This window comes from Bidens hawaiensis, unplaced genomic scaffold, assembly GCF_021521415.1.
Source record: "Bidens hawaiensis isolate Kalapana, Puna unplaced genomic scaffold, B.hawaiensis_p1.1 tig00007857_1, whole genome shotgun sequence".
Lineage (NCBI taxonomy): Eukaryota > Viridiplantae > Streptophyta > Magnoliopsida > Asterales > Asteraceae > Bidens > Bidens hawaiensis.
In genome coordinates this window covers 894,399-966,487 of record NW_027491544.1, presented here as the reverse complement: position 1 = coordinate 966,487, position 72,089 = coordinate 894,399, and the positions used below count along the sequence as shown (strand labels likewise).

At 36.3% G+C, this 72,089-nt stretch overlaps 3 protein-coding genes and 1 pseudogene across 4 annotated transcripts; 1 reads left to right on the top strand and 3 right to left on the bottom strand.

Annotated features, from left to right (window-relative positions):
• Positions 1-20,565: 20,565 nt before the first annotated feature.
• LOC143636283 (uncharacterized) lies at positions 20,566-21,180 on the bottom strand. The gene has a single exon (XM_077103921.1). The coding sequence runs from the start codon at positions 21,178-21,180 to the stop codon at positions 20,566-20,568; it is 615 nt and encodes a 204-aa protein (XP_076960036.1).
• A 5,486-nt stretch (positions 21,181-26,666) lies between these two features.
• LOC143636282 (uncharacterized) lies at positions 26,667-27,026 on the bottom strand. The gene has a single exon (XM_077103920.1). It carries the CDS (start codon positions 27,024-27,026, stop codon positions 26,667-26,669), a length of 360 nt encoding a protein of 119 aa, XP_076960035.1.
• A 7,884-nt stretch (positions 27,027-34,910) lies between these two features.
• Positions 34,911-38,604, top strand: LOC143636266 (uncharacterized). The gene is made up of 4 exons (XM_077103909.1): positions 34,911-35,040; positions 35,590-35,648; positions 35,740-36,984; positions 37,842-38,604. The coding sequence occupies exons 1-4, from the start codon at positions 34,914-34,916 to the stop codon at positions 38,592-38,594; spliced, it is 2,184 nt and encodes a 727-aa protein (XP_076960024.1). The 5' UTR covers positions 34,911-34,913; the 3' UTR covers positions 38,595-38,604.
• Positions 38,605-43,357: 4,753 nt separating this feature from the next.
• LOC143636281 (transcription factor MYB11 pseudogene) lies at positions 43,358-68,480 on the bottom strand (annotated as a pseudogene). The gene is made up of 3 exons (XR_013154210.1): positions 68,301-68,480; positions 68,094-68,223; positions 43,358-44,042 (listed from the first exon to the last, which is right to left on the bottom strand). The product of XR_013154210.1 is annotated as a transcription factor MYB11 pseudogene (transcript).
• Positions 68,481-72,089: the final 3,609 nt, after the last annotated feature.

The following is a 72,089-nucleotide window of genomic DNA, read 5'->3' as shown; positions in this document are numbered from 1 at the left end:
TTGAAAAACCGATTCCCGATAAATATCCTCATCTCCCATTTATACGCAAAAAAAAAAAAAAACAATTTCAAAGGATATTTTTCAAAACTTTTTTAAATAAAAATTTAAACGAAAAAAACTAAAACGAAAAAAACATATGTATTCCCAGAAAAAAACATATGTATTCCCATCCCCACACTTAAAATTTGCATTGTCCTCAATGCAGGGACGGAAACACGACTCAAAAATTTAAAAACAAAACAAAACCTAAAAATACAAAAATAAATAAAAACAAAACAAAGCTAAAAATTAAAAACTAAAAACATAAAAACAAAGTAAAAAGGAAAAGACTTAGCTGGTAATACGGAAGACTGTCAAAGTGCCAGTCTCGTCGCCATGAAGTCTCTCCTCACCGCTTCGCTCGCCATGATTATTTATCTCATTCTCTCATTTCTGAACGGACACGGCTTCTCCACTCGACGTACCTAAGTGAATACATAATAGAATATCTAGAAAATAAAGTCTAATTAGGTGTCCTGGAAAACATCACACCAACCCATCCTCCCAGCCATACAAGTTCAGATAATAATTATACAGACCAACGAAAAATAAAAACATCATAAAAGAAAAATAAAACATAAAAAGATACAACTCCCAATGCTTGCTAGGACGTCCCCACACTTAGTCTTCATCTTCTTCCTCACTCTGCTCCAATGTCTGATATGGCTCAGCTTCCTCAAATTCACGCAAACCCGGCCCATAAAACGGCGCACCATACCCATATCCATGACCATAACCATAGCTTCCCGAACCTCCCGGGAAACTTGAACCACTCGGCCCACTGGGCCCTGACACAGGCGGCTGTCTCAAATAATCAGGCAGATCAATGTGCAATCCAGTCATCAAATGCCTCATATTCTCATGTTGTCTCTGTTGACTGTCCCTCATCAGCTGTCTAATCCCATCACACTGCTCATTCACGTAACCCTGCATGTGGTTGAATGTCGACTCCATCCTGTCATATAAAGAATCCAAAGTAAGTACGGGGCTCTCGAACTGGATATTGTCTTCCCGGTCTCTCTTGTCTGTGTAACGGCCTCTGATGTCGGGTAGGCAACTCAACTCGAATCGTCGCGGCGACCTCAGAATCAGGAGGTAGAAGCTCTGTAGGACCCAAACGAGCCCCTTCCCATGCTAATGGATCAAAGGGCGCTAAAATCCCAGCCGACCTCAACTCTCTTACACCAATATACTCAACCACCGGCCGGCGTGTCAAATATTCCTGATTATATTTCTTAAAACACCCAAATTCTTTGCCAACAATGTCACATATGGGCCCATATCTATCTTTGATCTCTTTTGTGTACCTCCTCTTCGATTTCGATGAAACGACCAAACCAAAACACTCGCCACATTAACAGGCCTTCGATTTCGACGTTTTTGGAGGCTCTTCTTTTAAGTGCCACAAAAACCGAACAATGAATTATAAAGTTAACGGAAATACACGATTAAAACTTTGTATAAAAATATGTCAACACTCAAATCTCAACTCCAATAAGTCCCAAACATCTTCAAACCAAATTTTCACTTTGTAATACCCAAACCGACCCAACCACAACAAACTAGAAATTTTGGAAAACCAAACCGGACCACCCACAACCAATAATGCGACAAATAACTTCAAATCGACACAAACCGGCAAACCAAATATATTTTCTAACTGAGCTTAACCCGGTCATCAAAACCTACCAACTTACTTCAACAAACTAATAATTCCTCAAAAACCCGACAACCTAGTTTATGAAAACTACTAAGAAAAACTAACACAAGACTAAAAATACAAAATCAAGTACAAATGGTGACAAGAAATCATACCTTAGAGCTTGAAATGCAAGAATTAAGAGGTAAAAAGTTTGAGAGTGACTTGGTGAATGTGACTTGAATGGTGAAGAATAGATGGAAATTAATGGTGGGTAATAGTTATTTGATGTTATATTAATGATTTTAAGGTTTGATTTGGTGAAAAATGGTGGATTTGGTAGTGAAAAGGGTAGGGTTTCGTGGGTTTTGGAAAATGGATGAAAAGGAGTTTGAATTTTGGGGAAGAAGGGTATAAAATAATATAGAAAACATATAAAAAAATCTGATTTTCCGGCACCTACCCGGCGCACCGCGCGGCGGGCACTGATCCCCCGGTCTCCGGGGTATATATATAATTTTTTTTGGTTTAAATAAAAGGATTAGGGTTTTAAGGTTTACGGGAATTGATTATTGTGTGTAAGACTTACCTGGCGCTTCCCCTTACCTGGTGCTTCCTCTCTTGATGTCGGTAATGATCCCTTGACACCATTCAAATTCAAAAACGAAAACTACAAGACACGGTTAGTGACGCAAAAACAAAAATAAAGAGAAAATAAATGAAAAAAAAAGAAATACAAACTCTACACTTTTCACTCAAGACCCACGTGTGAAAATTTAGTGAGACGAATCAAGAGGAGTTTCCTCCATCTCGATTGATTCTTCCGGTCCTCCAAGATAGTGCTTTAAGCGATGACCGTTCACTTTCCAAGATGTTCCATTATCCGGGTTCTCCAACTTCACCACCCCATACGGAAAAACTTCTTTCACCAAGTACGGTCCCGACCACTTTGATTTCAACTTTCCTGCAAACAACTTCAAACGAGAGTTAAATAATAGTACCTTATCGCCTTTCCTGAACTCTTTGCCGCTTTTCAAACGCCGATCGTGTAGAGCTTTCGTCTTTTCTTTGATGTTCAACGACCGAGAATACGCTGCATCCCGAAGCTCTTCCAATTCATGAATCTGAAAGTACCTTTTCCTCGCAGCCTCGGTAAGATCGATGTTAACCGTCTTCAACGCCCAGTACGCACGATGTTCCTACTCAACCGGCAAATGACAAGACTTACCATAAACAAGCATAAACAGTGTAGTACCCAACCGAGTCTTGTACGCAGTTCGGAACGCCCACAACGCATCATCTAACTTCTCCGACCAATCTTTCCGACTAACCCCAACCGTCTTTTCCAAAATCCTCTTCACCCCTCGATTTGCATTCTCGACTTGACCATTCGTTTGAGGGTGATAGGCAGCAGAGGCACGATGAGTAACCCCATAACGAGCTAACGCTTTCTCCATGACGGTATTACAAAAATGGGTGGCCCGATCACTAATAATAGCTCTCGGAGTACCGAAACGAGTAAACAACTTCTTAAGGAATTTCACAACAACTCGTGCATCATTTGTCGCCAATGCTTGGGCTTCCACCCATTTCGACACATAATCAATCGCCACCAAAATATACTTATTACCATTTGACGTGGGAAACGGTCCCATGAAGTCGATGCCCCAAACATCAAAGATCTCAAGAATTTGTATTGGGTTTTGAGGCATCTCATTCTTGGATGAAATATTACCTGTTCTTTGGCACGCATCACAAAGCTTCACAAACTCTTCAGCATCTTTAACAATTGTCGGCCAATAGAACCCACTATCAAGCACCTTCTGCGCGGTAGCATGCGCACAATGATGACCTCCAGTCAACCCCTCGTGAACATGCTTGAGAAAATCCCAACCTTCCTCTTTCGTCACACATCTCCTAAGAATCCGATCACCACCAATCTTGAACAAGAACGGGTCATCCTACACATACCGATTAACATCTCCGAAGAATTTCCTTTTTTGTTGCGTAGTCATACCCTCCAAAACAAAACCATTAGCCAAATAATTAGCAACATCAGAGAACCATGGCATACCTTGCTTCTCAGCCGTAACAAATTCGATCGACTCGTGAGGGAATGTATCACCAACCTCCTCCTCACGCAACTTTTCTCTCCCCGGGTCCTCTAAACGGGATAGATGATCGGCCGTTACGTTTTCCGCACCCCTCTTATCTTTGATCTCGATGTCAAATTCGGAAAGTAGAAGAATCCACTGAATTAGACGAGGCTTCGCGTCTTTCTTCTGAAAAGAAAACGCAAGGCTGCATGATCGGTAAAAACGGTGGTCTTCGAAAGCACGATGTACGAGCGGAACTTGTCAAATGCGAAAACAACGGCTAAAAGCTCCTTCTCGGTGGTGGTGTAGTTTTCTTGGGCATCATTCAACGTCTTGCTAGCATAATAGATGGGGTGAAAATGTTTATCTCGCCTTTGCCCTAAAACCGCTCCAACCGCATAATCACTAGCATCATACATGAGCTCGAATGGAAAACTCCAATCGGGAGAACAAAAAATGGGAGCACTTACAAGCTTCTCTTTCAAAAACGTGAACGCCTTCACACACTCATCATCAATCACGAACGACACATCTTTCTCGAGGAGTCGGGTCATCGGGCGGGTGATTTTGGAAAAGTTGTAAGTCCCGAATCTGGATCACTACAATTATGATATCAACAATATAGGTGTTGGTGCGGAATTCCAACACTAGATGATTCAAGAACACAAGTAAACTCAAACACGTAGGACACACGAATGGCTTCAAAACATACGTATTATTATACGTCGGGTGCTTAAGCACTATCAATACAAAACTCGTCTAGAACAACCCCTAGACGTCCAAGACACCAGTGAAATGAACAACCCTTAACCCTATACAATGCATTCTATATATATAGGGAACTAACCACTCAAGCCCAATACTAACCAAAAGCCCACCGAGATCCATTTGGATCTCGGTTTACATAAGCAACCCAAGTTAAACTAATAGACTAAGTACAAACCACATAAATGGGCCCAACAATCTCCCCCTTGGTTTGTAGCTTGGTTCTCAATCATGCTCCATATAATCAATGTTAGTGTCTTTCAAAGCACCTGCTCAAAATTTGCACCTGATAATGGAGGCCACCGTGCTTGTATATTCTTTTGCGGCCGATTCAAAAATCGGGTAGGCAATTATCTGAAATGTACTGAGTGTCTTGATGTCTTTCTCTCCAAGCTTCAGCAGATCTCGTGGGTCAACAAATCTATACTGCCCTTTGCCCTTCTGCAGACGTACAACCACGGTAGCAGTTTCACTGTCATACATCCAGAATCTCATATTATCCAGAGTACCATCTGGAATAGCTTTAGGCACAGGAATACGAATGACTTTCTTTGTAGCAGGCCACATGACATTGACCATTGTCTTTCCTGTCTTTGGATCCACGACCCCCTTTACTTTCTTCAAGAACGATTCTGCAGTTGGCATCTTTGGAAACTTGATTTCTTAGAAAGTTCCAGAAATCCCTACCACGTTTATCATTTGTTGGATTGTGGAATGGTGAGTTTATCAAATCACTGAGATCCACCTTAGTCCAAGAACCAAAGTCTTTCATCTTATTATAGTATTCAGTGGTACCGGACTTCCGTTTAACCCACCACATGTTCTTTTCAGCATCAAAACCCCATAACACAACTCCAGAACGATCTCCATATTTATCCGAAAAACCCTTTTGAAGAGTAACAACGAATCTGTCTGGGTGATCGGATGATTCAACATTCTGATTAGAGTTTTTCATCACCAGCAGCTTCTTCTGAATTCTATCCGACTTTTCTTTGGTTAGTGGAGGTTCAGATAGATATTGTTTCAGCGTCTCAGATTCATCTATAATTTCAGCCTGACGAACAGTAGAGCTACCACTTTGATCAACGTTGGGCATCTTTGAGGTTTTATCATCACTGCTCTTGAATTCATCTCCAAACTTTTGAACAAGCTTTTGTTGGAGGTCTAGATAAACGGTAGTTAACTCTCCCATGTTGGACTGAAGCTCTTTGATCTTGGAGTCTTTATCAGAGTTGCTGGCTTCCAGCTCTTGAATACGCACATCTTTCACGACATAATCTTGTTCAAGTTCAAATACTCTACATTGAAGAGCTTGCACATCAACGGGAGCATCTTCAAGCACCACTCCCTTGCCTTTATCTTGCAAATATCTTTCTTGCATAGCCAGAATCTGAGCAACCTTTTCGGAAATATTTGAGCTTGACTGACCTAGATTGGACAGGCTAGAAGATCCAGAAGCAACATCAGTGTATGGCATAGTAGCCACATCAGTGGATGGAATATCTGACTCAATCAAAATCACGAGCAATGTCATCAAGCATCTGATCTTGAGTTAGTGGCTCCGCATAGGATGAACATGGTTCAACTTGAGTCTCTGGAGCTTGTGACTCAGGTTGTGATTGTTGCTGTAGGCTAGTGGTTGTGATTGTTGCTGGTGTTGTGGTTGTTGTTTCAGCTTCACGAACCAGCACGCCCGATCTCGGATCTTTCTTTATGCACTTTCGTGGAATGAGATCAGCGGCTGGTTCCTCAGGGATATCAACTTCTTCATTTACAACAACTGCCTGAGGAGGCTTCAGAGCGGTTGACTGTAATAATTCTTTGAAGGTTTCAAAATCTCTTAATTGCTCATCAGTCAGAGCAGTATCCTTTTCACGGTATTCTGTCTCTTCTTCATCTGAACTGATCTCAAAGGCAGCAGACCGCCCTTGAACAGGTGTCACATGTTCTTTGGCAACTTGAGCTGTAACTGGTATAGCTTCAGTCTCAGCAAATTTACCAAACTTTTCAAGAGCATTGAGGCCCTGATAGACAATCTTGGAGCCTTTCCTGGACTGCTTCATTAACCCAAAGGTGTTGGGTCCCACTGACTTCATATCTAAAGTATCAGCAGATTTGACAAGGTCGGTGTGGTGTGAGTCAAAAATCGTTTGCAGAAATCTGGGATACACAAGGAACATCTCTTTCTTCTTCCCTTTCAGATTGCTCATCATTTCATTAAAAACGAACTTGGAATAGTTGTAATTCCAATCCTTGATCAGAGCAACAATAGCAGACATCTGAGTATGACTGATCTCGTCAGATCCCCCCTTTCTTCCTGACACGCATGTGAAGAACGTGTGTATCAAAAACCTCCAGTATGGATGAAATAGTTTCTTGATTGCTGGAGGATAAGTACCCTCATAACCCATCATGGTAAGAATCTCAGAGACAGCAGTAGTAGAGTATTCTGTCGGGTGATCAGGTTGATCACCAAATTGAAGCACATCCCTTATAATGGCCTATGTGATGACGACCGGCTTATTTTGCACTTTGGAGTCTATCGACACAATTCCATCTACTCCTCGTGGATTGATTGAGGAATTATTCCAAAAAGCAGTGACCATCTTTCTGCAAATAACAGGGTTTTCTCGTAATGCGTGAGAAATCCTGCAAGTGGTGAGGCCGACGATCATAGACTTGAATTCCTTGTGGGCCAGTGGTGGATCAAAAAAATGTCCAACTATGTTATATGTGTCCACAAACTTTAACGGAGCCTGATAAGTCATTACTGCACCAAACGAATCAAGTTAGTAAATATAAACTTGACTATAGTTATATTTTAAAGAAAATTAGACATTTTTAAGACATGAGGGGCCAATGATGACAAGATCACATTTGGTGGACCAAAAGGATAATAAAATAATAGTATCACAATTGATCTCGGTCCACAAACAGTTTTCTGTCAACAAGACAAGTGTTTTCTGTCCAAATTAACCGAGAACATGAGTTCTCGGTTAATTCCAGCGTTTTCGGTCAACGAAAGTCAACCCGAGAACATGAGTTCTCGGTCAAGGCCTGGAGATCTCGGTCAAGGCCTGGAGATCTCGGTCAACGAAAGTTAACCGAGAACTCCTTGACAGCTAGGGACAGAGAACCCTTTGGGTTTCTTCTTGGAATGTGTGTCGTCTTCTCCAAGACACCGAAATCTTCATTATTCCTGCAATGAAACTCAAACTTCCAACAATTTACCCTAAAACAACTCAATACCTGTAACACGATCAAAAGAACACCAAATACAATGGAGTGTGATTAGCTTATGTTTGTGAGATTTTCGGCTGAATGGTTTGAGATATGAAAGAGTTTTTGAATGAATGAGAACCAAATCTGGGATAAATATCATTTATACCCAAAAGAGATGGCCGAGAACCCACAAACAAGCCCAACCCTTTGTTTCAGCCCAAATACTTTTAATCTCATACCTGACAATCCAGTCTAAAGCCCAAAGAAATATAAACACATTGAAAACGAACCAGTTAAATCACATGTTTCGAGGAGAGTGATTTCGAGATAAAACAAAAAAAACATAAAGAAAACAAGAATAGTAAAAAAATAAAAATACAAGAATAATGTTTTTGAGATTTTTGCAGATTGGGATCAAATTTCAGTTTTATAAAATCGCCGTCTTTTATGAAAATATACGAACATGAAATCATATTGTTTAAGGTGTTGTCATAAGGATTCATGTTCAGTGTTATTATGACATAAAAAGACAGGTTGATAGCAGGTAAAACAAACTTAGCATGACTTTCATTGCATCAGTGATATGAATTAGGTTCAGTTCGGCATAAATCTTAGATGGACATCACTCATGGATCTGTGACGCCTCATATCTCTTCTCAAAACGTATTTGGCTTTCCCCATATCACCCCAATTTGACTTCAACCCCCTAGTACTTGATCAAAAGGTTTTTATTTGAAAATTAAACAAAAATTTGAGCTTTAAGGTTGAACGTTGGACTTACAAGCCATCCGGACTTACAGGCCTTTCATTCGAGACATGACAGGATTTACTTTTATGCCCCCATCTCTTTAGTTCTAGTTTGACCCTTTAAGCTTTTGAAAAACGAATTTTTTTTAAGTACCACAATAATCAAAATAATCAATAATTTTTTTTAAATAACTTAGAAACATAACATTTTAGGTGATCAAGACACTAACAGGCTCGTGTATGTCTGGGTAATTGCTTTTCTGTCTATCATTTGAAGAGATGTATATGGAGACATGCACATTTCTTCAAAATGACTCTCCACAGTAAGTTTAGCAAATTTAGTTTATATCACTTCAACTTTTACGCATCATGGAAAGCTACCATACAGATCAATGACTTTTCTAGATCCTTTTAAGCTTAATAACTTCACCCTTTAGGCACACAGAAACAATATGTATCTATCATTTTCCAAAGGTTGGATCAATTTTCGTTTGAAAATATTTGAAGCTTCCCAAAAGCTGTTAACTGAATAGTAATATCATTTCCCAAAAGACAGTTTGAGACTTGATCACCCCGGTCACTCTAAGGTTTCAGGTAAATGTGTAGGTTCCCCCGGGGCGTCGCCGATCGATACGAGATCCGCACGAGGTCTAGGAGTGCGGAATCCTCCTAGACTTGTTTATTGGTGTAGAAGACGAAGAACACGGTTACACATACAAACACACGAACAAACACACGAATGGGATAAACACATCTGCAGATCATTAATATAATAACCAAAACACATTACATACCAAACACGAAAACAAATGACGGCCGACCCGAGGTGAGCTCTACCTCGGGCCGTCCCACACGACTCTCCCTCTCGGTTTCTCTATAGACAAATAAACTGATCACTAAACACTCTGACTTTTTGGATCCTCAAACCTAAACAAGACACGTATATATATATCGAAACAACTTCGCGGGCTTGGGCTTGGGCCAGTAGGCGAAGTTGTTACAACTTCGCCTACGGCGAAGTTGTTCTAACTTCGTACTTCTTTTCCGCTGATCAGAATTGCATAGCAACGGTCACAAAATGCACCAACAGACTCCCCTTTGACCGTTGCTCTCAATTCAAACAAACACAAAAGATCATCTGTTACAAAACATGCACCAACAGACTCCCTCTTAACTGATGATCTTCTGTTTGCTCTTCAACCAGCCGTGCCTGAAACTGTCTTGTAGCTTCACAAATCTACCAATCACCCAGCGTCTTCCATATCAGATCTCCCCTTCAGTGTAAGCTTCTCCGACTATATAGATTGAGGTCTTTGAAATGCATGCATCCCCGTGCCTAATTAATCATCTCAACCAATCACGTGAGTCCTTCTGACTTCACAACACGTGAAGTTCTTCTAACTTCACCAACACGTGAAGTTGGGCTCCCTCCACAACTTCACCAACACGTCGGCATACGATAAGGTTTAATCTTCAACTACTCAACATCAAGTGATCAATTTCATCACAAAACCACCTTGACAGAATCTAACACACATGACCATTAATTAATTCGAAGCATCTTCAATCACCAGGGATAACGATCAAGAACATAAACACTTTAATTCCCGATTAAATCCAACCTGTTCCAGAATTTTCACTTTAATAAATAAGCATCACGTTTCAGGATCCAATTCTCGAACGCCTTGAAAATAACATAAATAATATGCTCTGACCGCAATCCAGTAATTACAAAAACCTTCAGTTCAATTTGACTTTCTTCAGTTGGTCAACCTCGAACAACAACAATTTCATTGCCCACAAACACCCAAATATGTGTCAATATCCAGTTTCAATCAATATCCCATTCACAACCTCAACTCCATATCCAGAGTTGACACGTATTTGTTCACAGTTAAGACCAAGAGATAACAAGTTTCACTCGTTGACGGAACAACGTCTTCGGTCTCACAATAATCGCGTACACCTGGCCATACAGACGAAAACTCTTTTTTTTTTTTTTTTTTAACTTCGCCTAAAGTCAACTTCGCCTAAAAGTCAACTTCGCCCCTCCATAACTTCGCCTGTCCATAACTTCGCCTGTCAATAACTTCGCTTAACCTTATATCTTCGCCTAAACCCTAAAATTTAAGCGACAACTTCGCCTGAACCCCATAACTTCGCCTGCGGCGGCTGTTCGGCCAAAAACGCATCAGAAACGTGCCAGAAACACCAAAACGCATATCTCGAACCATAGCATAAGAGCCTAAGGCTCTGATACCACTTGTAGGTTCCCCCGGGGCGTCACCGATCGATACGAGATCCGCACGAGGTCTAGGAGTGCGGAATCCTCCTAGACTTGTTTATTGGTGTAGAAGACGAAGAACACGGTTACACATACAAACACACGAACAAACACACGAATGGGATAAACACATATGCAGATCATTTATATAATAACCAAAACACATTACATACCAAACACGAAAACAAATGACGGCCGACCCGAGGTGAGCTCTACCTCGGGCCGTCCCACACGACTCTCCCTCTCAGTTTCTCTCTAGACAAATAAACTGATCACTAAACACTCTGACTTTCTGGATTCTCAAACCTAAACAAGACACGTATATATATATCGAAACAACTTCGCGGGCTTGGGCTTGGGCCAGTAGGCGAAGTTGTTCTAACTTCGTACTTCGTTTCCGCTGATCAGAATTGCATAGCGACGGTCACAAAATGCACCAACAAAATGGCTACCCCGTATGTCCACAAGTGGTTAACTGGACCAAACACATATGAAAATACAAGTCCTTGCAACATAGAGTTACCGACATAATTTTAAGTGAAAGAATTCAAAACACAAAACATATCACAATCGCCCCAGATGCTTTCAGTCTTTAGACAAATGGCTATCCTCTGTGACTCTACAAGTAGATCACCAGACCAAAAATATACAAGTATATGTTCTTCAAACTTAAGCAATCGGCTTAATTTTAAGCGAAAATGAAACTTACACAGACAATTTTTTTTTATTATTATTCACGCATACACACTATTTTTGGCTTTTTGATTTTTCTCCCCCTAAAATTGTACAAATTAAGAAGATATGTACAAGTTTACACTCAAAAAGACTCAATCCTCGAAACGAAACATTTTAAGAAAACTCACAAGCACATTAAATTTGGCTGTTCCGACCGGTTTTGTAAATAAGTCCGCCACATTATTATCAGTGTGAACTTGTTCAGGGTGAATCAATTTTCGGTCATAACAATCATGAATAAAATGAATTTTAATATCGATGTGCTTGGTTTTAGAATGTTGAACTGGATTCTTAACAATTGCAATGGCAGCATCATTATCACAAAAGATGGGAGTATCAAGAAGTTCCAAACCGTAATCCAGCAGTTGATTTTGCATCCAGATAACCTGAGAGCAGCAGGCTGATGCAGCAACATACTTCGCTTCGGCGGTCGAGGTGGACACCGTCTGTTGTTTCTTACACTGCCATGAAATGAGACGATCTCCTAAGAACTGGCATCCGACAGATGTAGATTTCCTGTCAATGTCATCTCCACCATAATTGCTATCAGCAAAAGCATAGAGATCAAATTCTGATTGTTTGGGATACCAAAGACCTAACTTCGGTTGTCCCTTCAGATATCTTAAAATACGTTTGACAGCAATTAAATGAGAGAGTTTAGGATTAGCCTGGAAACGAGCACATTGACAGACTGCAAACATGATATCGGGTCGGCTGGCGGTGAGGTACATCAGAGACCCGATCATTGATTGATAGTATGTTTGATCTACGGGACTCCCTTCCGGATCAGATGACAGTAAAGGCCTTTCCGCCATGGGAGTTTTAGCACTCTTGGAGTCTTGAAACTCAAACTTTGCGAGCATATCCTCAACATACTTCCCTTGATGCAGTAAAATTCCTGCCGAGCTTTGGCGAACCTGTAATCCCAGAAATGTTGTCATTTCTCCCAGCGAACTCATCTCAAATCGTTTCTTCATTACTTCTTCAAACTTCGCGCACAACTCAGCACTGGTGGATCCGAAGATAATGTCGTCTACATAGATCTGGACTAAGATCAAATCTTTTCTGACAGTTTTGCGGAACAGGGTTTGATCAATGGTTCCTCGCTTGTAGCCATGATCTAGAAGATGTGCTGTTAATGTAGCATACCATGCTCGAGGAGCCTGATGAAGCCCATACAATGCCTTGTCTAACTTGTAAACATGATTTGGCTTCTTGGAATTAGTAAAACCCGGTGGCTGTTCCACATATATCTCGTTCTTGACCTCGCCATACAGAAATGCAGTCTTAACGTCCATTTGATACACTGTGAACCCCATAAATGAAGCGTAGGCCAAAAAATTTCTGATGGCTTCAAGTCTAGCCACTGGAGCATAAACCTCAGTGTAATCCAACCCTTCAACTTGACGAAACCCACGAACTACCAATCGAGCCTTGTTTCGAACAATAACCCCGGTGTCATCTTGCTTGTTTCGGAACACCCATCTTGTATCAAGTGCTTTCTTTCCCTCCGGTAACTCAACCAATCTCCAAACTTTCAACTTAGCAAACTGATTTAATTCTTCATGCATAGCGTCTACCCAACTGGGTTCCTGGAGGGCCATGTCTACAGTCTTTGGCTTTATCTGAGATATGAAACAGGAAAACAAACAACTGTTTATATTTCCAGTCTGACTTCTGGTGGACATGCCCGTTTCAAGAGGACCTATGACGTTCTCAATTGGATGATCTTTCTGAATTCTTGAAGGAAGTAATTGATCGGAAACATCACTGGTGGAATTCAAGTTTGACAAATTCACATCCATGTCAGCAAGGGGGTTCTTCCATCCGGAGGTCGCTGTACTATGTGAATACGAAGTGCTTGCGACATATTCATTTGGAATGACATCGGGAAATAGTGTGCTCTCGAAAATCTGACGAATAGGACTTTCCCCCTCAACTGTCGTGGTATCTTCAGATGGACTTTGTGAATATTCATTTTCTGGAACTGCTTTCGGCTGAGAGACGGATGCAGGTTTGTTGTCATTAACTGGTTCTGGGACATCATCATCCAGAAGTGGAGAGATGTGAGATACTGCATGTGAGTCATCTTTCTCAGCATCTACTGTAGTGCTGCCTGAAGGTTCTGTGTTAATGACCGGAAGCACATTGAATGATTTGAAGAGTTCATTATAATCGAATAACCAGTTCGGACCAACACGAGCATCAGTCTCGTTTTCTTCCAACCAACGAACATAATAAGATTCTAGAATCTGTTTGGTAGACTTGTTGTAGACCCTGTAAGCAGTATGGCCCGCATAACCAACAAAGTAGCAATCATCAGCTTTGGCCCCAAATTTCGGAGTAGACTCGAGGTTCAGTAGAGTGCATGGGCAACCAAAAGCCTTGAAGTGCGCGATAGTAGGCTTATGTCCGTAGACAATCTCATAAGGAGTCTTCATTTGTGATTTGTTGATTATCACCCGATTCTGAACATAACAGGCCGTATTAATAGCCTCTGCCCAGAAAAATAATGGTAGCTTAGAATCACACAACATCGTCCTTGCCGCTTCAATAAGAGTTCGGTTTCTTCTTTCAGCCACACCATTTTGTTGTGGTGTCCGTGCTGAACTATATTGACGAAGCACTCCTCTCTCTGAGCAGAAATAATTTAATGATGCATTCTTGAATTCTGTACCATTATCACAGTGTATTCCCTTTAGCTTCAAGTTCAGTTGGTTCTCCACGAACACTATAAACCTTTTGATCAAATTTGCAGTTTCACTCTTATTCGACAAGAAAAACACCCAAGTAAAACGGAGTAGTCATCAGTAATAACAAGACAATAAGAGCTGCGTGAAAGACTCAAAACATGCACTGGACCAAAGAGATCCATATGTAGCAATTGAAAAACTGATGAGATGGTGTTGATCAATTTTGGTTTATGATTTTTCCGATGATGTTTACCCAAGGCACAAGCCACGCATTTTTCAATAGTAACAAAAACTTTAATGGGTAAGCCACGGACCAAATCATTTTTAGCAAGACGATTTAAATTTTTTATATTAGCATGACCAAGACGACGATGCCAAAGCATAACATTGTGTTCTGACACTTTTGAAAACAAGCATGCTATTTCATCAGGAACATTTTTGTTCAAGTCGATCACATAAGCATTATCCTTTCGTTGTGATCGAACAAGAATTCAGTCTTCTGGTATAATGATACCAGGTTTCAAAATCAAACATTCTTTCTTAGTAAAGTGAGTTGAAAACCCTTTGTCACAGATTTGTGACACGCACAGCAAACTGTGCTTCAATTCAGGAACGAAATTAACATTTTCAAATTTTAGAACACCGTTACTTACAGTACCCTTCTGTGTGATCTTTCCCTTTTCTCCTCCCGCGAAGGACACATATCCACCGTTAAAAGTTTGAATGTCGTGTAGTTGGGAAATGTCTCCTGTCATGTGCCTGGAACAGCCACTATCAACATACCAAGGTCTGATGATATTCCTCCATAGCTGTCCCTGCACAAAGCGCGGGATTAGTTAGATTTTGGTACCCAGTCCATAGTTACACTGGGTGACCCTGATGCATTTAAAGTTGTCACGGGGGTTGCCATGACATGTCTCTTTTATCATCAAACGTGGATTTTTCAGATTCCTTTGCCGGAGATTTAGTCAACCATTTGTGTCTACCATTGTATGATTTGGCATTATATGTACGGATGGTTGTCGTAACCTCCGGTGTTTTGGGTTTGGAAGAAGACGAGGTTGCTTTTTCCACCCGTTTTGGCTTGGAATCTGTGTTCGCTTTGAAACCGAAACACTTTTTCTAACCCCCTTTTGAAACATGTTAGGCTTGGTCTGATGAGAACTAAACCTGCCAGATTTGTTTCGGTTCCAATCATCGTCAGAGGAATTAACCTGACTATGCCTGAATCTTTGCCTGTACGAATTATGAGGCATATAGGGCATATTCCTCTGATAATATCCATAATAAGGAACATATAGACGATGTGGACAATTTCTGGCAATATGACCAGGAGTGCCACAATTAAAACAAGTTTGACGTTTTATGTAGAAATCATTTTGGGCAACTCCTCGTCTGGACTGGTTGTGAGGACCAGTTTGCTGAAAATTGCGATGGCCCTTTTTTACATTATTCACATTATTTAGCTTATCACCGTGTTTGTCATTAGAGCATCCCTCTTTAACAAATTTAGGTGGTAAATATTTGTTGGATTTTGAATTTTTAATTTTATTTGAAACCACATTGTCAGAATTCAAAATATTAGCCGAATCAATCACACACAAAACCTTGCTCTTTGAAACAGAGCCCACACAAACTGTCGGAATAACAGAATTTAAAACAGGCAGTTTTAAAAGAACATAAGAAATAATGTCATTATTAAATTCAAAACAAGGGTCGTCGTCCTCATCAGTCCATTCCCTCACAGATACTTTTTCTGCACATGAAGCAAATACGTTAGAATCGTTCACTGTTGAAGTGAACGCACTTGCATTCACGGAATTAGCTTCATCATTTGTATCTAGTTTGCCGTACTGCAAGCCTTTTACCTTTTCTTCCTGTTCTTTGGTAACAGGAGTACTAACATCATTGTGATGATAAGGTGGTGGAACATTACTATAACCTATGCCTTCACCTTTGTTTTCTTTCCACCACAATTGATTTTCAATCATTGAGTCAACTATTCTACTGGAACCCTCGAATTTTTTAAAATCTAGTTCAGCTCTTTCAAATTTACTAGTTAGATTCAAAATTTCCAATTTAGAGGCTTCCAGCTTAGCAGTTAATTCAACAATTTCATGTTTGGCATCTAGGTAATGACAGCATTTTAGACTAAATTCAGACTTCAGTTTAGAAAAATCCCTTTTATTTGCTTCTATTTTATCTAGAAAACCTTTTTCGTTTTTCTTGAGTTTAAAGTTTTCAGATTTAACTCTTTCCCATGTCTCTAATTAAGTTATCATTGTGGAGCCTATATAATTCTATCTTATCAACACAATCTTGAGAACATGGTTGAAAACTTACCTCAGATGAGTCGGGAGAAGTGAACGCCATATATGCAAACTGAAGTTCCTTGATTTGCTCCTCAGCAACGTTTTCCTCTTCAATGTCTTCAACATTTGCAAAATTTGCGGTCTGATTTCCAATGTTGAGAGCAGCCATCTAATCCTCCCAAGAAAACTGTTGAGCAACCAATCCCCTTTCACCATTTCCCGAACTATCACCAACATTTCCCCTAGCATTACCCACTGGAACCAACGCCCTTTCTGTGTTTCCTTCCTTCGCTGGGTTAGTACATTCACGAGTAAAATGACCCGGCTCGTGACAGTTATAGCATCTCAGAGTGTTCTTGTTAAAACCCACCTTCTGATTATTAGGCATGTTCCAATTATTTCTACCAGTCCTCTTAGTGAATTTCTTGGCACGAAATATTGCCATGGCGATTTTCCAAGAGATATCCATTTCTTCAACATCATCAGGGTGAATCTGATCGAGTTCAGCAGTCACAACAGGTTGAACCAAATCTCCAGCTAGGAAAGCATTATAGCAGTTCACGAATCCTGCCATTAGAGCTATGTTCTCTTGAGTCTCTTTCGGAATGGAGGGAGTCTGGCTTGAGTTCTGACCTTGAGCAGCACCAGCAGATGAAGGTTGAGCTGATGAAGATTGAGCAGACTTAGTGAAGAAAACTGGAGCTGGTTGAGGCGGAGTAGAGGATGACTGGCCTTGAGTGGACTTAAACATCTGAAAGTTTCCTTGGGTTGGAGGTTGCTGAGTGGCCTTGAACATAGAGAAACTATCTTGAGAAATAAGAGCATTGTTGGAGGCAACGTTGTAACCAGCTGCACTGTAAGAATTCGCATGGTTTATTTCACGTTGCTTGTCGTCCATATCACATGCCTTGATAGTAGCCATCATCTCAGAGATAGACATTCTGTTGAGATCTTTAGTCTTCTTGATAACAACAACATTCATATCCCAATTCTTTGGCAATGAGTTTACCAGTTTGTTGTTTATCTCTAAAGTTGCTAGATAAATACTCGCAGATCTCATTTCAGTCACTAAAGATATGAACCTTTGGAGTTGAGTTTCCAACGACTCCCCCAGAACATGGTTAAACATGTTGAACTTTTGTCGCAGCAAGTCTTGGCGAATCCTTTTCATGTCTTCGTTTCCCTCATACACCTCGATTAATGTCTCCCACAGTTCCTTAGCAGATTGAAGTTCTCTAAAACCAAGGGCAATCTCAAGTGAAAGTGCCATGGTTAGAGTTGAAAGTGCCTTTTCATCTTCCTCAATTTTATCAAAATCATCATCATCATACAAGGTAACAGGCTTCACAAGAATTTCAGTCGAGTTTTCACGTTGATAGGTAATTCTTTGAGGCCCCCTAAGAATACTTCTCCAAACTTTGGGATCCTTCATCTTAACGTACTTTTCAAAACAAAATTTCCATTCATTAAACCCCTCATGAGACAAGAGACGGGGTATATTAGTGGTGGTCCCCATTATGGAGTCGAGTTCTTGATGGAGTGAAGTGTTGGTTGAGACATTGCTATTTGTTAACTGATCCATTTTAAAAATAGTTTAAGATTAATTCAAGTCTAGAAAGTTTTAAAGTCCAAGAACTAGGCCCAAATCAAATTAATCAGGCCCAAAAGAGAACAGAGAATAGAGAACACCAATGCTGACCGAGAACAATATTGACCGATAACAATATTGACCGAGAACAATATTGATCGAGAACTACTTGCAGCCAAGAGAACAATATTGACTGAAAACCCAAAGTCAACCGAGAACAACCTGTGGCCGAGAACAAGTTTTCTTGAACTGATTGTGGCCGAGAACAATATTTCTCACTAAAGGTAAATCTGTAGCGTAACAAACTTCCGAGAAAGTTGGGATTTTGAGTTGTTTCCAAACTAAAACCAATCTTTTCCCAAAATTGAATCTACTTATTCTCCAATCACCTGTTCACCGAAAATACAAGCAAACCACCAATAAATCAAGATCTTGAATCCTTGATATCACAATAACGAGCCTGAATAGGTCTAAGGCTCTGATACCAATTGTAAGTCCCGAATCTGGATCACTACAATTATAATATCAACAATCTAGGTGTTGGTGCGGAATTCCAACACTAGATGATTCAAGAACACAAGTAAACTCAAACACGTAGGACACACGAATGGCTTCAAAACACACGTATTATTATACGTCGGGTTCTTAAGCACTATCAATACAAAACTCGTCTAGAACAACCCCTAGACGGCCAAGACACCAGTGAAATGAACAACCCTTAACCCTATACAATGCATTCTATATATATTGGGAACTAACCACTCAAGCCCAATACTAACCAAAAGCCCACCGAGATCCAAATGGATCTCGGTTTACATAAACAACCCAAGTTAAACTAACAGACTAAGTACAAACCACATAAATGGGCCCAACAAAAGTCTTTGATAAATCGCCGATAAAACCCCACATGGCCCAAGAAACTCCTAATCGCTTTCACATTCGTTGGTGGAGGAAGTCTACTTATAGTATCAATCTTCGCACGATCCACCTCAATACCATATCTCGAGATCTTATGACCCAACACGATTCCTTCTGTCACCATAAAATGACACTTCTCCCAATTTAACATTAACTTCGTTTCGATACACCTCTTCAACATCTTCTCAAGATTAGCCAAACACTGATCGAAAGAATTACCGTAAACCGAAAAATCGTCCATGGACACTTCCATGGACGTCTCTATCATATCTTGAAATATGGCCACCATACAACGTTGAAATGTAGCCGGAGCGTTACACAGTCCAAACAGCATGCGACGGTATGCAAACGTGCCATAGGGACATGTAAAAGTCGTCTTCTCTTGGTCTTCCGATGAAATGGGGATTTGAAAATAACCTGAAAAACCGTCAAGAAAACAATAAAATTGCTGAACTGCCGAACGCTCCAACATCTGATCAATAAACGACAACGGGAAGTGGTCCTTCCGAGTGGCATCATTCAACCGCCGGTAGCCAATACACACTCGCCAACCGGCAATCGTACGCGAAGGGATAAGCTCATTCTTCTCGTTCATCACAACGGTCATGCCTCCCTACTTTGGAACAACTTGAGTTAGGCTCACCCATGGAGAATCGGAAATCGGGTAGATCATCCCGGCATCCATCAACTTCAATACCTCCTTCTTCACCACCTTTTTCATATTCGGATTAAGACGCCTTTGTGGTTGCACCACCGGTTTGTACTCATGCTCCATTAGAATCCGGTGCGTGCAATAAGCGGGGCTAATACCTTAAATATCGGTAAGTCTTCATGCAATCGCCCCCATATGCAACTTCAATACGTCTATCAACTTCGACTTTTCTTCTTCCGTCAACTTGGAAGACACAATAACGGGTAAGTTCGAGCCCTCATCGAGAGGCGCATACTCCAAGTATGATGGGAGTGCTTTCAATTCCAACGGAGCGGGTTTCTCTACCAAATCCGCCTCACTCTCACTACTAATCTCAATCACCTCTATCATCTCGGGTAAGCCCGAAATCTCAGCCAACTCATCACAAACCGAATCGTTCTCACACAACTCATCCTCAACCAAATCATCACAATTGACTAAACCATTACTTCCCACGAGATCCGTACCACAAATATAATCGAAACAACTATCGATACCTGCAATAAACGAGTTAATAAAATAAACCGAGTGGCATGGACCACTGAAATCATCTTGATTACTCGGATTCTTCATCGACCTCACGACATCATAAGTAACATTCTCAACACCAACCTGAAGCGTGATCTTCCCATCATACACATCGATAAGCGCCTTCGCGGTTCGTAAGAATGGACGACCAAGAATAATGGGAACCTTCTCGTCGGCATCCATGTCAAGCCCCACAAATCAACCGGGAACACAAACTTATCTACTTTTACTAGCAAATTTTCAATAATACCCCGTGGGTACTTCACAGAACGATCGGCCAATGATAACGACATGCAAGTTGGTGTACGCTAGCCTAACTCCAACTTCTCATACAAAGAATACGGCATCAAATTAATACTCTCACCTAAATCCGCCAATGCATGGCTCATCGCATCATTACCAAACAAAACTGGAATCGTAAACACACCCGGATCCGACAACTTCTCGGGTACGCGGTTCAACACTACCGCCGAACAATCTCCCATGAGGGGAATCGATGACACCTCCCCCAACCTATCTTTCCTCTTCAACAGGTCCTTTAGAAACTTCGCGTACTTAGGCATGTGTTGGAGGGCTTCAATGAACGAGAGATTAATCTTTAACTGCAGGAACATATCAAGAAAGTACCCATAATCTCGCGTATATTTCTGGTGTTTTGCGCGAGTGGGATACGAGATACGAGAGTGGTCAACCAAAGGTGATGGCCGGACTTCAACCAGCTTCTTCTCTACTGGCGGTGCAACTGGTGTGGTGTTCTGCACTTTACCTGGTACTTCCATCTCGATCTCTTCATCCATCACTTCCTCATCTTCCATTTCAACTTCATTCCTTCGCACCTTGGGACCCAAAACCCTACCGCTACGAGTAGTAATCGCCTTTATTTGAGCGGCCGGAACCTGAAAACTGTCCCGGGGGTCTCTCATTTAATTGTTAAGCAATATCACCAATGGTTCGCTGCATGTCGATTGTCGAGCATAGCTGATTGTTGATTCTTGAAAAGCATATCATGCTCGGCAAGGGTCTTTTGAGTGGCTTGATCTCTAGTAACCATATGCTGCATTATCTCGTCCAACTTCTTACTCAGATCTGGCACATTATTCAAAATTTGACCATTGGAACCTTCATTGTTGTACTGTCCCTGATTTCGGTTATAGGAAGCTTGGAAACCAGGTGGCCGACCAGCCGAACGCCAATTCGAGTTACCCTGAACTTGATTCTGATTCTTGTAGTTGTTCCAGTTCTGATTGTTGTTGTTGTAAGCATTAAGGAATCTGTTCTGACCAGCCACAAAATCAACATCTTGATTGTTCATCAACGGAAAATCCAGCGTACCATGATCACCTCTACACATCTCACACTTATCCACCTTAGTCTTTAAGTCTTTTATCTCTCGGGTGAGATTCTCCAAAGCAGCAGCCATACCAGTATCCAGATTAACCTGGTTCACACCTCGAGCAAATGAGGATGTACTAGTGACGGGATTGGAATTCTCGCCTCGTGGCATCTTCGCGTACTCAGACTGCACTAAACTTTCAAACAGCTCGTTACACTCGGTCACGTTCTTCTTGTCCATCAAATTACCCCCAACAGCTGTGTCAAACCTCGCTTGAGCTTCATAAGTAAGCCCATTGTAAAACTTCACAACAATGGCCCAAGATGTGAGCCCATGTTGTGAACAACGGGAAAGCAGATTCTGAAAACGCTCCCAAGCTTGGTAATATGCCTCATCCGGCTCCATGTGAAAGGAGTGGAGCTGATCACGGAGGCGAGAAGCCTTAGCAGGTGGAAAGTACTTCTTGATGAATGCATTGCGAAGCGCCTCCTAAGTAGTGAATGCTCCAGCAGGTTGCGAATCGAGCCAAGTGGCGGCACGACCTGAAAGTGTAAATGGGAAAAAGTGAAGGAAGATCGCATCCTGGTTAGCACCTTGCAAATTGAACATTTTGAACACACGGGTCAGACGGTTGATGTGTGCTGGTGCATCTTCATCTTCACGGCCATGGAACTGGTGGTGATTGGTGATGTTGTTCATGACATAGGATGGGATCTGCCACGAGTTAGGGTTATTAATATCGGGAGCGACAATGGGTGAGTGATCTCCATGGAACCCTTCAAAAGCTTGCTGGTACACGGTGCGATTATTCTCGGCCATTGGAACGGGTCTAGGACTTGGTGGTGGTGAATTTGCGGGTGAATTTGTGGGTGATGATTTCGGTGAAGTATCTATGGTGATCGGTTGCTTTTCAGACGAACTTGCCTCGGACTTCAACGGAGTAGGTCCAAAACAATTCAACGGCGGTCCTTGCAAATGAAGATGTGGCATGTACCTACAAAAACGCACAAGACCGAGTAAGTAGTTTCTAATGTCACAACTCCAATACTGAAAATAAATAAACAATTAAAAACAAACTAGACTTAATTTAGACTCCTACGACTCAAACAAAACGAAACAAATAGCACGTATGTAGCAAGTAGGTCCAATCAACGCTAATAACGCAATTGCCAAGAGTCTCCGGCAACGGCGCCAAAAACTTGATGTTCTTGAATTAGTTTAATTTATTAACTAAATTACCTAAAAATAAACACTAAGTAATACTCTAGACTCTCTAAAACTCGACTAAACTAAACCGGCAAGTGAACCGATCGACTCTAGTAAAGCTAAGTAAGTCCGGATATCGAACCCATGAGACTCTTTAAATTACGTTTATTAGCTAATTAGACTCGACTACAAAACACGACTTATTAATTATATTTGTTTGGGGGATTTTTATTTAAAATACTATTTAATACTATAATTAAAAACTAATTAAGAAAACAAGTAATTTAAACGAAAACGAAGTTTGTTATTTAAAATAAGATGATGATGAGAAAACGACCTAGGCTAGACTCCCCTAAATTTCAATAATGAATTGACTCGGGAAAATATTTAGTTATGGACTGGGATCGTAAAATAAACACTTATAAGAAAACCCGAACAGGACCCCTGACCCTTCTCAAGAAAAACCTATGGATTTTAGCAAGTTTTAACGCACACCAGTATTAAAAATCAAGTTCGCTTACGGTCGCCCAATTGTTTATAATTTAGTTCCTTTATACGAAATCCTACCTTACAGCGCGGAAATCAAAGGCAATTTACTATACTTAATTGATTTGATAAACAATAATAAATAATCAACCCTAGACGGACTCCTTACGAAGAACTAAATCTAGCAAGATTAAATAGTAAAGACTTATCAATAACCTAGCACTTTATAGATTTTAGGTTAGCAGCACACTTAGGTTCGCGCGGCGGGCTCCTCCTTCCCCGTCGGGCGGCGCCTAGGGGGGCTGGTCTAGTCTAGCCGGTTCGATTCTCTCCTGGTTCGGTCCGGTTCATTTCCTGATTCGTCTGTTCTCCGGTTCGGCTTGTTTTTGCTCTTTTTTTGCCCTCTTTTCACCGGAATTCAAACACAAAACCTAAAATATAAAAATATGTTAGTAGTATACAAATCTTACACAAAACTGAATAAAACTAATAAAATATTAAATAAAATGTACACGAGATTAGTGTACTTTAAACGTTACATCAGAGCGCATCGTCTCCATCACTCCAAAAAAGTTAAACGCGTCCGACGAGCTGCCTGCTCCTGAATCTCGCGCCGCATCTACACGTGGATCAACCCAGTGTGAGTGGTGAAGCTGCGGTGGTGGATACTGGACACTACCATTATAAGGACCCAAAGTAGTGTAATCGATCATAGGCGGGTTTACCACCACCGGCTCCCCGTGTGCCATGCTTCAGGCATCCTGTTGTGGAGATCGTCCATGTGCCTATCGTTAATCTCCTACTGAAAATTATATGCATGGGTTTGGTTCCACAGCTCCATCCTGTCATACAATCTTTGAGTCTCTCGACGCTGTAATTCCGCGTTCCGATTCTGTTGGTCGTACATGTACTGGAACTTGTTACTCCAACCGCCATAAACAGCTGGCCTCAAATTTTGAAGCCATTCGGTCATTCGTGCATCATCCTGAAACATCACATGCGGTTCTTGAATTAGAATATAATGTGGCTGCTCAAACGAACCACCCGCTTGACTACTCTCAACACCACCCCGTGGTGCCGCCCCACTACTGACCCCGAACCATCAGCTCATAAACTTCTTCCACAACATCATCACCATCACTATTCTTCAATGCTTTCAGCAACATCTTGGTATCCCAATGCTTCAAAATCAACTACTCCTCTGTTCGCTCAGTCGTCTGTCCCTCCTTCTCCATTTGGTCCATCGAAAAAGGAGTGTGGATTTTTTCAATAGTTGGTGTGTCTTCCCCGATGACACCTTTCATTTTCAGCAAATCCGTTATTAGCTGGCAATGTGGGATAATCAGTTTCTTCTTCGATTGACGAGCCTCTCAAATATTCATCATAACCAAATATCGGAACGAAATTTTTGGCTTCCCTGTCATTAACCCATACAAAATAGGGATCTCCCACTGCCGCACACTTGTTCGATCCCCTATTCGTGGCATAACATTAGTAATCACCAAACTCAACGGTAATCTTGCCTGTCCCCTCAGATTATTCCTTAACAACTGGTGACCAATCCCCGGTTTAAATAATTCCGCCTTCATCATTTCATACGTGGGGTGTTTATCGGGGTGTCGGTAGAGATCAGATTCCAATGGGTAGATGTATTCCCTTGATGGCCATGAATCAAACTGAGCGATACGGCGAAGACTGTCCATTGACATCACAACCTCCTTATTGTTAGCCATTCCGATCAACCTCATTGTTTTTGGTGGATTATTACCCCAATCTAATCTCAAAGTGGATACCTACTTAAAGAACCTGGGATACAGATCTAGATCTTGATAACAACGATACACATGTTGGTTGATATACGATTAAGCTGGAATACGTTATGGAGATGACAATTTGACAGAGTAACGAGAGAGAATGATCACTGAACTGAAAAACTTACATTAATGAATAATTTATAGATTATATATAGGGGATGACCAAATTCGTTAACTTAACAGTTAACGAATGCGTCATTCGTTACATTAAACCATACGAATGAACTCCTCATTCATTAATACTTTAACTTATAAAGAATAGCTCTCATTCGTTAATATGGGTTAACGAATAAAGAAATGCTCCTACTTGAGAATACATGACCCAAAATAGTGCCCTTTTGAACCATGAAATGGCTCTTTTCCCAACTTAAGACCAGATTCGTTTCCACACATCTTTTCAAAACTTTCGTTAGTTCATTTAAGCATGGTTCAAAAGATGAGCCGAAAATTGAAAAATCGTCCATAAAAATTTCTAGTGCATCCCCGACCATATCTAAGAAGATACTCATCATGCACCTTTGAAAGGTGGTCGGGGCATTACACAAGCCAAAAGGCATTCGCCTAAATGCGAATGTGCCGTATGGACACGTAAATGTGGTCTTATATTTGTCATCGGGGTGAATGGCAATTTGATTGTACCTTGAATAACCGTCTAGAAAACAATAAACTTCTGACCTGATAATTTCTCGATGATTTGGTCAATGAAGGGAAATGATCCTTGGAGGTCGCCGCGCTCAACTTCTGATAATCAACGCAAATCCGCCACCCGGTTACCGGTCGGGTAGCAATTTCCTCATCTCTCTCATCACGGGTTATCTGAATACCCGCCTTCTTCGGAACCGTTTGTGTCGGGCTCACCCAAGTACTATCCAAGATTGGGAAAATGATTCCCGCATCTAACCACTTCAGCACCTCTTTCTTCACAACCTCCTGCATATTCGGATTCAACCGTCTTTGTGCATCGTATGCGGGCTTTACCTCGGAGTCTGTGATAATGTTGTGCATCACAACAGACGGACTAATACCCCTTAAGTATGCTATCGTCCATCCAATCGCCGCTCTATACTTCTTCAAAACTTCCATCAATGCCCTTTCTTGTTCATTTGTTAAATTCGCGGCAATGATGGCCGGTAACGTCTCCCCGTCTCCCAAAAACGCATACTTGAGATGTTTTGGGAGTTCCTTCAACTCCACTATCGGTGGACTCTCAAGTAAAGGCTTTAACTTGGAGTCAATAGTGTCCGGTAGTCTCTCCACCTGCTGAGACCAAGGTGGCTTCCCAATACTCGCAGCGAACGCCTCAACTGCCCTTTTTTCCTCTTTCAACTGCAACACATGCTCAACAGATTCCATGCAACAAATAACGCACTCCTCTGTGGCATCTTCCTCACTTTCGTGAGGATTCAACCCGTCAATGACTTTAGCAGCGAAGTATTCATCACTCACCAGAGGGTTAGATACATTTGAAAACACATTGAGCCGAAGATTTTTATTACCAAAGGGCATGTCGACCACCCCGGTTCTACAGTTTATTAAAGCATTCACAGTTGCCAAAAGGGCCGACCGAGAATCACGTTTGGTTGCGTTTCAGGTCAACCGTTACATATTCTAGAACCAAAAAGTCGACCGGATAATAAAAATCCTCAATCATTACAATTACATCAGTCACTATTCCCCTAGGAAGCTTCAGTGTTAAATCGGCCAGCACCACTGTGGTGTCGGCTTTTCTAAGTGGACCAAAATCATATTGGTCGTACAAGCTTTCCGGGAGAATGCTCACCCCGACTCCAAGATCTAATAACGCCCTTGTCATTTTGAAATCGCCCACTTGAATGGGTATTATTGGCGTTCCCGGATCTTGAAGTTTGGGTGGGAGGATTCTTGTCAAAACCGAACTCACATTAGCAGTTAAGTCAACTTGTTTAGGCATTTTATGAGTTCGTTTTTGAGTGCACAGTCCTTCAAATACTTAGCATACGCGGGGACTTGTTTTATAGCATCAATGAGGGGTTGATTAATTTTTACTTGTTTGAAAATTTCCCACATTTCCTCCTGTTGTGGGCCCCTCTTTCTAAGTGATGATGATGTTTCGGGGTTCACCAACGCTTGAGAAAACGAAACGGTTTTACTTGTTGAACCCGCCTCCTTGGTAGTTAGTGCTCCTTTTTTATTTACCGATTCATTTAAATTTTTATTAACTGATTTTATCGGTTGATTTCTTGGTTCGATTTCCACATCATCATCACTTTTACCATCTTCCCCCAAGTCTTCAACTACACCCTCAATGAAGGGTGGTGGATTTACCCCGTTATCATAAGTCTTACCGTTTCTAAGGGTACTCACTTGGTTAATGTGAGTGTTCTTCCCATTCGTTGAGCTGCTACCTTGTTGATTCGGGTTCTTTAATTTGTCACTTGGTAGCTTCTTCGGGTCTTTCTTCAGGGTGGCAACTCCTCGGCCAATTGAATCATCCGTTTGTCTCTAGCGGTGTTTGCCTTTTCTTGAATCTCCATTCTTCGACTCAAATCTTTCAAGAGTGTCAAAATTTCCGAATCTTGCAAAGAACTTTGACTTTGAGTTACCCCCTGACTTTGCTGACAATTCTTCTGATAACTCTTGTTGTAGCCACCCGACTCTCTCTGATTGTGCCCGCTTTACCCATTACTTGAACCATTCCCATACTGCCTCTGATTTGATTGATAACTGGTTCTCTGATTAGTGGCCTGGAAATTTGGGTTTTGTTGGGTATTCGGGTTTCCATAGCTGAAATTAGGGTGGTTTCTGAGGCCTGGGTGGTATGTGTTAGAGTTCATATTTCCACTATTATTATACCTTTTCTCTCCTTGTACAAAATTTACCTCTTCTTCCTCTTCATCCTCCAACTCTTCCACAATTCCACAACTCGCTACCTCGTGCCCCAACTCACCACATTGTTCACAAACTGGATATGCCTTTCCCGATTTCCCTTTTTCCTTTGTACCAGCAACCATTAACTGATCCAGCTTCTTTTCTAACCGTACCATCCGATCATTTGAACTTCCACTGTCTACTGATTTCACCACTGACCTCTTTATCATCCTATTCGACTGGGCATGTCTCTTAGAATTCAAAGCATGTCTCTCCAGATGCCCCCAATCCACATGTTCATCATTCGTTAGAAAAGATCCATTAGTGGTAGATTGGAGGTCTCGCACATCGTCAGACGATAGACCATCATGGAATGCCTTTAGCAACTCCACAGAGCTATGCCATGGTGAGGGCAAGTCTTCAACAACAACTTGAACCGCTGAAACGCTTCATAGAAAGTTTCTCATGTACGCTGTTGATAATTTCTGATGGATGTTCTAGCTTCTGAGGTTCTTTGTGGCGTATAATACTCATCTAAGAACTGTTGTGCCAAATCTTGCCACATATAAATACTGGATGACGGCAACGAGAGAAACCACTGCTTTGCTGTATCTTTCATACTGAATTGAAAAACAACCATCTTTACCTCCTCTGCAGTGAATCCTTGACTACAGATTGTTGCACAGATTGAGTTAAAATCGCTCAAGTGTAAATACGGTTCTTCTGTGGCCTTTCCATGAAATGTAGGTATCCCAGTTAGACTGCTCTGCCTGACTGAAAATGTTCTTCCATTTCTCACCGGAATAATGATTGGCAAAGGATTTGTAGCCACCTATGGAATAAAATGGCTCTGAACCTCTCGGACGGGTGGTGGAACGAAAGCTCTCGGGACCCCGTCATCAAACTCTGTGCTTGCCGATACCTCGGTTGCTGGTTCGATTGACGATTTATGTTAGGTACCCGATCATCTTAAGGGAATTGTTGTTGATGCCTCTCGTAGTACCGACCCCCATTGTAATCCTCGTATTCTTCTTCATCTTCCGGCTCAGGATCCCACTCTTCCATCTCATCCTCATTTCCAGCCCTTTCGTCACCCAACTCAAATCCGATATCATCTTCCGCAAATTGAAACGGCCCTTGACGGTTCCTTGGTTCCGAATGAATTGATTGATTATGGTTAAGGTTTTGCGGTCTTCGATTCCGGTTGCCACCCCCACGGTTCACTTAATGTCTGTTACGGTTCACATTTGGATTATGGTTGAATACGGGCTTGTTTTGTGGGATTGGTTGATCTTGGTTCAATGGTTGGTTTTGAGAATCGGGTGGGTGTACCAGTGGTTCCTGGTTGTTTTTTGTACTCATGTTCTCCTCTTTCGGTTTTCTGTTGAGAGTTGTTTTCTAAGATGCTCGATTCCTCTTTGCTGTCTTTTCAATCTCAGGATCAAACTGAAGTGGTTCCTTCTCACGAGAATATCTTGTTTGCATTAACCTGGAGAATTCTTTGCACACACTAAAACACCAAACCACACGTAAAATCAAACTAGAAACAAAACAAAAACAAAACAAACACTAAACTAGCACTCTACGCGTTGATTCCTTGGCAACGACACCATTTTGATCGATGTCGAAATGTCAATCAAAAACATTTGTAAAATACCTTCACTAGCTAGGGCAAGTAAGGTGTCGAATCCACAGGGAATTAGTGGAAAGTGCTAATCAAGTCTAATACTTAATCACTACTAGGTGGACAAACGATGTCAATCGGTTTATAAGAATTGTTGAACAAACGACTATTAATTTGATTTGTAAACGATTATAAAAAGGGTAACCAATCTCCAGGTTTCAGGTTTTGAAGTAAATTGGACAGCTAATTAAACCTATTGAATTATAATAATTGTTTGAATCAAGAAACCAAAAGATTAAATGTTTGACTATGTTGATCCTCATAACTTAATCCGAATGATTGACACGGCGAAACAATAGTCTAATTGATTGTTAATTTTCAGACAATGATGAATCAATTCAGTAATATGGTTAAAGATAACTAGGCCAATGACACTAAGAACTCAATCCTAATTGTTGATGACCAAAATCATTAACTGATAAACTTCAAATCTCATTGATTACCAAAAACACTTTCAAGCACTCAAACATAATCCAAAAGTCAGGTTTAGAATAACAAAAATCCAATGAATAACTTAACCCTACACCCGGAGATGGTCACGAGTGGATTAGCCTAGCATATGCATCATGAATAGCTTCTTTGATTCTTGAATAGATGATACCATAGATAATTCGGGTGACTAGGACGTGTTAGAATGGTGGGAAGAGCCTCCAAAAACGTCCAAGTATGATGTGATATCGAAGATAGGCGGTTTAGGGTTGAACCGGCCTTAAATAGCTCCAAAAAACCTAAAATTCGATTTTTTTTCCGTCTAGACGACCGTAGGCTACGGTCTCCCCACCGTAGGCTACGGTGGGTACTGTAGCTTACGGTATACACTCACTGCCTTACGGTGGCAGCCCCCATCGTAGGCTACGGTGGGTCACCCTAGGCTACGGTAGGCCTGTCACCCACCATGGTATTTTTCTTGTAACTTCTTCGTCCGAACTCCGATTTATGCCCCGTTTTCGGCCACGTCTTCGTCTTCACTAGCTCTCTCATTCCATACAATAAAATCCTCCTTTCCTTTCCATCTCATATGCTTCCATTTAGCTTCTTTAAGCTCCGCACACTTGTAATCGTAAACGCACACAAAGTAATCGTGTTTCCGGCATATAAACTCACAAAACATGTGATATGACTCATTTAATACACGATATTTCACCCACACATCAGGAATGATACACAATGCATTGAACTCCTATGCATGTCACGTGATTCTTTTGTTCGACTTTGCACACATTTTAGACTAAAAGGCTGGCTAAAAGATAGTAGACATGTATCCCTTGAAGAAAAAAATTGCTATGTTTTTGGTGATGCTTGGTCACAATCAACGTTTTTCAGTTGCTAAGCGTAGATTTCAACACTCGAAACAAACATTTTATAAGCATTTTCATGAAGTATTGTCAAGAATGATGGAGTTTACTAAAGAGGTTATAGTACCAACATCTTTTAATCCTAACCCAAATATTCCGGGGCATCATAAGAGATTACGACAAGTTTTTATCCTGATTGTCGTCAACTTTATTTTTTTAACAGGATGTGAAATAATCAAACTAACCCTTGAAAATTAAAAACAAAATATAAAACAAATACCAAACTCTATGTATTTCTCACCTATGGGTTTCTTAAGTTGTCCCACCATCCGCGACCATCTCCAAACTCAAACAAAACCTAATTTATAAAATCACATCTAACCATCCATGCAAATCGGACCGCCCCTATGCCTTTACCTTAATTTGTGTTCCTTCATTTGCATGCCTTCGACAACTCCAACAAATCACATGGCTCCCCTAATTCACCTCAGCCACCATTAGTAGCAAATGCCCCCCTTATTTTTTCTTCTTCATCATCATTCTTCGATTGAAAAACTATTTATTTTAAATTTTTCACCCATCACACATGTTTCAATTTTCTCACTATCCACAAAATCACCCGGTTACCTACAGGCTTTTCTAAATAAAAAGATAAATTCAAAATAAGTTAGCACAATACCATTTTTATTAAGCATATTCAGATTACCTATTTCATTAACCTTTTTTTTCAACTTTATTTTTGTTAAAAAAAAAAAGGAAAAATCTATTAATTGGTTGAGGCCCAAAAAATCTGACCCATAAATGCATGGTCCAAGATATGTTGACTCATTATTAAAAACTTTAACACCACACCTATTTTCACTGCCGTAGTTTAAATCAAATGTAAGGCTGAGGGGTGTGGGTCGCTAGCCTGGGCGCGTGAGCCCCTCCGCTCGCGCCCCCAGGCGCTAACCCCACACCACCGGGGCGCGAGCCGGGGCGCGAGCGGGGCGCGAGCGCGGAAATCCAGGCAGGCGTGATTGTGGTCGCGGGAGAAGAGAGAGGAAAAGCTGGTGGGCCCGCGCAAAAGAGCCGTTGAGCTCCGTTTTTTTTTAAAAAAACCTTTAAAAACTCCTATATAATACCCCTAAATCAACCCATTTCAACCATATCAAACACAACTTCAATCTCCAAACTCATATATAATATCCCAAACTCATATATAATACCCAAAAATGTCTGGAAATTGGTACCCAAACCTAGATTCAGATTATAGTTACGACGATTTATGGTCGTCACCAGACCAATCGATGTTTTATACGGGGCCGCAAGAAACATCCGGCTTTCAACCATCCAACATACAACCTGTCTCCTAACTTTGTTGTTCCAGAGAAACAAGAATCACACGGTGATGCTACGGGAGCAAGAAGACGCGTCCTCCGGAAAAAACAACTTGCAACGGACGGGCCGGGACCGGCTTCGACTCCGAGGATGAAACGGAAAACCACTCCGTGGTCATCGGATGAGAAGGAAGCCTTGTGTCGGGCTTGGATAGTCATTTCTGAGGATCGGCGTTGCGGTAATTGTTTTAACGTTTTTAAAAATGATTTTTAATAAAAAAGTTAAATAAAAAAGTTAACTGGAAATCTAATTTAATTATTCATTTTGCAGCCGACTACCAAAAAAGCAAGGTTTTTTGGACAAAGGTTAGGGAGACGTTCTATACGCTCGTTGGGAGTACAGAGCGAAACGCCGATATGATTTCGGGTCGGTGGTCCGAAATCAGAAAATTTGTCGGCTTGTTTACTAATCTTTTCAATAGGAACGCCGGTCGTATGAGACCAAGTGGCAGTGATGATTTGGCGGTTTACAATTTCACTGTCGAATAGTGGAGGCAGGAGTGTTTGCGGAGGTATGGGACGGTGAAGACGTGGGACGATTTAAAGTTGTGGGAGAGGTTGAAAAGGTGTTCCAAGTGGGTTGAGCTTGTGGCGCCGGATCATGATGCGGAAGTAGGGCCGAAACGGACTAAAACTAGTTCGTCTGGAGCGTATAGCATTTCTGCCGGGTCGGATTGCCGCGTTGGATTCGACCTAAACATTGCGGGGGAGGAAACGTCTTCACCGCCGAGGAGGCGGCCATTGGGACGGGACGCCAAGGGGAAAAAAACGGCTGAGGGGGGGGGGCCGTAAACATCGTCGATCTTGTTGAATCCCTCAATAAATTCAACAAAACCATGGAGGTGGTCTCTAATGACAAAAAGGAAAAAAGTCGAATGAGAGATTTGGACTTCCTTACAAGAGACTTCAGTAACCTAAATCCGGTCGATCAAATGCTGATGGAAAAGCAAAAGGAACGTATCCGAAAGAGGTTGATCGAAGAAGACCAAGCCGAAGAATAAGAATAATGTTTTTTTAGTACTTTAATTTTTATTTTATTTTTAGATATTAATGTGTTTTTTTTTAATGTGTGTTTTTTTTAATAATTTATGAGTTTTTTTAATAAACGTTTTTTGAATATATTTATAAAAAAATAAAAAAGCTGGAGCCCCTGCTGGAGCCCCTCCACACCAGGGCCAGGGGCTCCAGCGGGGGCTCCAACACCCATCTTATCCAGTTTCTCTCTCTGCCACACGTCACAATATTATTGGCTTGAGCCCCCACTCGCGCCCCCGTTAGAGCCCCCCACACCCCTCAGCCTAACGAGGTAACAGTCAGATACCGTGTACCGCAACACACCAGATTCATCTATAATTTGAAATCACTCCCTCTTCAATAAAGAGACGTTATCGCTTTTTTGTCATTTTCCATGATTCTATTTCTTTATCATTTCAAAATTAAATAATAATAATAATAATAATAATTATTACAATAAATTAATAACAAAAATACACTTTTTAATCACCTAGCTTCTGATTGAAGATCAATGCCACCACTAAAGCTTCAGGGTTCTCTCAAAATCTCTGCAAATTCGATAACTGGAAGCTGAATTGATGAAACCAAGCTGCGATTTTGTTCAGTTCGTGTTTAGGTAAAGTTTTTCGATCTTGGGTTGGTATAATTTGATGAATTTTTTATATTTATTTGTGGGTTTGCCAAAGATTTGATTTTTAACTTCGTTACGTTGGGTATCTTTTTCGTGTCGGGCTGATCGATTGCCCGGATGTTAACTAGATTGATTATTCATAATAAAAAAGATTTCAAAACCGAAACCCACAAGGGTCTTGTATTTTTGTTGTAAAGTAGAGTCGGAGTAACATTTGCGGTTCACAAGTTTTTGACTTTATGAGCAAATTCAATCATTTATGTGATCCTGGACTTTCCGTGCAGTTTGATTATGATTTTACTGAATCGGGGTTGAGTTTGTTTGCGTTTGATGATTGAGGAAAGTTTTGGGTGGTTGTGAAGTCTAATAATTTGTCTGATTAATATTGGAACATATATTATCATTAGGGTTTATCAGTATCAAGCCCACGGGCCCAGTTTACATTTCTATAGGTTGTAATCCCCTATTGAATGGAATGCAATTCGGTCCTCCGTAATCTTACAACTTGGTGTAGTTTTCCCGTTTTCTGATTGCTTGTTATGTGGTCAATTTGACTGTATTTGTGTGAAGTTAACGGTGAAGACTTTGAATGCATATGTGTTTGTTGTGATTGCAAATTGTCAAATAGTGGCTTCTAGTTAGTGTCAAACGAGTTAATCTTTAACTTCAAAATTGACAACGGCCGCCTAGCTTTCTGCCATAAGATCGATCGCCCAAATTTCATCTAGATAAATTATCCCTAATGAAATAATTTCAAGACAGAAATCCACAAGGGTCTATGTCAATTTTAAGTTTTTAAACACTAGTTTTGAGTTTATGAACAAAAGTCAATCATTGATGTGACGACAATATCTTCCTTAAAACATTATTCATGTGAATTACATTATTGAAATTTGAAATTCACAGGTGGACTTTGGTTTTTGTACGAAGTATTATTAGCAGCCGCTCTTAAAGTGTGCATAACGAGATGGGTGCTCATAAACATGGCTCAAAGGGTGGCGGTGGTGGCGGTTATGTTGGTGGTTTTCTCCATTTATTTGACTGGAATGCAAAATCTCGCAAGAAGTTATTTTCAAACAAATCAGAATCACCAGGTATAAAATCAAGATCTCTAGAGGTGGCAAAATGGACGGGTTGATTAACGGGTCAAACCCTCGAAACAATGTAGGGAAGTTTGACCCGAAGCACCTTTTCTCCAAAGATTTGAACTTTTTATATGGTGGTGTAAGGATCAAATATAAATGCTATTCATTATGCGAAACGTACGAAATGAATGAGCAAAGTTGAACTACAGTAATATAAATTGAGCTAGTTATAAACTGTAGTGTCATACTCTAGTTCAATTTTATTGTAGAGTATTAATTATTATTACTCTACAATAAGATGCAGTTAGAGTAATGATGATTACACAAGTTGCGTAATTAACTAATTATTATTACTCTACTTGTATCTTGTTGTAGCGTAGTTACTCTATTATGAGAATAGTTACGAAAATGCCACTGCATGAATTTTTTTCTTCATTTCGTATACTTCGCACGTTTAAACTCATTTGTGCATGATCTCAACCCTTTTCATATATATAGCTAGTGAGCCAAATATGATTACAATAACTACATTATTCTCATATCTTTTCATTTACGTAGAACAACCGAAGCAAACAAAGAGAACCGATGGCAACATGCCCATGACTCGTTTTAGTGTGGTATGTACTTCTTATACTTGCAGTTTTGACATTGTGAATGAAATGTTAGATCTTTAAAAAGTAAGTCAAAGTCAACTCTTATTGTGTACAGATGGATGAAGATGACATGATATGTAGCATGAGTATGAAAGGAAGTAGTGATTATAGTTGTGCGACTTCAATAACCGATGAAGACGGTTATGGCACGAAAGCTCCTGGTGTCGTTGCAAGACTAATGGGATTGGAATCATTGCCGACCGTTAATTTCTCTGACACGTATTCTAACCCGTCATTTGACTCTCAGTCACTTAGAGATTCATCCACAAGTTACATCCGAAAAGACCCTGAGTTTGACCAAATTGACTTTCAAATGGAGCCTGTTTATAGACCCGTAAAAGTCAACCCTCAAAAGATGTTGACCGGTAGAGCGATTGAGAAGTTTCAAACCGAAACTTTACCGCCAAAGTCTGCTAAATCGATCCTGATCACGCGTAATAAACTCTTATCCCCAATGAAAAGCTCAGGATTCGTGTCGTCCAGTAATCCTGCGCGTATAATGGAAGCTGCATCAAAGATACCACTTGTTGGATCATCATCACAATCACCTTCAGTTCCGTTTAAAGTGAAAATTTCACGCGATAAAATAGAGAATTTGACTAGAAAATCCAAAATACCCGAGCCATATCGAAGGTCAACAGAGTCAACAAAAGTCAAGAATGTTAAAAGTCAACAATCTTCAGAACCAAAAAAGTCAATCTCATTAGCTCTTCAAGCCAAAGCTAATGTTCAAAAACGCGAGGGACTGAATCACCGAGCACAACTGGTCAAAACTCAGTCAAACCCCGAAAGAAATCCACCGAGACATCATGTTACTTCAAATGTACTAAAGCAGAACCATCAGAAACAAAATAGCTTAGTTGACCGAACAAAGTCAACCACAAAATCTTCATGTTCTACAACCGGTCAACAACCGAGAAAGCCCGTTTCCCAGAAACCGACCCATAAAAAGGAGCCGTACTCCACGACCAGAAGAAAACGCTCTATGGAAGAAAGTGATCATACTAACAATAGTAATAATAACCGAAGTAACCGAACTGATGTTGTTTCGTTTACTTTCACAGCTCCAATAGCACGGCCCGTGATCTCCAACAACGGGTTCGTGTCCAATAATGCCTCAAAGTCAACATCTTTGACCCATAATGCTATTACCAGTGATGCTTTAAGTATCCTTTTGGAGCAAAAGTTAAGGGAACTTAACCGTAATCCCGAACCCATGTCTCAAGATTCGGTTTTGGCAACCGAAACCGAGGTTACTGATGATTCGAGTCACAGGTTTTCTTCATACAAGCCTGATCAGGTATGCATGCCATCAACATTATACATGTTCTTGCAGTTAAAATATGGCTAATTATAAAAATAGGGGTCTAAACGAACCTAGTTGCTCTTGAGCTACTCGAGATCGGCTCGCTAAAAGTTTGAATTGAGCTGAGCTCATACGAGCTTAAGCCTAAAAAGAAGCTTTTTTAAAAGCAAGCTCGAGCCCAAGTTTTACTAATCAAACTTAAGCCGGTTTGTGAGCCTGCTAGTTACATTATTGTTGTTGTTGTTGTTATTATTATCATTATTATTATTATTATTATTATTATTTACAAGTTAAATTTTTATAATAGTAGCGAAATAATATATATGATGTGATATTTAGAAATTGTTATTAAAAATGAATATAAAGTTAAAAATATATATATAAGTTAATTAATAAATAAGCCAAGCTGGAGCCGAGATCAAGCTTTAAAATAGAGCTCAAACCAAGCCAAGCTCTTGTAAGTTAAATGATCCCAAGCCCGAGCTTTACTTATCAGACTCGAGAGCCTAACGAACCTATTATTTATATAATTTTTACTCAGTATATTAGATATATGTTTTTATAATAATTAAATAGTATATATTAGATAATATATGCTATGTTATATATAAAAATTAAATCTATAAAAGTTAATTAGGATATATAAAAAATAATTAAAAAATATATAAATTAACTATTAAATAATAAACGAGTTCTCTTCATCCGAGCCAGGCTCAAGCATTAAAAAAACTACTCATGGGTCAAGCTTGAGCTTTTAAAACAGATATTGAATAGGGCCGAGCTTGCGCTCGTGCTCGGCTCATTTACAGCCTTAATTATAAACACTAAATTTGATCTTTGTGATGTTATAGGGCTTGGACCTAATCAACAAAGACGATTCAAGTTACGGGCTTTCTTCATCCGATCCTCGCGAACCGATGTTTCGTGACTACGAGTATAGAAAATATTTGTTCGGTGAACAACCGAACCCGAACTTGGTACTCGAACCGTCTTTTATAACCGAAAGTTGTAACTCTTCATATACTTTTGATAGTTGCATGCAAAATTCGGCTTCGGTTCAAGCCCGGGACCTGATTATTGATGCACCGAGCCCGATGGATGTTGACACCGAGTTACTTGACTCGGCTTCTTCGGACCAAGCGGGTACCAAATGGGAACCAGGTTATGTTACCGAAGTGCTTGCAAATATTGAGACCATGTTTGTTGATTTCACAATCGGCAAGACTCGAAAGCTCGTGAACCCGCGCGTGTTTGACCAGTTAGAAGTTGGTAAACCGGTTGAACAAGTGCATAAGTTAAGGCGCGGGCTCATGTTCAATTGTGTGAGCGAGTGCATGGAGACGCGGTGCAGGGTGTGGGCCAAAGGGCTAGCCGTTGTGACAAAACCCGACCGGTTAGCTCAAGAAGTGTACCGAGAGATTCAAGGGTGGGAAGATATGAAAGATAGTATGGTTGATGAGCTCGTTGACTTCGACATGAGCAGTCAAAGTTACAAAAAATGGCTCAATTTTGATGTCGAAGCGTTTGAAATCGGGGTCGAGATCGAATCCCGGTTGCTAGATTATTTGATTGATGAAATAGTTGATGATATCTTGGTTCTTTGAGGAGACTTGTTTTTTTGTTTTATTATATTGCATAGTTTTTGAAATTGTAACAATGTGTAACTTGCATTGCAAGTTATTGTCATGATAGTTTTTGGGTTATGCTGTTTGCTTGTTTGAATCTCCTTTAAATGATTGCGGGGTAGAAAAATAAGAACAATTTTGGTAGAAATTTGTGCAACTATGTGATGTTTAATTATAGGTTTTTCAATATCTAATCCTTCTTAGACCATGTTAATAACTCAACTATTGGTCGGAATTTTTTAAGTATGGTTGATTGAAATGTGCAATTTGAAAATTGCAGGAACATGTCTACGTAGTTTTTGTTTACCTGTGTCATTTTAAAAATAACTCGCATTATATGTGAAATACAACTCTGTGATCTTTAATTGCATAATCGGTCATGTTGGAGAGTTTAAGGAAAGGAAATAGGTTTGAAGGAGAGGTTATAAATGGAACACACAACTATGATTGTTTTATGCATGATTTTTGTATTAGTAATTTTGGCCGGTGTCGCTGTTATGTCGAGAATCAAATTGATATTCTCTATATTGGTCTATACCTACCTACTCTAGTAAGGATCTGCCTGGTCTGATACCCGACGCGACCCACTCTACCTGTTAGGGGTGAGCATAAAGTGGTTAAGACCAGCGATCCATTAATTTGTAGGCGTTAGCTATTACCGACAAAAATAGTGTTCGAAGACAAAGACAGAGGATTTGATTTTACCAATATCCGAGGTAATGTGAGATGAGGCACCCGTATCCATATTCCAATATGCTTCCCCCGTATTTAGATTCATGTTGTTTAATGTTGCACTGATATCATTGGGGCTAAGGGCATTATAATTCTGTGGACCGAAAGCAGGTGATGAGTAATGGGTTTGGTTGGTAGCCATATGGGTCTGATGATACTGGGTTGGAGGTGCTGATGGGCCTGATGATGGGTACGGCATGGGTGTAGGGGTCCATCAATTCATTTGTGGATCGTTATATTGAGGCCCATAATACCAAAAATTAGGTTGAACCAAGTTGCCCATGTAGTTTGAAAATCAGCCACCACCGCCTCTTCCTTTCTGAAAGCTACCTCTACCTCTCTGACCACGGCCTCTTCCTATGTAATTATGGTCAAAGTTTAGTCTTTGTAAATGGGGGTTAACGGGTGACCTGGATTGTTTGTGTTGGACTCGTGTATACTGGCTTCAGTTTGGTGCAATGAAGGGCGAGACTGGTGTGAATTGAGCCGCGTTGCTTCTCTATTTGTGACAGTAGTCAAATTCGAGATTGGCGATCTCCGATTGAAATTAAGAAATGAAAATAAATATTAAGATAACTTGTTGCAATTTTTCCTTCTTTTCATTACTAAATGGAAATGTCTTTTTATAGGCTATAATGCAAATGAAATGAAATACACACACTACTCCACTACTATGCCTAAGTTAAAGGAAACGTGCAATTGGGAAAAACAAACAACAAAGATGCATGCATAAAAATAGGAAACATGGAAACATGGTTGAAATAAACATGGGTGCAATCTCCTACTGGTTGGTTGTTGTTAGGTCATGGATGATAGATTGTATCAATTTGTGTTGTTGGAGTGTCCAGATTTAGCGGCTTGACGTTGTTGTTCTTGATGTAATATCTCACAAGCCGCTTCCTATGCCGGACTTCCGTTGTTGATGACGGTGCTAATGGTGTCACTTCTTGTGGGAGTCCTCGAGCCATTTGCATAACCAATCTTGCCTCTGATGCAGGACCATCTGCAAATTTAAATTATGGTTTGTATTATCTTTTAATATTTTATGTTTATCTTGTTTCCAAGTTTATCTCATTTTGTTTTAGTATAAGTTAAGGTTGAAGATTATGTATTATTTAGTTTTTGATATTGAATTTTAATTAATAAGAACTTTGTTCTTTGAACCTTTGGTTCGATTTTATCGTCTTTGTTAATCATGAGTCTCTCGAGCCATTGATCGCTTTCGAAAATGCATCAGTTGGTATCAGAGCTTTTGGTTCTCAAATGGCTCGACGTGGTGGTGAATACTTGCTTGATCGTAGAGTCGTCGACCGAGGCGACGACAGAAGTGTTTTCTATTCGCGTGCTCGTGGAGAAGATCGATTTCCTACTCGCAGAGTTGCCAACCGAGGTAGCGGTGGAGTCTGTTCCGACCCATGGGATCTTATGAAGATCCAACGAATCCGACAACGAGTCCGCGATCTTGAAAAGATCGAACGGCTCCGAAAATGAGTCCGTGATCTCAAATTACAACGGGAGATGCGCAAGGCGGAAACCGAGTCAATCACCGTCGTCTGGGACGAAGGTGGCGACGGAGAGCAGCAGCCGTTTAGCCGTCATCCACGCTGGTTCTACGAACCGATAAATCAGTATTGTTCATCGGTAGATCCCCCTTAATATGACGACGAGATTGATTTCCCTGAAGATGAGTTTTCTGGGGAGGAGTATCATTACGGTGATGATTTTATCTATGCATCTCAACCCATATATGACAAGTATGGAGATGAGGAAGAATGTACGGTTGTTAAAGATGGTGATGCTCTTAAGGTGTTAGGTGGTTCGATGGCTCTAACTAGGTCTCATTATCCGTCCATGGTAAGTCCCACCAACTTTCCTGATAATATGGGAGTTCAAATGGAAGGAGATTTGACTAGGCCTAATTTGGAGGAAACTAAAAAGGGAATGGATAATAATTTTGACAGAAAAGTCAGGGTGGTTTGTGATATGAATCAATTACCCGAGTTGGAGGTTGGCATGGACTCCATGCAACCACATGGGCCGTCCATTTACACTCCAAATATAAAGGTCTTGCATGATGAAAGTGAAACTAATGGAATCCACCTGGAGTGCTTGGCTCCTAAACCTACTAGTACTTCTATGGATGGGTCTCACCGATATCATCATGATGCACTTGAGAATAAAATAAAATATATTAATCAAATATTTAATAGCCTTGGCTCACAAGAACTTGTAAGCAACACTCTCGAACTGATTATTGCGCCTGATTGGAACAATATCTCAACAGAACATAGTAAGCATGCAACTGGGCCGAATAATCTCTGGTTTAGCATTCTCAAGACTCGAGGACGAGTCTTTTTTGAAGACGGGGAGAAGGAGGTAAAGAGACCTCACAACCCAACAGACCCAGGTGGTACGAGTTTAGATTCGGATGAGGCGACTCGTGAGATTCAATTAGTTCAATGGGTAAAATCGAGAGCAAACACGAACCATTCTAATGCTACATTCGACCCCGGTGATATAGTACGTTCAGAGTCGCGCGAGGCGTTTTGCACTGTTGAATTGTTTGGCCATGTCATGAAGTTAATAAATATCGAGCGCATTGATGTTCCTTTCGATCCAGGTGGCGTTAATTCCGAAGGCAAAACTCGAGGACGAGTTTTTCGAAGATGGGGAGTATGATGCAGGAGCATCTCCTAATTTAAATTATGGTTTTTATTATCTTTTAATATTTTATGTTTATCTTGTTTCCAAGTTTATCTCATTTTGTTTTAGTATAAGTTAAGGTTGATGATTATGCGTTATTTAGTTTTTGATATTGAATTTTAATTAAGAAGAACTTTGTTCTTGGAACCTTTGGTTCGATTTTATCGTCTTTGTTAATCATAAGTTTCTCGAGCCATTGATCGCTTCCGAAACTGCATCAGATTTAGTTTTTAATCAAGTTTTATATTAAAAGAACATTGTTCTTAAACCTTTGGTTCGGTTTTATCGTCTTTGATTAATCATGAGTCTCTCGAGCCATTGATCGCTTCCGAAACTGCATCAACCTCACTTACAGGTTGTTCAAGATCATCAAGCTACCCCACGATTTCTTTTAGTTTATTGCAATACGGGTCAAGACCACCGCATTCAGAGAGGGTGGTGTTGGTGAATTCGTGTTCGAGAGCAGATGCATGGGCTTGTTTGTTGCATAGAAAAATATCTTGTATTTTCGACCATACTTCATGGGCGGTGGTATCATCTTCGAATATGCAGGCGAGGATGTCGAGATTGACTGTGTTGTAAATCCATTGAACGATGAGAGCATTGATTTCGTGCCATTGCTCGAGTGCCGGATCATCAGCAGCAGGTGGGCTGCCCTCAATATGATCAAGGACTTTGTAGGCTTTAAGGTGTAGGCGAAATTGCTTCACCTATGCGGAGTAGGTAATGGTTGTGCCATCTAGTGGTCGTATCTTGTTTTTGTATATTTGTAACTGTGTATACCGGGTGTAAGGTTTTGGTCAGCAGGTTTTGGGTTTGGGATTTTATTGTCTCCGACCATGGCTTGGAGTATTTATTAATGAAATAAAAATTGTTAAAACCGAAGCTTTGATACCATGTAAAATATTGAAGAGAATGTGTTCTTATTTATTGTCTCACAATAATAACACCAAGAATATCTATACATGCAATGGTGGCTTTCTAACCAAGTAACTCTAAATACGGAGAAATAATATTCATAATACCAATACAATCTCATACGATCTCTTCTAATTATATCACGCTCTCTTCTGTTAACATCTGATTAATCACACTCTCTTCTATTAACACTCGGTTCTTAATGAATAAATTAACTGAAAGAGAAACTAAATTGAAAAGAAAAACAAGTTATATGGATCAGTTACAGAAGCCATCAAAAGACCAAATACATACAACTTTATTTTATATTATTATTACTACTACTACTGCGTAAGGAAGAAAGCTAAACATCTTGCATGAATGGCTGCATAACCCAATAGTTGACGTGTTTAAGGATTGCCACTTTCCCATAGCGAAAACAGCATTTCATTTTCTTCATCACACAAGTTAAAACTTGTAAAACCAAACTCTGTATCCCATTCAGCTCCATTGTAACATACTCCCACTGTTTTAAAAGAATCTAAGTTCAAGCTTTCATTTTTCTCCGAATTTTCAGCATCGATTTCCGCCAACCATTGTTTTATCTGACCTTCATCAAGGGTGCTTGAAACCTCATCGGTTTCAATAGCTTCACCTTTTGTAAAATGATCGATGTTAAACAACCCATTTGTATCCATTTGTAACCAGTTTTCCAACTCCAACTCGTCACTGATAACATTATCATGAACTTTGCATTCTTTATCATATTTTGTGACAACATTTGAACAATCCTCCTTGTCCATATCAACTTGTTTGTCCATCATTGTTGGCGGACTTAATTTGTTGGCGGTTGATAAAGAAAGTGACTTGGTATTCTTTAAAAACTTATCCTTGTTATACTTTTTGGCGACACTGCGGCTTACACGACCGACTCTTCGCTTCCTTTGAGTAACCAAGGTAGTTATGTCTATTGATGCTTTCGCTTTGTTTTTATTAGTGAAGAAACGATAACTTTGGCGACTTAGACGAGAATTCCAGTGGTTTTTAATCTCATTATCTGTTCGACCGGGTAGATGACTAGCTATCATTGACCACCTACATAAGAAATTCAAGGAACCCTTTAGAGTAATATAATTAAACTTTCATGTTTATATAACGAAAATATATGCATAATTAACGAGGAGAGGAAAAAAAAAGACCGTTATGCAACCTTTTTAAGTATCACATTTAATCAACATATACGGATTAATGCATTATGCGATTCTTAAATATAGTTTCGAAACTCTCTCTCTCTCTCTCTCCATATATATATATATATATATATATATATATATATATATGTATGTATAAACGAAACCCTTAAAGTCCTACGTGTCGCGATTTGGTCGCTTCCCCTTTTTATGGAAATCACCAGATTCCTTGATTTTTAAATGAAGGCATCTCATTGATTTGATCCAAATTCATGATAGCTCTTAAACGGGTTATAACATCTCATTAAATTAAAATTAATCTTACAAATTATTTGATATGAAAATCATATAAAATAGGGATATACTAAAATTTAATATCCAATTTAAAAAGAAAAAGATATTATTTATAATTAATAAACTAATTAATAAACAATTTTATAGAAAAAAAACATAAGCGGGTCATGGGTCACCAAATCCAGATAGCTTTAAACAGGTTATAACATATCATTTATTTATGAAACCCTTTCATCATCAAAACCTAAGTATATTATTAACTCTCTTATTACAATAAAGAAAATTAAAATTCAAAAAATAAATATTAAAAAACGAAAAATGTAAAACAACCATTCTCTCAAGCCATTAAATTGTTTTATTTGTAAATGAAGGCTTCTCACGCATTTGGCCCGAATTCACGGGTAAAGGTCTCACCAAACCCAGATAGCTCTTAAACAGGTTATAACATCTCACTATATTAAAAATTAATCTAATCAAATATTTGATATAAAAATCATATAAAATAGGGATATACTAAAAATTAATATCCTATTTTATTTAAAAAAAGATATTATTTATAATTAAGAAACAATTTTATAATAAAGAAAATAAACAGGTGGGTATCACTAAACCCATATAGCTTTTAAACCGGATTATAACATATTATTTATTTGTGAAACCATTTCATCATCAAACCTCAAGTATATTAATTATTAACTTTCTTACAATAAATAAAATTAAAAATCCAAATATACATATATAAATATTAAAAATGAATAATATAAAACAACCCCCGTAATACGGGGGATAAAATCTAATATATATATATATATAGGGTTGGGTTAAAGTAAAAAAGAGATAATTTTCTAGAAAGAGTAAGAATAAATCTAGGCTCTTAGATCTAGGATCTAATGGTTGAGATTAGTAGTTTCCAAAATATTAAATAGTTTCCTACGATCTAGGATTTAGGCTACATAGTTACCTAGATAGGCTCACATAGTTTCCTAACTTCAAATTTTGTGTCATTCCTACTTTTCCTAGAAAACTATGTATTTTTATTTTAACCAATTTCTATATATATATATATATATATATATATATATATATAGTTTCAAGATAAAATACAAATCATTCTTAACATGAAAACAGTGAGAACCAATTTCCTATTATTAGTAGCTTTGTTTTAATAAGTGTTTGCTATTTTTTTTGTTCGTATTTACTGATTTTTTATTATGAGATGTTATAAGTATTTGTTGATTTACGTTTTATTGTTGTTATTAGGTTTTTTCCTTTTGCTGTTATACATATTTGTTGTTATTATTTTGTTGCTAATTTTGATTCTTTTGTTGTTATTATTATGGTTTTTTCTTTGTTATTATAAAGCATTGTTTATATAGATAGGTATTGCTTCCTATGTTATCATTTGTGATAGATTGGTATTATTTTCCACGTTCTCATATTAAGATCATTTTCTACGTTAACCTTATATATATATATATATATATATATATATAGGGAATAAGTATAGTTTGAAAACCCTCTTGAGTTGAGAAAACCCGTGAAAACCCTATGTAACATCGTTTTACATGTAATATATGTTGTTACATTTAATACAAAACATCGAAAACATAAAAAAAAATGTTTTGCTATTTTTTTTACATTTTTTAGTAATTTTTATATATGTTTTCAAGAGAGAAAAAATGTAAATAAACTTTTACATTTTTTATTAACTTTAATTGTGGACCACAAGATTTAATCTTTAATTAAAAACATATGTTTGAGAATGAGTTTTAGAGTTTTCACAACTCAAGTGGGTTTTTATTTTAACCTAACCATATATATATATATATAAATATAAAAGAAAATAATTCTGAACACATGGCATTCTGAGGTTAATTCTCAATATTAAATTCCCGCTCAAATCACTTCTCTTCTATTGATGGAAAAGAAAAAAATATCTTGGTTCTAAATATAGTATTGATTATAAATTCAACAAACTGTATTAATCGGTTAATCTCTATTGATTGAATTATTAATGCTATAAATTATATTGTAAACATACTTAATATAAAAAAGTATTAATATATATAATAATTGCGTCTCATAAAGATATTTTCTTTAAAATTAAAATGTATGTAAAAGAGTTTATGTATAAAGAGTACACTAACATTAATTTTTGAGACATCTTCATATTGAAGAAAACTAAAATAATTTTATTTACTTCTTACAAATATTCAATGTTTATAAGTTTTAAAAATCAAAGACAAATTTTCTATTTTTTATATTTAGTATAAGAGACATCATGAAAGTTGTTCAAAAAGGAAAATCTGGTGTCGTTTTGGTTTATGGTTTAAAATTTAGTGTTTATGGTTTAGGGAATGGAGTGAAAAACATTTTTGTGAAAGACTTTAACCACATCTTTCAAATCTAAAGCCCTCATTGTTTTAAATGTTGCTTTCAGTGGCATTGCTTCATTATTGTATATCGATGTTAGAACAACCCATTCTAGATTTAAAATTCAAATGAATTTGATGATATAAAACAACTATACATTTTTTACATAATATAAAGAGACTTAATTATCTTTTATTTTATTTGTATTAAATTATTCATTGCAATTTATACATTAACTTATACTGTGTAATACACGGGTTTCTAAAGCTAGTATATATATAGGGGATGGTTTAGGAGAGAAATGATATTACTGTGAGAAATGTGAGAAATAAATATAAGCCACTAGTTTTATTTTAGGTTTTAAATGGTTAAAGATAAATAAGGAAAGTATTAATGCATACTCTCTCTTCAATTAATATAACTAATAAAGAGTTAATGGCCATTTTCGTCCCTGTGGTTTGCTACTTTCGCCACTTCAATCCAAAATTTGTATTTTTGTCAATTTAGTCCTCATAGTTTTAAATATTAGCCAATTACGTCCTATCCGTCTAACGGCATCCAGCTATGCCGTTAGTTTAAGGGTATTTTTGTCTTTCTCCTTTTTATTTTGAGTTATTGGTCATTTTCGTCCCTGTGGTTTGATACTTTTGCCAATTAAGTCCAAAGTTTGAAATTTTGTCAATTTAAGTCAGTTTTTTTTCTATAACCCTAGAGAGCATTATCCAAGCCCAAACAAGTCTGCATTTACTCTGTCGACAATAGTAATCATACCCCCTCCTCTCGTATTTAGTTTCTAGACGGTTCCTAAAATCTCCCCCATGGTGGAATTCAATGGTAAAGTGGTCAAAGCAATTCCGTGAAACCGAATTATACGGAAAAAACTAAAAATCGTTTCTTTGATGAATGCATAATATTTAGGGTTTAGAGATTAAAATATCATAACGAAAATCTGGGTCGTAATCAACTATTATACATTAATCAGCAAAACAATTTTTAGTTTTTTCTGTATAATTCGATTTCAGGGAATTACCTTGACCACTTTATCATTGAATTCCATCATGGAGAAGATTTTATGAAATGTCTAGAAACTAAATATAGGGGGGTTTGATTACTGTTGTCAACAGAGTAAATGCATACCAGTATTTGAGGTTGCTCGATAGTATTGGGCTTGAATTATACTCTTCAGGGTTATAAAAAATAAAAAATAAAAAATAAAAAAACTGAATTAAACTGAACATTAAATTGACAAATTTTCAAACTTTGGACTGAATTGGCAAAAATATAAAACCACAGGGACTAAAATGATCATTAAATCAAAATTAAAAGGAGAAAGACAAAAATACCCTTAAACTAACGGCATAGCTGGATGCCGTTAGACGGATGGGACGTAATTGGCTAATATTTAAAACTATGAGGACTAAACTGACAAAATTAAAATTGTGGACTGAAGTGGCGAAAGTAGCAAACCACAAGGACGAAAATGGCCATTAACTCACTAATAAATATAATAGTTATCTATTTAATTAATATAACTAATTAAATTATTATAATTAGAAAATATCAAGAATTCATTTATTTTTATAAATTATTTTTTCTCTCTTGAATTTTTATCCTACATAAGTATAATTTATTCATACATTAAAATTTCTTTTTATCAAAAAACCAATTTCTTCCAACTCAATATATTAATATCCATCAACACGTAGTTACATTATGATAAATAGTAAAAAAAAACTATCTTACACGTGTTTGCATTAAATTTCAACAAAAAAGTATACAACCTACACAAAAATATATAACCTACATTTGTTCTAAGAATAAGAAAACATATAACCTACACATGAAAAACATATAACCGACACTCAAAATTCAGCATCAATAAACTACACACGCACAAGAAAACGTATAACCTACACACGAAAAACATATAACCTACATTCAAAAATTTTGTCATACGCAAATACAATTTATTCATACATTAAATTTTTTTTTCTATCCAAAACCAATTTCTTCCAACTCAATATATCAATATCCATCAACACGTAGGCACATTGTGATGAATAATACAAAAAACTATCTTACATGTTTTAGCATTAAATGTCAATAAAAAATATACAACCTATACAAAAACATATAACATACACTTGTTCTAAGAATAGGAAAACATATTACGTACACACGAAAAACATATAACCTACACACGTATAGGATATGTGTATCTTTATCTAGTTTATATAATTATTGATGTCGAATTACATATGTAACTTGTATACTCTTTTATATGTTGTACGTTTTTATTGCTCAAAAGTCAAAACAAGTGTAGGTTATATAATTTTGTGTAGGTTGTATATTTATTGTTTATATTTAATGAACACATTTATATGATATTTTTTTAATATTTATAACAATAATTTTTCTAAGTATATTAATTGAAAAAAAATATATTATGTTTTGATATTTATTAATCAGAGAGGATTTATTATAGTTATATTAGTTGTGTTAATTGAAAAGAAAGGGATTTATTATAGTTATATTAGTTGTGTTAATTGAAAAGAAAATGATTTATTATGGTTATATTAGTTGTATTAATTGATAAGAGAAAATGTATTTATTGTTGCATTTACATTTTTTTCAATTATTTTTAAACATTTAAAACATAAAATAAAACTAGTGACCCATATTCATTTATCACATTTCTCACAGTAATCTCATTTCTCTGCTGAACTTAAACATACATACATACATATATATATATAATGAAATTTCTCTTTAGTTAAAAAAAACCCATCAAAACCCCGCATAGTAAATTTTTTTTTTGTCTTACCTATGTAATGTATTATTATCTTTCAAAAATAAAAAAGTTTAAAAAAATGTTTGTAATCAATATTACACATGATGTAACAAATGTTATTGGAGATGCATGTTTACACGAGATTGCAAAGAAATAAATAAAATCATTTAATAAAATTTAAACTGATTTTTATTTTAGTTTTAGAGTTTTTATCACAATGTCCAATCGCCTACGGCGACTTTCGGCGAACCTCCGACTGTTTCAATCCGACCGAATCAAAGTCTACTCTATAATCGATTCAAGCACTTGTCACATGTCGAAACTCTAGGAAACCTTCTAGCACCCTCAATTCGACATCATTCAAGGTAATTACTTTGTGCATGCTGTTTGTTTTTGTCCTTTAATTGAGCCCTCTGTCAAGTGCTTATGAAGATGGGATTTAATCGTTTAATTTTAGGATTAAAAGTTCTACGGTTTAAGAATTGGGAAAGAAGGTGGAAATAAATAATGATATAAATACTAAACTATTATTATCACAAAATAAATGTTAAATAAATTTATAAATTCTTTTTATTGTACATATGAAAATCGTTTATTTTATTTACTTATTTTTTTTTCTTTCTTTATTATAAGCCGTTCGGTTATGTCGTTAAATCTCATTACTATAATAATCATTTACATTAAGTGAAAACGTTTTATAATCCGATTTCATTTATAACTTATTATTCTTGTTACGTATATTGTCATAATTTATTTAAAACCGCTATTTAACAAATTAACAAAGTAGCTAGTTTGTTTAAACCGATTTGATGTTGTATATTGTTTCACCTTATTTTAGTTATAAAATAAAATAGTTATGAAGTGTTAAAATATTATAATTAGTAATTAGGCGTTTTTTTGTGTGTCTGTTTGTCTGTCTATAAACATAATTGAAAAGCAATTTATATCAAAGTTCTAATCAAGTCCCCTAATTCAACATATAAATCATAAATACCAAATTGTTGTAGTTTTGCGTTTCATTTAGTTTAGTAATTAAAGTTGTATATCTATATACTTGTTTAGGATAGTACGTTGAGTTTCGACGAACCGTTCGTTCAACTCGTTCATACTATTGTCAATTGCTCCACATAGTTGCAGGTGTGTAGGTTTTGGGTAAGAGATGTGCCTATTCATATGTAAGTTTATCATGTAACCTAGTATGTATGATTTATTGTGTAATCATTTTTTTGTAGTATCTTAAAAAAATTCACCAGTTTTGTGAACGTAATTTTTATTTTTTTATTTCGGCTGTTATTTGAAACATTGCTGACTAAACCGTATGTTACTGTGCATATTTAGTGCATACGGATTTTTTTCCATTAAAATATGATAAATAAATTTATTTGTATTATATTTAAACAGTCGAAGCCAAACTTTTGCGTAATCTAGTGTACGAGTAATTATGATAATGTGTAGGTGTTGTTTTATTGTAGTTCTATCTAGTGCCTTTCGGTGGAGAAACAAATAAAACAACACTTACACATTATCATGTTGAAGTGTAGGTTTTGTATTATTATCATCAATTAGTATAAATGAGAAGTTTGGCGTCACAAATAAGTTTTTTTAAGCTTTTGTATATCTATAATATATATAAACGAAAATCTAAAAATCCTATGTGTCGCGATGTGGTCGCTCCCCCCTTTTGTGAAAGTCTCCAGATTTCTTGAGTTTTAAATGAAGGCCTCTGATTGATTTAACCCAAATTCATGGGTATGGATCTTACTAAAACCAGATAGCTTTTAAACGGGTTATAACATCTCATTAAATTAAAAATTAATCTTACCAATTATTTGATATGAAAATTCTATAAAATAGGGATATACTAAAATTTAATATCCAATTTAAAAAGAAAAAGATATATTTATAATTAATAAACAATTTTTTATAGTAAAAAACATAAGCGGGTCATGGGTCACCAAATCCAGATAGCTTTTAAACGGTTTATAACATATCATTCTTTAAGAAACTCTTTCATCATCAAACTCTAAGTATATTATTAACTTTCTTACAATAAAAAAAATTAAAATCCAAAAAATAAATATTAAAAAACGAAAAGTGTAAAATAACCATACTCCCAAGCCATCAGATTACTTTATTTGTAAATGAAGGCTTCTCACGCATTTGACCCGAATTCACGGGTAAAGGTCTCACAAAACCCAGATAGCTCTTAAACGAGTTATAACATCTCATTATATTAAAAAATAATCTCATCAAATATTTGATATGAAAATCCTATAAAATAGGAATATACTAAAAATTAATATCCTATTTTATTTTAAAAAAAGATATTATTTATAATTAAAAAACAATTTTATAATAAACAAAATAAACGGGTAATGGGTATCACCAAACCCAGATAACTTTTAAACCGGATTATAACATATCATTTATTTGTGAAACCATTTCATCATCAAACCTCAAGTATATTAATTATTAACTTTCTTACAATAAATAAAATTAAAATCCAAATATATATATATATATTAAAAACGAATAATGTAAAACAACCCCATAATACGGAGGATAAAATCTAGTAAGATATATTTGTGGATGGATGGTATGAAGTAATTCTTTGGTGGAGTGGCTTGTGTGGTTTTCTTAAGTTCCGTTTCTTGCGGTAAATCCAACCGGGGTTTGAACCTCTAGGCATTAGGAATGCTTTTTTTTTTTTTTTTTTTCATTTATACTAATTGATAATAAAAGTTTGTGGCGTGAGTACCTTCGAGTGCCAGGCTTCGAACTTCCCTCTAAAGTCTAGGCATAGGAATATTTTTTTGTTTGGATCTAACTAATATATTAAAACAATACAATTTTGTCCGCATGTCCTTCACTTAGGTTGTCTACATAGACTTTCATGTTATCAACCTTCCATAAATCTAATTTTCACATATTCACAATAAAATTTTAATCAATGATATTAACTTTTATATTTTTGTAACTTGTTAACGTAATTATGATATTAATTATTCTAATTGTTGTTAGAATTAAAATACTTATCTATCTAATATATTAAAGCAACACAATTTTGTCCACATGTTCTTCATCTAGGTTGTTCACATAGACTTCCATGTCATCAACCTTATATAAATCCATATCCGCATATTCACAATAAAATTTTAATCAATGATATTGACTTTTATATTTTTGTAACTTATTAATGTAATTATGATATTAATTATTCTAATTGTTGTTAGAATTAAAATACTTATCTAAACTAACTAATACATTAAAGTAACACAATTTTGTCCACTTGTTCTTCAACTAGGTTATCCACATAGACTTCCATGTCATCAACCTTCCATAAATCTAATTTCCACACATCTTACTATACTATTAAAGCAATATATGGTTTCCACATGACATTCAACTAACATGTCCACATAGGCTTCCAACTCATTAATTTTTCATTTATATAATTTTCACATGTTAATTTAAACATTAATCTTAAACATTAACTCCTAAGTTGAAGAAAGTTTCAAAATAAATTGTTATGATTATCATTTATTGAGTGTATTAATGATTATTAATTATTTTCATTGTTATTTTTTTAATTTTGAGACTTTGTTATTTTATTTTTTTTCTTTTGGATTTTGAGAAATTATTTATGAACGTTTGGACGGGATGTATGGATGTTTAGATAGAAATGGTGGTTTAAGTCACGAGTTTTGGATTATATTGTTGCTTTATTAAACATGCGGTTTAATTAAAGTTATAATTATATCTCATTATTATATTCGTATTTTTAACATTTTTTATGTTGTGTACTTAAATGTTTTATAATTTCAATAAAATAGTTTTTGTAACACACAACTTATGTTACAACATCTACATGTTTACGCTTCATAGTTTAGAACATATGACTTCAGTAGATGATGAAGTTTTAACTAATATGTCTTTTTTGTTTCATGACATTAGTTAGAAATATGTGGCTAACTTAGAATTATGTTTTAAATTGTAATTTTTCTCTATTGTTTTTGTATGTTGAGTTATTTTAATTAAAAAAAACAATGTGCTACCTTATAATAATAATGCTAGATTATATGACGTTTACAATTCATTAATGTATATAACACACAAGCGAACACACACATATATATATGGTCTCACCGAAACAGCCTTTTTATTCTTATGGGGTAGAGGTAAGGCTGTCTACATCCTACCCTCCTCAGACCCTACCATAGCTTTGTTATTTGTAGGATTTACTGAGTAAGATGATGATGATGAAGTTTTATATATTTCGCGTCCGTGTGTAACACGAGATCTAATATAGTTAAAAAATAAAGTGACATAATTGAATGACAATATAAAATAAGTTTTTAATGATTTTGTGTAAATTAGAAAAACTTAGCTTGCTGAATTTGTTGTCAATACTCATCTAAAATAATATTTTTTTTATTGTATTAAGTTAAAGTAAAATTAGTTGTACCTATATATGCTAAATTCACAACGTTTCAAAAGAATTAACAGATTCGGACCGGCGCCGAGTTAAAATACTCATAATATAATTTAAAACTTTGGTGCCATCAAATCCCTCATTGGGCCACTTAGTGGTACGATATTAGTCAAGGCATTTTGTTTTTTTTTATTTTTTCCGTTTTACTTCCGTTACTGTAACGAAAACGAGCGATCGATTGAATATCAATTTTTTTTATAGTTTTGGTATCGTAATGAACATGATGGAAGCCGACCGAATTCCCGTAGACTCACCGTGTTTTGTTTTAGTTCTGGTACCGTGATTAATGTAACGAAACCGACCGAATGCCAGTTGTATTTGTTTGCTTTTTCTTTGTTTTAGTTCCGGTACAATGACGACGTAACGGAAACCGACCGAATTTGTGTAAACTCATCGCCTCAACGTTCAGGCTCGACAACGCTCGGGTCTAATCAACGCTTGAGTTTTACCGACAACGGCAACCCATCGGTCCACCTCCATTTTCATATACTTTTTTGTTTTATTTTTTGTTTTAGTTATGGTATCATAACGCATGTAACCGAAACCAATTTAATTCGCGTCAAACTAACGCCTCGACGCTCTAGACTGACAACGCTTGTGTTTTATCATCGCGCTAGTTTTACCAACCTGTTGTGCCGGGTTACCACTAGTTAAAAATGGATTGAAATGCTATTCCGAGAGTAATCATCTTCGTTGTCATCTACAAAAAGAATTAGGGATTTTTCTAGGTTGCTGAAGTATATTAGTGGTGTAAATAAAAAGTTAGTTGACATTCTATAGTTGTTGTGTAGGATGTCAAACTTGTTATATAGCTACTGAACAGGAAACACTTTTAGTTGATGGCTGCAGATATCTAAGGCTATTTGGTATTATACTATACATAGATGTGTATGAGATTATGTTGTGTAGGATATAATGCTTGATGTGTAGCATATCACAGTTGTTGTGTATGATGATTATTAGTTGTGAAGGAATTAAACATGAATCACTGTATGACAAGATTATGGTGTGTGGGAAACTTGTTTGTTGTGTAGCATGTTATTTTGTACGTGTATATGATGGAAGTAGATATATGTGACTATTATGTTGGATATCATGACACAGGTAAAAGGAAGGTGAAGGAAAAGACATCAATAATGGTTTTCCAAAAAAAAAAAACACTTTTAGATATGTTGTATAGGTAACTCATTATGTGAAGGATATTATGTTTATTGTGTAGAGTCGCACCATGTGTGCAGTAATTATTTATTGTGTGTAGGATATCAAAGTGCATGGTACGTTTGTTGTGTAGGATGTCATTTTGGTATGTTTATATAAAGGATGCAGATATGTGTGTCACTATTGTGTTGGGTATTTGTTTGTTGTTTAAGAAATGAAAGTTTGTTGTGTATTTAGGCATTGTTTGTGTAACAAATTAAAGTTTGTTGTGTATATTGTTATGTTTATAGTGTAGGTGGTCTTACTTTTAATATGATATCCTTAAATTATTATTATTATTATTATTATTATTATTATTATTATTATTATTATTATTATTAACAGAATGGAAGACATTTGGGGCTAAAGATTCACACAAAAAGACTAGGGTTTGGTGAAAAACAACATTAAAGGCACAATGAAGAAAGTTGAGAATATAATCACATTAGAGACAGTTGATATATATGGGTGTTTCCTCCAGATTTAGTCGGTCAATCACTATTATTTGTTGTGTTTTGATTTAAAAAAATTCTTTCTAATTGCAGTTATTGATAGCGTCGATGTAGATAAGAAACCTTGATATATAATATAACTTGAATACAAATATGACTAATTTTATATTTATAAGTTCAACCTCACAATATATAACCAAGAAATTAAAATAAATTAACCATACCAAATATTGTGTTTAATATATTAAAACTAATGATTTTTTTTTATAATATAGCTGTTGTCGGCCGGCCTTTGACCAAGCCAACCAATCTCCAACAACTTCACCACTGTTGTAAGAAAAGCGCCCCCCCCCCTCCCCCCAACCTCCAAAACCTTGAAGGCGCCTTTGGTGGGTGTTCCTGCCGTTTTAGGGGTTATGAGTGGGGAAAGCGCCCCACTACGAATGGTTTTAATATGTAAGAGCTATTTCTCTCTCTTTATCATATATCCTTGGTTTTCAAAATCACAATCGCTTCTATGTATTCCTCAAAATCAAATTCAAGAACCGCAAGAACCTTTACGAAATGCAGTTGCCGGAATCAGATTAAACACGCTCTTCATGAAGCCGTTGTTGCGACACTTTAGTGCTAGAAAAAGAGCTTAATCTAAAACCTGCTCGACGTCGTCGATTATATGTCTCACCGGACGTTTGTACATAACATTGCTCACACTCGTCGCTTGCCGGATAAGTCAGCACACTCTTGCTTGTTTTGCTAGGATATGTTTGACTAGGTCCGCCATGAGTGATGGCCGGAAGTAGTTGAATTGATCGGAAATTGGAGATTGAGGTGTCCGAAGAAAATTGAGTTTTACTAATTATTGGTCTAATATCGCATTCATTCATGTTCCAAAACCAGTATCATTTATTTCCATTGGTTTTACTAATTATTTTTTATTATCCTCCTAACATTGTTTTTATTTATTATTATTACCTAGTAAGTTGTAGACTTGTAGGTATGAAAAAATATACAGGAGTGAAGATGATGAAAATGATGTTAAAACTAAAAGAGGTTGGTTTAGAGTGTTTTTTGATTTTACTATAATACTCTAAAACAAAAAATGACAACACCATCCTACGTATTTACTAGATGCATTTTTGAGAAACAATTAATTGATATATTATCTATTTACAATTTTCGTTTTTTGTTTGCATATTATAATAAAATTTACATATTTTAAAGTTAAAAATATATGCTAATTTATATATTTTAATAAACTTACATATTTTAAATTTTAAAAATTTATATTATTTTATATATTTAATATAATGTACGTATTTTAATACAAATTTAAATATTTTAACGCATAAAAATTTATATTGATTTACATATTTAACATAATTTAAAGTATGCTGATTTACATATTTAACATAATTTATGAATTTAATAGAATTTACATATTTTAAAAATTATAAAATATATTAATTTACATATTTTAAAGTTAAAAAAAATATGCTCAATTTACAACTTTTAAATTATAAAAAATATGTTCATTTTACATATTTTAAATTCTAAAAAACAAGTTCAATTACACATTTAACATAATTACATATTTTATAGTTTTAAAAAAATATGTATACATTGGATAAGAATATAAAGATATTACATCAAGAGCCTTATTCTAATTTATGTTTTTAGATAATTAAATAATTTAAAAGAATTATTATTTTTGAAAGAATATTTAAGTTAAATAGAATGTGTTAAGAAAATTTGATAAAATATTAATGAAAAGGATAAATAATCTTGCAGTATAAAAAATGTAAAAAGAAGAGTTATCATTATAAAAATAATTATATTATTAATATAACTTTGAAGATAAAAACACAAATCTGTAGGTAAAATAGTACACACAATCACTTTTAGTTTAGTTTAGTTTAGTTTTTAATTCTTTTAAATTTCTTTATTAAAAGTATTCATACGACTTTCAAAAGTAAAACAGGGATAAAGAGAATGTCAGGAGGAAGAACAAAGAAAGTGTTAAAAGAAATTGACACAAATGCCCTTTTTAAGTATAATCTTATGTACGATGGAAATGTGATATGTGGCGACATAAGGATCAAGTAGTTAGTTTCTTGAGTGTTCCCTTCAATGACAGCTTAATTCAAGCCCCTTTTTTACATTTTCTATAAGTTTCTTGGGATATGTGGCAACGTAATCCTACATACCAATATTATGTGAATTTGTTTTATTTTAAAAAATGAAAAAAATAATAATAATGAGATAATGATTGAAAGGATTGTTATGCACTACATCCTCTTTTGTATAATCCTCTACGGTGATCTGACGTTAAATGCATGACAAAGAGAGGTAAAGTATTTTCTAATTTCAAAAGAGAGGTAAAGTATTTTCTAATTTCAAAATTACCCTTTTCAATATTTAAACCCATTATTTTGTTGGATCATCTTTTAAAAACCCTTATTTAAACATGAACCGTAGATCATTAGTAACCCATGATTATAATAGAGGTTTTAGACTTTTTACAATTCATATGAGGTTTTAAAATATCCATATTCTCTCTCACTCTCTCTCTCTCTCTCTCTCTCTCTCTATATATATATATATATATATATAGGGTTATGTACAAATAAGAAGTTTGATTTTTCTAAGAAGGCTAGGAAGAAGGGTATTTTAGTCTAATACTTTAATATCAAAACCCACTTACTTTAATCTCAAAATCCACTTAAATTAATTTCAAAAACCCAATTACATAAAACCCAATTACATCTTCACTCATCTCTTACAACCACCACCACTCCACCGCCCACCGCCACCACAACCGTCACCCACTGCCACCACCTCGCCTGAAAAGTCATAAAAAACACTATGAAAAACACAATGAAAAAACACAATCGAAAAATACACTATGACAAAAAAAACACAATGATAAAAACACAATAAAAAACACAATTGTATGACATAATGTAAATAACACAATGAAAAAAAAAAACAATGAAAAATACAATTTTGTATAACACAATTTTGTAAAACACAATTCGGTAAAACACAATTTGTAAAAAAACCCACTAATTTTTTTTATTTTTATATTAAAATATGGTACTCATATAAAAGATAAAAAGACACTCGTTATTATGGTGAATTTGTTTTTCAATAAAAACGTCGTAAAAAAAAGTTATTGACGTTTTAAAATGATGGGGGGATTTAGCATGTGTCTTGCATGTGGAGAGAGAAAGTCAACAAATGTGTGATTCCTTTTATGCCCTTTACCTTGTGTTCACACTTGATTTCCCCATAAACTAATCTCAACCCTCCATATTCAAAATCAATGGACAAGATTACTTCTTATCCTTTCTACAAAAAATATACTTCCTATTATAACCTAACCCATATATATACACAAACTAGATTTAATAATTAATATAATAGATTTAATCTCCCGTATTACAAGGGTTGTATTACATTATTCATTTTCAATATATATATATATATGGATTTTAATTTTATTTATTGTAAAAAAGTTAATAATTAATATACTTGAGGTTTAATAATAAAATTGTTTCACAAATAAATGATATATTATAATCCGGTATAAAAGCTATATGGGTTTGGTGATACCCATTACCCGTTTATTTTTTTTATTATAAAATTATTTTTTAATTATAAATAATATCTTTTTTAAATAAAATAGGATATTAATTTTTAGTATATCCCAATTTTATAGGATTTTCATATCAAATATTTGATAAGATTATTTTTTAATATAATGAGATGTTATAACCCGTTTAAGAGCTATCTGAGTTTGTGAGACCTTTACCCGTGAATTCGGGTAAAATGCGTGAGAAACCTTCATTTACAAATAAAGCAATTTAATGGCTTGAGAGAATGGTTGTTTTACATTTTTCTTTTTTAATATTTGTTTTTTTATTTTAATTTTCTTTATTTTAAGAAAGTTAATAATATACTTAGGATTTGATGATGAAAGGGTTTCTTAAATAAATGATATGTTATAACCCGTTTAAAAGCTATCTGGATTTGGTGACCCATGACCCACTTATGTTTTTTACTATAAAATTGTTTATTAATTATAAATAATATCTTTTCTTTTTAAATTGGATATTAAATTTTAGTATATCCCTATTTTATAGGATTTTCATATCAAATAATTGTCAAGATTAATTTTTAAATTAATGTGTAACATCCTAAAATTTTAATTATAAATAAAGAAAGTTATGTTTAGTGATTTCACGTTGTTAATTATTTAATGTCGAGTAAGGAGGGAGTTGGGCTTAGATTGCGTAAGATGGGTTAAATGAGAATGGGCCTCGGGTCCGTGGGCTTAGAGGGATATAAATATCCCATCCCAAACCCAATCTTTCATTTCCACCTTCTTTCTTCACACACTCAAAACGCACACATTCTAACCGATCAAGATTCGAAGCCGAGACCCGAGATTTTGTTGATAGATCTGAGTTGGTAAGGTAAGAACAAATCCACCAAAGCTAATATTACTGAAAATGGTTAGGATTGGATGGGTTAACCGGACCCGAAACCCAAACTGCCCAAATCGGACCCCTAAAACGTCGATTTTAGGCCGATTTGATGGTTGGGATTTGTAGGCGCCGATCATACGATTCCGTGGGTACCAAAATCGAGTTATTTGGCTAAGAAACGAAGGATTTATGGGCAAACAGATTTGCAGCGCGATAACTTCGCCTGCAAGATTAAGTTCGCCTGATGAACTTCGCCTTCAAGCGTAACTTCGCCTTCAAGCGTAACTTCGCCTAAGGTTTAACTTTGCCTGAAGCCAAGTTCGCCTAAGGATAACTTCGCCTACGGCCAAGTTCGCCTAAGGTTTAACTTCGCCTGAAGCCAAGTTCGCCTAAGGTTTAACTTCGCCTGAAGCCAAGTTCGCCTAAGGATAACTTCGCCTACGGCCAAGTTCGCCCGAGGTTTAACTTCGCCTGAAGCCAAGTTCGCCCGAGGTTTAACTTCGCCTGAAGCCAAGTTCGCCCGAGGTTTAACTTCGCCTGAAGTGAAGTTCGTTTATAAAATAAATTAAAAACCTAATGGAAAATGTGTTAAGGCAGTTATCGAAAATAAAATTTTTCCAAGCTGACCTGGCAGCTTAACCCCAGCCAGGGGCTCTGCCCCTTGGACCCCGCTAGGGGCTGCCGCCCCTAGAACCCCGCTGCCAGGGGCGCTGCCCCCGGACCCCCGTTCGTTGTGGGTCATATATAGATAGAAATACAAAACGAGTAGTAGTAGTTAATTGATATGTGTAAATATTATACAGTTAGCCGAGCCCAGTTAAAGAAAGGAATTACGATCAACGGCGAGCGTAACAGGATCCAGATGAGTTTCTAGCCCCATTCCTTGTTATGTTTTCGGGGCTGTGTGCATACTTGATGTGTTGTTAATACATTTATCCTAAGTGATAAGTGTATGCCATATGTGATATATGTGATATGTATGAATGATTGCTTGATGGTACGTGAACGATCTTCGGATATTGCACGTACTGTCAGGTTGTAACGTTATAAATATGGTAAGTATGATATGTATGTTTATGTGTATGAACGTAATAAAGTTAATAAAAGAAGGAAATGACGGTTGTATGGTTGTATGGTTACGAAAAGGGTACCGAGCCCTAATAATACTCGAGGTATGATGTATGGTTGTATGGTAACGAAGAGGGAATCGAACCCTACTAATATTCGAAAACAAGGGACCAGACCCTTATAATATCTGTGATGTTAGGGACCAGACCCTTATAATATCTGTGATGTTAGGGACCAGACCCTTACAATATCTGTGAGGATAGGGACCAGACCCTCATAATATCTGTGATGTTAGGGACCAGACCCTTATAATATCTGTGATGTTAGGGACCAGACCCTTATAATATCTGTGAGGTTATAGGGCGAAAGGCTCTTTAAAACGTATGATTATGAATGTAAAGAAAGTATGTAAGTAAGAAAGAAAGTATGTAAGTAAGAATGAAGGTATGAGTACTTATGTGTGTATGAAAGAAAGTTATGAGGTTAAGTACGTATGTATATAATAAGGTATTGTATGGTATTGTATGATTAACTAGAACTCACTCAGCGTAGCTGACTTTTAGTATGCACGCAGGTGAGTAGGATGAGACAGCTGGCTTGAGTGGAGGACACATGACAGAAGACTAAAGCCTGGCATCTGAAGATCTGATATGTTTTATAAGTTATGTTTTGATTTTGAAAGACAAGAGGAATGTTTTAAGACATGATTATGAATTGATATGTAATGTTTTATGAAAGTTTTATATTCCGCGTAAAGTTTTTAATTAACTCTGATATTTAGAACTGTGTTTATGAGTAAATCCAACACGAAAGTAGGGTTACCGGTGACGGGGCCTTACATAATGAGATGTTATAACCCATTTAAGAGCTATCTGGTTTTGGTAAGACTCATACCCATGAACTTGGGTTAAATCAATGAGAGACCTCCATCTAAAAATCAAGCAATCTGGTGGCTTCCATAAAAAGGGGGAGCAACCACATCGCGACACGTAGGATTTTAGGGGTTTCATTTATATATATCATAGATATATAGGGGAGGGATATTTTGAGAACTTTGTTGAGTTTTAAGAACTCAGGAGCTTCATTCTTGACCGCACATTTAATTAAATAGATTAGATTGTGTGGTTGAGATTAAATGTTATTAAAAAATTAAAGTAGGAGAGAGAATAAAGATGTATAGTGATTACATAAATTTAAACGTTCGTTACACATATGTTATAAGTCGACTCGATGCGTAAAAAGTTCTGTAATTTTTTTACGTATATGTAACCTACATATATTACGTATGCATAAAAAACTAAAAAAAAATTTGTTAAGTTGAGTTCTTTCGAGTTCTTAAAACTCAAAGTGGTTCTCATTTGAAATTTCCTATATATATAATATGTAATGCATGTGGGATTGTGGTTTCATTTTTAAATTTGCGTTATCATACATTTTATATATATATATATTTATATATATATAGGGGAGAGATCTTTTGAGAACCATGTTGAGTTGTTAGAACTTAAGAACTCAATTCTAGAACACGCATTTAATTAGATGGATTGGAATATGTGGTTGAGATTAAATCTGGCAAAAAAGTCAAAGTAGGAGAGAGAATAAAGATGTAAGTGGTTATACTAACTTTTACGTCCGTTACACATGTGTAAAATGTCGGCTCGGTGTGTAAAAAATTCTGTAATTTTTTTACGTGTATGTAACTTACATATATTACGCATGTGTAAAAAAAAATTCGAAAAAAAAATCGTTACACTTAGTTCTTTCGAGTTTTTAAAACTCAAAGGGGTTCTCATTTGAAATCTCTCATATATATATATATATATATATATATATATATATATGGGAAGTATAAAATGAAAACCCACTTGAGTTGTGAAAGCCCTATGTAACATCGTTTTTTTTGTTACACACGTAATATATGTTGTTACATTTAATACAAAACATCGAAAAATCAAAAAAACATTTTTTTACTAATTTTTATATATGTTTTCAGAAGAGAGAAAATGTTATATATATGTTTACATTTTTTATTAACTTTAATTGTGGACACACAAGATTTAAACTTTAATTAAAAACATATGGTTGAGAATGAGTTTCTAGAGTTTTCACAACTTAAATGGGTTTTTATTTTAACCTAACCCTATATATATATATATATATATATATATATATATATATATATATATATAATCAAAAGTGTATGCACTCACACTTTGTACAATTACTATTTTAGGGCTGACAAATTGATCACCTGTTTAAAACACGATAATACTTATTAATAAAAAAAGTATGGTATGTGTTTTTTTTTTTATTTTCTTTAATAATTGAAATTAATAGGATAGATTTCATCTTTTTTCCTTATTTGTACATAAATATTAAAAATGTCTTATAGTCACGACATATAAATTAGTTAAACAAGTCGTATTCATGTTTAATACTTGTTTAAACGCGCTGTTTTTAACCAATTAAACATGTTAAGACACGAATTGCAAGTCATATTGTTTTTGTTGCATATCATACAACTTCCAAACTACTAGTATAACTTTCAAACTATTAGTTTAACTTGGCATTGATGTTTCGGGTAACTAGGCGAGGGTTGGGTTGGAGGTAGAATGTGGCTAGTTCTTTAATCCCCCCCCCCCCCCCCCCACCCCTAATGCGTTGATTTTAACCAGTTTAATCTGTTAGACACGAATTGCAAGTTTTAATATTTTTGTTGCATACCATACAACTTCCAGACTACTAGTACAACTTTCAAAAACTTGGCACTGATTTTTTGGATAACTGGGTGAGGGTTAGGTTGGAGGTAGAGAATGTCGGCTGGAAAGAAAATAACCCACCCCCTCCCCAACTTATAATGTATTAGAGCATTCTCATCCCGTTCTCTATTCCTATATCCATATATATCATATAATTACACTAAAAAACACTACATTTCTCTCTTTTGTTCAATTAAATAATATTTTTTATACCTTTTTCATTACAGTTTTCTCTCTCCACCCTATAATTTACAAAAAAATCAATATCTTTTCCTCAAATTTACAAAAAATCACTACATTTTCTCTCTCCATCCTATAATTTACACTCACAACCGCTCACAACCCACCCTATAATTTACAAACTCTCCTCACATAATTTTAAGGGATGAGTTGGGAATGCTCTTAGACCACCCATTGTGGGCTTCAAAGGGATGACAAAGGGGGCAATTTGAAGGGGGGGGGGGAGGGGGCATCCATATATATAAAATGGGGCAATAAATTGGCAACAAATCACAGTGGGGTGTTATGAAAAAGGGTTTCGAAGCCCTGTTTTGTACATGATGATGACGTGAAAAGAGGGCCTTAGTAGGGTAAAAATAATTTAAACATATTTGGACTCATCTTTTTAATGCTTTACTAAATAAAGTTAGTTCTAGCACATTGGTAGAGGGCCTTAACATCTCACATCCAACCCGGGTTCAACGCTTGAGTTAATTTTTTCTCTTTTTATAATAAGTTTTTCTTTTCATTAATTTTTTGTTGATGTTATTCATTTACCTTAAAACTATCCTAAAAGATACATAGGCTGTTTCCGAAAAGATCCACACTCATGAATTTCTTTTTTTTCATAATTTATATGAATGTTGGTGTCGCACCAGTATTATGACGAAACAAGCTGATACCGATCGAATTTCCGCAGCATTACGCGGACAACTTTACTAGTTATTTATATTAGTAAACAATACATAATTTTAAAATATTCGAAATATATAGTAAATTGTAATTACGTTTTAAATATAATGAAACTAGATATAATAAAATATTAATAACTAAAATAAACGAATATACAATCATAGATCTATCAATTAGTATCAAACTACATACATTTTTATATCAGCATAATGTAAATAAATATAACAAATTATAAATGCATATTTATAAGTGTTCAAATTTTATTAGTTTGACCTAACTTTTATTTGGATGGATAAAGATTTAAGGATTTTGTATAGTAACAGGTGTTTTACTCGGCGCCATGTATCAGGCAGGTTGTTAAAACCGGAACGGTGATAAAACCAAAGCGTTGAGACTGTAAGGTTGTGTTTGTTTTTGCTTAAAACATCTGCAGGAGGCTTATGTCTGTGTGTGCGCAGACATAAGCTTCTGAAGACTGTTTGTTTGTATTTTAAAATAAGATCTGCAAATTGCTTTTATGGTCTTAAAAAAGAAGCAATTGTTTAACTTCTTCACACTTCTTAACATCCTATCAACACCAAATGCGCAACACCACCACCCATCATGCGCCGCCACCACCACCACCCACCACAACCGTCCACCACCACCACCACCCACCGTCCGCCACCACCACTGTCCATCACTGCCACCACCCACCGTCCACCACCACCACCACCACCCACCGTCCGCCACCACCACCCACCACCACCGTCCATCACCACCACCACCACCCACCCGTCGGCCACAACCGTCATCACTACCACCAACCACCGTTCGCCACCACCACCCACCACCACCACCTACCATCCACCACCAACATCGTTGACCACCCACCACCATCACCGTCCATCACCACCACCACCACCACCACCCACCGTCCGCCACCACCATCCGCCACCTACACCGTCCACCACCCACCACCATCACCGTCCAGCACCACCACCATCCACCGTCCGCCACTACCACCGTCCACCGCCCTCCACCAACTATTTTATTAGTCTACAGACGTTAAATGACTTCTATCTACTGGATACGTTTGATAGGTAACTAATTTTCAGCTTATGCAGAGATACCCAGTTTATAAAACAAACAGTATTATATTTTCAGATTGCAGACATTCAGACCACATCTTCAATTGCAGACATGAAATCAGATTGCAGACAGTTTTTGTCTTAAAAAACAAACAGTACCTAAGTTGACGTGAATTAGATTGGTTTCGGTTACGTACGCCATTGCACCGGAACTAAAACCAAAAACAATACCAAAAAAATTATAAAAATTAGGGTGGACCAATGTGGTGGCGTCGATCGGTAAAACGTGAACGTTGGTAAAATCCAACCGTGGTTAATCCTAGGCGAGTCTACACTAATTTGGCCGGTTTCGTCACATTCGCCATGGTATCGGAACTAAAGCAAATAAAAAAATCGGCATTCGGTTGATTTTCTTTACGTTCGTTAAGGTACTGAAACTAAAACAAATCGTGTTGCGTCTACGCAAATTCGGTCAGTTTTCGTTACTTTCATTATGGACCGGAACTAAAACAAAAAAAAAATGTCTTGAATCAAAATGTGCTGCCAAGTGGCTCAACGAGGTTGTTGTGGACTTGTGGCACCAAAACTCAAAATTATATATATTAGTAATAGTAATTATATATATAGATAAATATCAATTATATATATAGATAAATATCAATTCTTGGTGCCACAAAGAAGCATTTTGTTTGTTTTTTATGTTTTTTCTTTGGAAGGATTGCAAATATATTATGGTAGTTAAGTGGCTGTTGCCAAGTTTGCTAACTTTGTATTATTGAAGCATGCAGGTTCAAGTCTCTGCTGATGCAAGATCAGCCATCTTTTTCTTTGGTTATTTAAATTATATTTCGTAATAATTATTCTTATATACATTGATAAAAGGGATTTTGCATTTTTATCATCAGTGTATCATTGTTATACTTTTAAATTTGCTTATTAAGTTATTTTTAATACATTTCTTATGCTTACTAATTTATGTTTATGATTTAATTTCAGTAATATCGATACGGACCTAATTTGCGTTGTTTCAAAGCGTCAACAAGCAGATTTTGTTATGTAATTATTTTTTGGTTTAGTTTCGGTACTGCAACCCAATACCAAACGAATTTGTGTCGGTTTGTCACCACAACGCGCGTTTTTTTTAATATGTAAATTTATTGTATTTAAGCATTGACGAATCTTTTTTTGTTGACTACACCATCAGCCCGGCGCAACGCGCTTGGAGTATTACCTAGTTAGTAATAGTAATATTGATAGAGGTATTTAAGGATTTACATATGCGAATGTGAACTTTAACAAGCAAAAACTTGACTACATTGCATCAAAATTACAAGGTTAGGGGTTGTATGTCAATGTTATGTAGAATTAATAAGAGACCTAATCGATTAAAAGGTAGTATATAAATTATTTATAATATCTTTAAAACTTAACAATTAAGAGACTATAAACCATTAAAAGATGTCTTTTTAGTAAATCAAACACACTTTATCTTTGACCGGTAGAGGTAGCCAGTTAATGGAATCATTAAGAGGCTATCCTCTTATACAAGCTAAGCTTTAGACCATATTCAAGGCGTAAGAACTGAAGCCAATAACTCTAAACTTTAGACCATCATCATGCAAGAATTGAAGCCAATAACTCGATAAGGTCCCGCTAGATAATAGTCTTCACCAACCTCTTAAGATCATAAACCCTTTCTTCTAATTATGTCACATTATTTATTTATTTCTTTATCTTCGTGACGCCAAATGTGGTTTATATTTATGCCATGAAACATAAAACGTTCAATATTTTGATAAATATTTTACTTAAGCTCTTTCACGTGGGTACGTTCTAGAGGGGGTACTTCACAGTGTCATTATTTAAAAGTATCAGTTGTGACTTTCATGTTAAGGGGTATGCATGAATTGACGGTCCAAAAGCTGCATCTGAAAACTGACAGTTGTGAAAGAAACATGCAACCCTAGTCTCATGATACATACATATATATACACATATATGTATATATGTATGTATGTACATATATGCAAGCTAGAGAAGTGAATGGAGGATTCAACAAACCTGTTCCCAAAGGCTTTATGCAACATAACAATCATTTCATCCTCTTCTGGGCTTATATTACCTCTTTTCAAGTCTCCTCTTAAGTAGTTTATCCATCGCAATCGACAACTTTTTCCACACCTCAACAACCCTTTCAAGAATTTTCAGATTACTCAGCGATTTTATGAAATATGATTAAACTTATAATAATGCAGTATGTAAACTAACCAGCATTTTTAGGTAAAGATTTCCAAGAACCTTCACCATTGGATTGAATATACTTTGTCAGTATTTCATCTTCTTCGGCTGTCCATCTCCCCCTCTTGAGCCCTACCTTTTCGCAACAAGGAGATACTCCCATTTATGCAGCTTTTTGATAAAGAAAAGCTAGTTTGGGAGAGAAGAAAGAGAAAAAGGAGGGGGTGGGGAATTGTGAGGGTTTGAAAAGTACAGAGATCTTAGTTGCTGTGGTTAGATTTATAGTGGTGTACAGAAGAAAGAAAAGGCTAAGGTTGGTACAGGTACTTTACACATAAATAGGTTTTTCATCCGTGTATTATATAGGCGGAAACATAAAAATCGTCAAGTAAACATATACATAATTTTAAATGATAAATTATTTTTTAATATATTTTTTTAGATAACAACATAATTTTTAATTATAATTCATCAAATAATTGAAATACATAAACTTACAAAAAATGACTTTACATAGCAGAATGTTTACGAATAAAGTGTAAAACTTTAAAACATAAAGTTCATAAACTTTAAAAAATAATATTAACAGAAAACAAAAAAACTTCACTAACATTAGTCTGGAAAGCAAGTAAACCAGAAAATAAGCATCCATGAAAGATTCCCGATAAGCATCCAAGAATAATTCAGGCTTCTTTTCTTCCTGGACTAGAAACACAGGTGATGATATAAACATTCATACACCAATATAACAGACATAGTGACTATGAAAACTTTTTTTGCATTTCATATGAAAAGTCTTGCACCCTAATAAGGTGAAGCATGTCCAAAGCGCATTTAAGAACCAGAACCAAATCGAAACCTTTTTACAATGACATATTTTGACAAGAATCAAATCGTTACGTTTTAAGAATAACCCATTTTAACCCGAACTAAATCGATATCTTCTAAACTTGACCCGTGATGACCCAAGCCAAATCGATACGATTTTAAAAAGACCCATCCAAACCCGAATGGAATCAATACCTTTTTATATCGACTCGTAGATTAGATTTCACCGCACCCGTCTTGATCGCTTATCAAAACAAAATCCGCTCGATGTTAGATCCAGTGCTAGAGGACCTACAAAAACCAAAACGAAAAATTGAATAAAGTTAAACCCACCTAAACTGAAACTAAAAGAAAAAACAAAATCGAACTGAAACGAAACCGAAACAAAACAAATTTATAAAAACTAAGACCAAACAAAAACTAAAATAAAAAATAACCATTATGAAACTTTGAAAAGAAAAACCCAAACTCATTAAGGGACACAAGCTTTAATAGTATAGTAGATTAGAATATGCTGAATGTAATTTAATATAATTTTGAATTATTTAATTAGTAAGAAATTATGAGAATCCATATTATTTATGAAAAAAATTATTGCTTTAATAGTATAGTAGATTGGTTATAATATTGATTTATTTACATAACTATTGACATTTAATATAAATGTATATATCTTATCTGAAATATACATAAATGAAACCTTCATATTTTCTCTCAAGGCATCAGATTGTTTTATTTGTAAAAGGTGATTTTCTCATGTATTTGACCCAAATTCATGTACTTGGGTCTCACCAAATCTAGATAGCCATTAAACGTATTATAACATCTCATTATATTAAAAATTAATCTCACCAAATATTTGATATGAAAATCCTATAAAATAGGGATATACTAAAAATTAATATTTGATTTCTTTTAAAAAAAGATATTATTTATAATTATGAAACAATTTTATAGTAAAAAAATAAATTGGTCATGAGTCTCATCAAACCCAGATAGCTTTTAAACGGGTTATAACATCTCATTTATTTGTGAAACCCTTTCATCATCAAACCCGAAGTATATTATTAATTCCTTACAATAAATAAAATTAAAATACAAAAAATATATAAATATTATAAACATAAAATATAAAACAAACCCCATAATCGAACCCTAATTTAATTTCTCAATATAGATTTAGTTACATTAGCGATTCTTTTTTCTTTTAAGTTTAACTTAAATGAAAAGTTTCACAAAATAATATCCGGATTATAACAAATGAAAATAAACGAATAAATATAAAAATTAAGTAGATAATTCATTTAACATTTCATTAAAAATGAACGAAACCAAACATAAATTAATCAAAATAGATTCAAGTATATTATTAACTTTTTACAATAAATACATTAAAATCCAAAAAAATACATTCAAAATATTATAAACGGAAATATTAGAAACGAAAAATTTAGACAACTCCCGTAATATGAGCGATAAAAACTAGTGAAACATATTTATAGCATTTATTAGAATAAAAATTGATGAGAAGGGCATGAAGGTAATAACCCATTTATGATGACTTTCTCTCTTCTTATGCATGACATATGTCAATTCACCTATCATTTTAAACCATTCATAACTTTTTCATACGAAATTTCTTTAAAAAAAATTCACCATAATAATAAACGTTTTTTTATCTTTAATATGAATATCATATTGCTATATAAAAATAAAAAAAATGAGTGAATTTTTTTTATATTGTGTTATTTGGTTGTTTATCGTGTTTTTTAATTAGGTTTTCAATGTATTGTAGTTATAGATTTTGGTAATTATGTTTTTTCAATTGCTATTCATATAAAAGATAAAAATTAAACAAAGATTACGCAATTGTATCTTTTTGTTTATCATTGTGCATTTGTGCTCAACATTTGTCTTTTTACTTATCATTGTATTTTAGTTATTGTGTAATACGTTTATTGTCTTTTGTTCGGAATTGGCATGTGACATTCACTTAATTTGAGAAAAAATAGCATTAAGTTCAAGTCATTGTGTAATATGTAGTTCCATTGTGTTTTACATTTTAGGTCATTATATATATGTATTCACCATTGTGTCTTACGCTTCAGGTCATTGTTTTATATGCATTCATCATTGTGTTTTACGTTTCAGGTTATTGTGTAATATGTATTTATCATTGTGTTTTATATATTAGATAATTTGTTGGCATTTTTCATTTTATTTGCATATTATTATTCCAAAACTACGTTATTAGTATTTAGAAAAAAAACACAATGATGAATTGAAAGTCACAATAACGAAAAAAATACAATGACGAACAGAAGGACACAATGACGAAAAAAGACACAATGATAAGTAAAAAGACACAATAACGTAATTTTTGTCTTAATTGTTATATAACAAAATCATACTCATATTAATGATAAAAAAAGGCTTGTTATTGCGGTGAATTTTTTTTAAATAATATCATTTGAAAAAGTTATAAACGTTTTAAAATAATGGGGGAATTAACATGTGACTTACATGTGAAGAGAAAATATATATACTATTACTTTTATACCCATTTTCTTTTGGTCTCCACTTGACACATGCATATTAATTATGGTTTTCTATACTTCTCATTTTTGTTGGTTTTTGTTGAATAGCTCAACTCTATTAGGTTAATATAGAAAGTTAAAAAATAAATATCACATTCAACGGTCATATGACACGCCCCTCTCCCCTCCCCCCCCCCACACACAAAAAAGTTCCCGTTCGACAATCACTTTAGCCCCTACGACCCAGCTCGCGGATGGGCTCGCGCAGGTGCATTGCGATGTTTTTGGCCAACATGACTCGCGTGACGCGTCAGGCCGCTTGTGACTGCGGTGGCGGTCCATAATGGATAGTGTTAGGCTAAGGGTAGTGGGGTGCGGATGGGGGGGCACGGATTGGGGGCGCGGCCATCTGGCTCGCGAACACCGCTACCACGTTGGCGCAGATGGGGGGCGC

What these genes read in the sequence shown, in the direction of transcription:
- LOC143636282 (XM_077103920.1), bottom strand. Translation starts at nt 27,026, where the DNA reads ATGCCTAAACAAGTTGACTTAACTGCTAATGTGAGTTCGGTTTTGACA.
- LOC143636283 (XM_077103921.1), bottom strand. Translation starts at nt 21,180, where the DNA reads ATGAGAGACCCCCGGGACAGTTTTCAGGTTCCGGCCGCTCAAATAAAG.
- LOC143636266 (XM_077103909.1), top strand. Translation starts at nt 34,914, where the DNA reads ATGGGTGCTCATAAACATGGCTCAAAGGGTGGCGGTGGTGGCGGTTAT. An exon ending in CCATGACTCGTTTTAGTGTG is followed by an intron (nt 35,649 to 35,739) that starts GTATGTACTTCT and finishes TATTGTGTACAG; the next exon opens with ATGGATGAAGATGACATGAT. An exon ending in CTTCATACAAGCCTGATCAG is followed by an intron (nt 36,985 to 37,841) that starts GTATGCATGCCA and finishes GTGATGTTATAG; the next exon opens with GGCTTGGACCTAATCAACAA.